Source organism: Mangifera indica, chromosome 4, assembly GCF_011075055.1.
Source record: "Mangifera indica cultivar Alphonso chromosome 4, CATAS_Mindica_2.1, whole genome shotgun sequence".
Lineage (NCBI taxonomy): Eukaryota > Viridiplantae > Streptophyta > Magnoliopsida > Sapindales > Anacardiaceae > Mangifera > Mangifera indica.
In genome coordinates, this window is record NC_058140.1 from 4,957,878 (window position 1) to 5,018,825 (window position 60,948).

Here is a 60,948-nt window from a genome sequence, read left to right on the forward strand (position 1 = left end):
CACACGATACAATATATGATTCGACTACCATGGTTTACTCTATAAAAATAAGGGGTCGTTTGGTTCCAGAGATTTAAAGATTACTTTAGTAATCTCTCTTTTAATACTTACATTGTCTTATTTGGGTTGTCAATAATAGAAGATTACGATAATCTTCTATTACCATTGGTGATATAATAGGTAATATAGATGGTAATCTGATTACCACCTTCACCTTAGATATTAAAAGATTACCAAGGTAATCTTGAATTTATTATAATTATATTATTATTTATTAATTTTTTAAGACAAAAATAAATTTATTTTAATTAATATAACAAATAATATAAAATATTTAAAAATAATTATATCCAAGGGCATTTAAGTAAAATAATTTACTAGTATTATTTTATTACCTTTAAACAACACAATAATTATTTATATTTATCTATTTTTACCAAATTTTATCAAACGTAGTAATCATTTATACCCAATAATTTTCTGCGTAATTTATCTTCAAGGTAATCTCCCTATTTTAGTAATAAAACATTATTCAAACCAAACACCTCGTAAGAGTCATCTAGTGGTGCATTGTCCTTCACTAAAAACTAGTAGTGTAAAGGTGCTTGTTATTATCAAATGATTTTTAACTCTAAAATTTGCAAGAATTTATAAACCTAAAGTCCAAGCTCTGATACTAATTGAAATACCTTTAATGAAAAATTAATTCTAAAGGGTGAATAGGATTATTAAAAATTAATGACAACCTTATCAAATAAAATTTTCAATAAATTTGCCACAAGTAACAATCAAATGATCAAACACAACATAAAGTAAAAGAGAAGAGTTGAGAGAATGTTCAACAGTTTTAGAGTGGTTCAGATCTTTTCGTCTCAAGTGTTCTACGTCCACTTCTTCAAGCAATCAACTTGAAGTTTTTACTCGAATCACTTCTAGATTACACTAGTTCAATTAGGATTGTGCCCTTTTATAATAGTGATACAAGATTTCACGCCAGCATAATCAAAAGAAGAATTTCAAGTAGAATATGTCTATAATAAACTAATTTTTCTAATGTGTACAAGAGTTTCTCTTAAAGATTTGAGTTTGAGTTTTCTAAAGAGAGATTAAGAGCTTAGAAATTGAAATGATGATTCTTGGGTGCTTTGGATATGTTATCTCACCCTTTTAACTTCAGTCCAACTTGTTTATATAGCTTAAAGACTTGAAAGATCTGTTATATTTATTTTAGTAGTCGTTGACTTACAAAAATGATGTTTTGGCTTTGAAAACATGACTGGACAGATATGCTATATTGAAGGATAGACGTCCTCTTACACATTTTGACTTTGATGACTTTGAATCAGACATCTAACGATTGAATTTTTTAAATGCGTGACTTAAGGGATCAACATTTCTTTTATTGGGATGGGTGTCTTGTCTTACACCTTCAAAATTTCAAAATGCTTCAAACATGAAAGGACAAGGCAAGAGACAGCCAAGGGAATGGGTGCCCCACTATGTTAACTTTGTTAAAAATCCCAAATTAGCTTTTTAATACATTAGAGAAAGGACAGACATCACATAGTGGTCTTCCAAGCTTAGATAGGTGTTTTTTCATTAGGAATGGGCGTCCCTATCCATTTAGTAAAAATTTTTAAGAGCTCCAAACTTGCAAGAATGTGCATAAGACAGGCAAAGAAATCAGCATCCTATAGGGGACAGGTATCCCATGTCTGAAAAAATTGAAAGCATAAATTTTGTCCATCTTTCGATCATAAGAATTTAAGCAATAAAATTAATTAGCTCATTAAATATTAATTAACAACCTTAAACTTAATTTTGACATAATCAAAACACCTAGAAGTCTAACACCTAATTTGGATAAAAAAATATTCTCTTCTACTTGTTTCTCACTAAGCACAACCTCACTAGGTTAGGTCCTAAGTTTAACTTTTAAAGAAAGATTCAATGTAACTTACTTCAAAATTCTCCTTCTTTTCTCTAACAAAGCCATATTTTTGTAGGAGAGTTTCCTTAATCAACAAAATTTTTAACTTTATTGTTAGAAGAACTTTTAAAAACATATGAGAATAGACGAAAATATTATTGTCAGCTATCGAAAAACCCAGCCAATTACTAGACATACATAAGTCCAAATGTAAACCTACACAATTCTTAAAAAAAAAAACCTAAAAGCTCTATTCACATGCACAAACTAAAAGTACACTAAGGGAAGACCAAAAGGCATATTTAAGATAATGAAGTCATTCAAAGGGTAGTAAAAACAACATATGTATGGACTTAGTGCCTTTTTTTATAAGCATTCTGGGAAAAAGTGGAAAGTAATCCCACACATTCAAGACAGCTAGACAACACATATTATATACCAAATCACGAACACGAAACACGATCAATAAGACATCCTGTACATTTAAATTTCAATAGGCACACGACTCATTCATATGGCACATTAAAAGCCTAAGAAGAGTTGTCGTACTCATCCATAATTAAATTCACAAATATGACACTAAAAGGTGATCTACAACTAGTGGATAGACACATCACCAACCACAAGTCAAAATAAGGCATGGATAGAACACGATCACATCAAAAAGCAATAAAGAGAAAACAAGAATCAATAATTGTTATTATTCATGCAATCTCTTTGACATTAAATAACATTTTCCGATTATCATGGAACAACTTCCCACAACTTTGACAATCATAATTAAAGTGCAATTATCCTCTCACCATATTAAGATCACATGATAATAACAACACTCATCAATTTATATGATCTCTTATTTTACTTATTCAAATACACATGTAATCTTAGCTTCCATTAATATAAATTTTAAACCATGGGAAGGCTAAAGAAGACATTTTTAACATTCTACAAGCATTTACAACTTTTAGCATTGTATTATTGTTACTTCTAATTAAGTCCTTAACTAATAACATCTCTGAAAATATAGACTATTGATTTATCGGTCTAACTACATTATATTGCTACGACTGGATTTTGCATTCGTTCAATGTACCTCTCGTTTGCTACTAATCTTATCATTAATATTATTGTTTGAAGTTAAATATATATTTTTCATATAACTTGATCAAATTTGGATATAATTTTCAAGATAATTTTTTGTTAATAGCAAATTTAAGATGGGTGATACAATGCAATGCCTAAATTAATATATATTGAAAAAGTACCCAATTTGAATTGTACAACCTTAGTATACAAACACAAGATCAAACACTGAGTAGGTTTTACAAAAAAGTAATCAATATGTGATTAGATAGTTTTAAATTAGAGATGAAATAACACTTAATCATATGATGATATGTCATTGTTTGTGTACAAAGTTGTGCACATAGTTTTATTATTGAAAAATCCAAAATCTTACAGAAACTCAAAAACAAAAAGGACAAAAGAAATAAAAGAATTTTGTTTAGGGGTTGTTGTTTATATGATTGGGGAAACTTTGTTTGGGGGTTGTTGCTTATATGATTTGGTTGGAAAGAAAGAGAAGAATTTTAAAAAGGGAGAAAAAAGATTATAGTGTCTTATTGGATATGATCAAGCTCTTGGTAAGGGATAAGACTTCTAATTTATTAATGTGGCTTGATTGGAGGAGGCTGATGTTGTGGCTAAATGATTGAGAGGGTGTTTTTACTAACTTGGTTTCCATTTTGCAGGTTCCTTGTATCAAGGGCATATTTCTTATAACTTTTTGCTTGTTTTTTATGGGGTGGGTTTTCTTTTCATCCCTTGGATCAACTTGGAAGCTTTGCTTGTGGTTTAAGGAGGTTGTTCTCTCCTCTAGACAATTAGAAGATTAAATAGGGTTTCTTGATCTTGGCCCTCAATCTTTATTATTGGGAAAGGAGAAGGTTGAGCCATAGAACTTTGGATGCAAACAACTAGCCCTTAAATGGTTATTTTACTTATTCTGGCACTTTTGAGGATAACAGATCTTATTTCTTGTGCAACTCTCTCTTGATGGAAGAAGTAAAAGAATGAGGCCTCTGGATGTATAAATAAATCTCTTCTGGAGTGTCTTGCTTCAATTCCTAGACTTTTAGAATTGATGGCTCGTGCAGGCTTATTGGCTTTGCTTGATTATATTCATTGGAGCAATGAGGTAGTCCTTAGTTTTTTGCTTGTTGGGTTCTTCTTTGTTTGTTGGTTAGAAATGTTTGTCTCATATCTTTTGGTGTCCCTTGCTTCAGTTCCTAGAATTATGGCCCTTGCTTGCTTTTGCTTATTAGTGGTGTTTCCTGGATTTTGGATTTCTTTGGTTGTATTGTCCATTGTTATGGTTGTTTTTCACCCTCTTGAGCTTTATCTTTGGAAGCTCTTAGATAACCCCTCAAGAGGGTTGTTAATTTTTACTTTCTTTCCCTTTTCAACTAAGGACATGTCCTATGGGTTGAAGTTGGTTTGTTTGACGTTTCTTTGTGTCGTTAGCTTTTGCTAGCTCGTCTCCATTTCAAGTTATGGTTAGGTTGTTTTTTGGTTCCTAACTTTCGCTTGGTTGTGAATATATACTTATTTACCAAAAAATAATAATAATAAAAGACAAAAGGAAACAATAGAAGACCATATTTATTTATTTAAATGAATAATTAAGATTTCCTTTACAAGACTAGGAATCCTATAAAAAAAATTATATCATTTGGGTTTTAGGAAAACTTTACCTTTTTCATTCGGTGATGGGACATTCTAGAACATTTTAGAAAGATTCATTGTTATATTCTTTAATGCTTCTGATTGAGTTTGAATGAAGCCTCTAAATCACAAATTGGTCTCAAGCTTAGACTGAGCATGATATATGTATAACCCATCTAAAAAGTGTTCTTAATAAATAAGAAGACAATTTGATATAAAAATATATATGGAAACTCTTTTTTTGTTTTTTGTATACATTACTACTTCAAAAAATGAACAAATCATACATTTTCAAATATTTTACTCTATCTATTGTAAGTGACACTAAATACCATTGAAGTGTTAAGTAATTGTGATCTTAAGTTTCATAGTTTTGAGTTTCTAGCCTTTGAAGAGAATTGAAAGCTCTTGACCTTCAAAGGCTTTGATAATTGAACAAGCTTTTAAAGAAAAAACAATGAGATATTAAGACAAGGAAGAAAGGGAAGTCTGAAATGAAAGGAGAGTAAAGGATACAATAGTTATTACAAGGAGTGAGTAAACAAATTTTCCTAGAATTTTTAATGTTGATAATTTTGCAATTTTCCATATGGCTAGGGCTGGATTCGAGCCGAGCCAGCTCGGGCTCGAGCTCGGCTCGGCTCGGTTCGAGCCCGAAACGAGCCGGGCTCTGCTCGGCTCGATCGAGCTCGAGCCGAGCCCGAGCTGGCTCGGGTTGGCTCGGTTAATTTTTTTTTTAATTTTTTATTCAAAACGGCGCCGTTTTGATTTATATATATACACAAAACGATGTCGTTTTGATATGAAAAACGAGCCGAGCCGAGCCGTTAACGAGCCGAGCAGAAAACGAGCCGAACTCGAGCCGAGCCGAGTCAGCTCGAGTCGAGCTCGAGTCGAACTCGAGCCGCTCATAAAAAAACCGAGCCGAGCCCGAGCTGGCTGCGAGCCGAGCTCGGCTCGGCTCGAATCCAGCCCTACATATGGCCAAATGACTATTTCTAATTCGAACTTTGATGAAACGACAATTTCTCACTCTCTAAGTTTGAAAAGTTTATTTTTCAACCATCTATTAGTTTTTCTAATTAAAATTAATAATAAAAGGGCATATAAGTCATTTTTCATGAAAAAATTAAAAATGAAAAGCAATTTTCTAAAAGGGAATAGAAGGTGAAAAAAAAAAGTTTTAAGGAGAGAAGAGAGAAAAGCCTCTCATGTTTTTCAGCTATAAAAAGACAGAGGTTTTTGTTTTGGGTTCTTTTATGGTGATAGATTGTCTCCTTGCCACTGCCCACATTTCTAGCCTCTTCTGGATTCAGACAACCCTTATTTATTGTTGTCGATCAGAGAATCTCCTTTCCTTGTCGTGTCTCGTTGCCCCTACACATAATTCTGAATAGCTTTCACTCTTTCTCATTGCTTGTTATTTCAATCTTTACACCAACGCGATCAACAATATCCAAATTTTACCTAACTACCAAACCAATTTTCACACTTCCATCTACATCACTGTTTCATTACTCTTACGAACAAAACTAACTTTACCCATCACTTCCTTTATACAACAACTCAAATCCTTCTCTTTTTCATCTTTCAATGCCTCATCCTTCGTCACACAAACTAGGCCCTTCCAAAATTGGGTCATACTTGTGGACTAACAGGTCAAGAAAATTGGTTTTTTATTTTACATCCATCTTAACAGATTTCTCAATATTCTCTAAGGTTATAATAAACGGATGGTGTTAGTTATCATTGAAAAAACTCTTTCATGGAATCAAATTCAAGAAATAAGCCAACAAAAGAATAGTTATTTTTATATTACTGATATAACATTCGTTTAGAACCATTAATAAGGGTATGTACAGTTTGATTTATTACAGTTTAAGAACTTTTTTAAAATCAAATTGAAAAAAATAGTTTGAAAAAATTTCAAACCAAATCAAACCATTTGAAAAAATCTCTTTTGGCTCAATAATTCGTCATTTAACACAGAAATATCAACGGGTTCACAGTATACCATATTGGATTGTTCTAAAATATTTTGAATATTATGCTCTTATGACAAAGTCAAAAGTTTCCTTGAACAATTCCTCTAGATTTAAATTCACAATATATAATCTGTTTTCTCATATCCTACAAGTCAAAAATATGGACAACTATCCTTTGATGATTATCACTTACTTTAAATTATTTCTAGCTATTTATACATCATCATACATATTGATAGAATTACAAATTTGCCATCAGACTTTGTCATATAGACATGATAGTCTTGATTAATCATTTCAAGGTCATAAGGTATTAACACTTATGCAATTTCAAGTATTAGTATCTGGATGATAGTTTTAGGTCATTTAACGTCTTTGAAGCTTACACACTCTGCCCTTCAGACCTATTCACGCAGATTTCTTTGTCAAGTTTTCCACTAAGGAAATTGTCTTGACATTCATCTGGTGTAATTCTGAATTCAAATGTATTACTACAGCTAGAATCAAATATATTAAAGTAAATCTTATAAATGACAAAAATATCCTTCTACACAATCTATACATTCTCATTGGGTATATGTTTTCACTATAAAGCGAAATTGTATCTATTTATTGAGTCATCCGCCTTACGATTGATTTAAGAAACTCATTCATTCTCAATGAATTTTCGATCCAATGGTAAGTCAACCAAAACCTAGAATTGGTTTGTATTCTTTGTATTTCATATCTTCTTCTAATGCATTTCAAAATTTTCTTATAAACGATGAAACAATTATTTCAGGTTTTTCATCATCTTGGGGAGTGGTTATAAAAACCTCGTTTCTACTTCAAAACATCACTGGAATACTTTTGGACATCTACTCCAATGCAATTAAAAATTAATGCTCCCACTATCCAAAATAGATTAAAAGTTTATAAAACTCTTATATATTTTGTCTAGTTGATTCTCGACCTCAATTATATATAGTGTCTAAAGCAATTTACTGCTTCTGACTTATGGGAGATCAAGTAGACAAGACCGAATCGAGCATTGTTATCGAAACTGATAATGAAATATGAGATACATCCTCAAACTTTACATTTATAGGAAAGCATATACCTAAATATATAAATTGCGAAGGAAGTCAAGCTCTTACAGCTTTGTTGAATGGTTTTCTAGAAGTTTTTCAGCTAGGCAATGTTCATATGTGAACAGTTCTATTTATGTGAAAGTTTCTAATAAACTTTCATAGGCTCATTTATTTAACCTATCTTGGCTAACATGTCCTAATTCAACATGTCATATATTTGCATTCATATCCATACATATAGGAGAAGCAAATAATGAAAAACTTAACATTATCAGAATGTAAGGTGATAAACACCATAGAACCATTCAACCAACAAACCAAATCTATAGAAATCAATTCTATTACATTTTAATAGAACACCCAGAGAAATTCAAATTATATCATAGTTTAAGAAGAACAAGTACTTCAACCAAGATTTTTTGAATATTTGGAGCATATTGGATTTCGTGTAGATATAAGATTCGACCACCCGCAAAACTTATTTGCTTGTGCCACTTCCTCTTACTACAACTTTTGTGTTGTTGCCTACATACATCCAATTCACTTTATTCAGAATTTAACAAAAATCTACTAAAGATCTTTTATCATGAGCTACTTGGTTGGTGGCTTCTAAGTCCATAATCTATATAGGATAATACCCAATTAATATTATAGTACTAGAAAATAAAGTTTCATCACTTTATGTTGAACAAGACTATCATTTTCAGCTCCATTCATTCACAGGCGATATAATTCTTGTTGTTTCTATTGTAACTATTCATCTTATTTCCGTCTTTTCTTCTAGCACTTTTGCCACTCTCCAACTTCAATTCATTGTTCTTATTCTTTGAGCATTAAACAATCTTTTTCCTATATTAGGACTTGAGCCACTCACTTTTAAAACTTGATTCTGCAATGTATGCACGAGTACCAAGTTCAGCTACCTCAAGGGCGATTGTCCTCTAATTTTATGTGGTTAAAACAACTAACAAAAGTCATTCTTTCCTCATTGTGGGTCATATGTACCTTTATATGCTCCCACTATTAGGAAGGGATCGCTTTTCTAAATGAACCTATAGTTCATATATCAGGTTATGCATAACTGACTTTACTTTCATAATCAGATTTGACATTCAATCAAATTTAACAATCAACTGTCTTTATTTGGGGACTGCAGTTCCTCCAACCTTTTCAACTAAAATCATACTTATGATATATACAGTTGAACATTACTAGTACTCATATACTAGATCATTATTCATGAAACTGATCAAGATATCACACGAAGTAAGTCTTACTTTTTACATGCATGATGTGCGTCTACATCACGTTTGTGTAAGGCACTCATTTGGGTTTCTATCCCTTAGTCAATCACAACTCTATCTTAACCTGATCTATAGCCTCTAAAGTCTTTTGCTCATCTAGGATATTGTGTATTTCAAATGCCACACATTGTAATTCTCTTTATTCAGTATCATTCTCATTCAAATCAGCCATCATTTTCTAAAATGTTATAGTTAACTAGATCACAGAAACTATGTATCAGACATAATGCTATCAATGCAATCAAATACACATCCATTGTCATAATTACACATTAAAATTTTAAAATATCTCACATAAGGCACAAAATCGAAAGTTCACTATGTTCTCAATCATCTTCTATGACACAAATGTTCGACATTTTAAACTTTAATCTAATTGCGCCAATATTAATTTTAGATGAGAATTTCACCAAATTCTACCAATCTCAGAATTTTCATATTTAACTAATATATATGATACAACGAATGCATCATTTACTTTGACTAGAACCATTTCATTAACCCGTATTGATCTTTAAGTCACTTTATCTATGATAAAGTCTCTATTACATTTGCATTAGGTCAAATACCTCGCATTACGTTAATCTGGGAATAACATTAAAGTAATGGATATTCTCTTGTACATTACTAAGCGTCGCTCTATAGAAAGTTATAATGAATCCACTCAGTACCAAAAAGTTTCAAATTCTTGTCTTAAATAAGATAATTGATTATAGAGCTCATATTCACGTATGGATATCATCTTTTTTCTAATTAAGAGAATTCAATAGAGTATTGATAGTTTCAGCATGCAATGTGTGGTCCCTAGTCAACAAACTTGCATGAAGTAGAAATATATATTTCAAAACACCAATATGTGTTTTCGGGAGTCGGAATAAGATATTACATGTCATTATGTGTCGTAAGACCTATGGAACACATCTCATATACAGATCCGAGTACTTATGGAACACATCTCATATACAGATCTGAGTACTACACAACTTTCAAGGACCAGAAAATAGGTTTCATGTGCCAAGACACATTGGAAATGGCTGTTCATGCGCTATCACGCACCAAAATAAGCTCATACACTCCTTCACACGCCGAGATGATGTTGCACATACCGTAAATAAGCCTGCACGCGCTTGCACGCATCGAGATTAAGTTGCACATGCCAAACGCAAGTTGTCACGCTCCTCCATGCGCTCACACGTGCCGATCAATGCTATGGTCAATAATTTAACCATTGACCGATCAACTGACCCGATAGGGCATTGATCGGTTTAGGTTGAACCCGACTGAGTCAACTAGTTAACCTATTGATCGACGGGTCTTGACCAACCCGTTGACCACCAGATCGGGTAATCGGGTTTTCTCAATCTGATTTTGACCCAAAATCACGCATAAACCCTAGAATTTATGTTCGTCTAATTGGTCATTTTCCAACAATTTTTCGACGTCGAAACCATAGGGCTTTTGTAGCTCAATCGACATTAAGTCTAGTTGCTCCAAGTTCTGGAGCCAATGGCAATAAAGAAGAACATGCATTGGGTCTCGGTTTTGGATCAATTTTCATCGATTCTGGTGTTAATTTGAGTCGTTTTTCAATTTAAAACATGTAATACCATTCCAATTATTCAGCCAACATGTTTCCTAACACCAATTTCATGCAATTTTGACCGAATTAAATTTGTGCCCAAAAACGAATTTTTAAAAACAAAATTCAATATATAGATTCTAATTTGCAAAATATACGCAATATGATTCATAGAAAACATAGCAAATACGCATCCTCGGCTCTGATACCAATGTTGGGAATAATTAAACATGTTAGGATCAAATTCTATAAATTCTGTAAATAAAGATTTGCATACCCGGAATAATTTTTGATGAAGCTTCTTCAAAAATAGCGCAAGATATCGACATTAGTTTATTTCCACGAAGCCATTTGCCCACGTATTGCTTTTCATTTTAGGGAGACAAGTTAACTGTGTATTTTGTTGGTAGGAGAAGAGGGGAGATATCTTTTTTTTTTGATAAAAATGCTTTTTTTTTTCTTTGGGAAGGCAGTTAGGACTTTATATAAGAGTCTGATTGTCAATTATTAACCACCAAAACTGCCATTTGGTAGTTAAGAAAACTGGGATGAGTCAACCTGTCATGGGTGGACCCGAATCCGATACTATATATAATTTTAAATAAAGTTTTGTTTAAGATTTAAATTTAGTTTAGAAACCGTCTAAACCGTAAATCGTTTTTTCAAAATTTGTTAATCCAAATCAAACCATTTTATACACAAAACTAAACTAAACTATAATTTTTGAATGGTTTAATCTAATTTTACAGTTTAAATTGAATTATACACATTTCTAACCATCAAAGGATAATTTAATCTTTTCATCAAATCTACAGTTCTATACTAATAAAATTAACATGCCAGTGGAAAGTAGAGTTTCAAACTTGAGTGGAAAATCATCTTTCATCCAAGTTAACTTGGAAAATAGTCATTCAACCTCATCAAAATATCATTTTTAGCTCAAGTATTATTATAGTAATTTAATAAAGTAATATTATATGTACATTGTTTTAAGTATAAAATCAAACATATAAATTATGTGTCATTATATGATTGGATGTTACTTAATTTTTAATTCAAAATCACACAATCGTATGATAATACATCATCATTTGTATACCTAATTGTGTATTCAAAATATATACATATGATTTTATTGAATTTACCATGTTTATAAATTTATAAAATATTTCAAAAAAATTTTAAATTTGAGTATCTAATCTATGGAATCTAAGTGCAAAGTAATTAGTTTTTTTTTTAGAAAAATATTTTATAAATAAACTATTTCTCAACCTTAAAAAGACTTTATTAAGGCATACTATTTGTTTATTTTATTTTATTTTATTTAGAACTGAAATCTCATAATATGCACCAGCAAGCATATGCAAGGATCAAAACCCATCCAAGTAGTACTACAGAAACCTTCTAGTTTTCTAATTCTTTTAAATTACCCGACCCGACTCTCAGATTTAGAATTGAATGCAGTGGCAACACTTTGATCTCCCATCCCAAATTGATGATCTAGGGTTTGTAATTAAGGCATGACGGAGAGAGCAACAGCCTTAAAGCCACTCACCTGGCAAGACTGGGAATCTGTGATCGAAGACTTCCAACACGGTGGTGCACGCCTTGCCAAATGGACCTCCGACCATTCAATCACTGCCTTGGTGGACTTTGCTCTCTCTTCTCTTCTCAAGAAGGACTTCCCTCTCAAAATCCCTCTTTTAATCTTTCTAGAAGAATTCTCGCTCACACTTTTCTCTAGTCCTAAACCTCAAAATCCTTCTCTTCACCGCCTCATTGAAGCTCTACGGTTTGTTGTTCAATCCCCAGTTGATAATTTTCACATCACTTTTGCCTTCAAAGAGCAGTTTATGATTTCAACCACTTGTATTTTAATCTCAATTGATGCATTTCAGGTGTTTGATGTTAAATATTTGGAAAGTGTTGTTGAATTGTTGTTAACTGTTATTAATCGACCCAATCATGGCTTTGACCGGCACACTAGGGCTATAGCTGCTGAATGTTTGCGGCAGTTGGAAATTTCTTATCCTTGTTTGTTATCTGATATTGCCGCACACTTGTGGACTTTGTGTATAAGTGAGAGGACTCATGCCTCCCAGTCTTATATACTGTTGTTTACGGCTGTTGTGTATAATATTGTAAATCTCAAGTTGAATGTTTCAATTTTGAATACTTCTGTGCCTTTGGTTCCCTTTAGTGTGCCACAGTTGATGTTGGATTCAAATACGGGCTTGAATTATAAGGAGTTGAGGAAAGCAATGGCTTTTTTTTTGGAGTCGCTGCAAGTGTTCACTCCTTTTGGGATGTTGGAGTTATTGGGAATGATAATGCCCATGGGAGTGGCTTTGGAGTTGCAGCCATCTATGTTGAAGGTCCAATTTTTTGGGATGATTTATTCATTTGATCCTGTGTTGTGCCATGCTGTTTTGATGATGTATTTAAATTATATTGATGCATTTGATGGGCAAGAGTGTGAGATTGTAAAAAGGCTTACGTTGGTTTCGAAGGAAACACAACATTATTTGGTTTTTCGTTTGCTTTCAGTGCATTGGTTGTTGGGTTTATTGCATAAACTGTTGTTGAATATAGAATTTGGGAAGAAGAAGGCTATTGTTGAGTTGGGTTTGAGGGTTCATTTGAATGTGTTTGATCCCCTTGCATTGAAATCCTTGAAGCTTGATCTGCTCGCATTCTGCACAATTTTTCTTGGTATTTTGAAATCGGAGAGTGCTCTAGATGGGGACTTTGGGGAAATGAAGTCTACTGTGAAGCTTTTTGAAGACTGTCTTGTTTCTGTGTCAGCTTTAAAATGGTTGCCTCCCTCAAGCACAGAAACTGCTGTGGCATTCCGTATCTTTCATAAGTTTTTGATTGGTGCATCATCTCATTCTAACATTGATCCTTCCACCACTAGAGTTCTCATGGATTCCAAGATCTTCCATGCTTTACAGGTATTTTAATTTTTTATTTACTTTTTCTTCCTTGTATTGTGAATATTGCTGATTGCTCCCTTATTACCCATCTTATGAAAGAAATTAAATTAATTGTAATCACTCTCAACGTTTTTCATATGAATCTAACTAGTGATTCTTTCTTCTTGATTTACATCGGTGTATTAATATTATTGTGACACCAGTTCTCATTTTTCTTTCTCTTTTCCCCACTAAGTTCTGAGTCATCTAGTTGCCGGCCTATTATTGGCCTTGGATGTACTGTAAGTATGTATTTATAGGATTTTGGACAATGTTTAATTGTAAATTATGGTAAATTCAATGTGATTGTAAGAGTTTTGCCTCAAGAAATTTACATATCTTCTCTTCAATAGGTTTTCTTTCCTAATATTTTCCTCTTATAATTATGTTCTAATATGGATCACCTGTAAAACATGGTTTTGGATCCAAAAGAAAATTAATACAAAGTTTGAAGGATATTTTTTCAATTTTGAAAATAGAGTTTGTACAGATTTTTTTACTGATGTCAGAAATGTCTGTGTTTAGATTTATCAATTATATTTCATCTACCTCTTTAATTTTAAGAATTAGAAAGAAACATACAGTTGGCGATCCAGGGGCTTGGTTTATTGATCTATAGTTATGGATTTTATTTTCGTTTTACAACTGTTTATTTATGCAAACTTTAGAATCCCTTATTATTGTATCTGCAACATTGATGTTTCAGGGCATGCTAGTGGACATGGCATTAGAGTTTCAGAGATTGGTGCCAGTCATTGTTGCTTTTGTTGATCGCTTATTAGGTTGTGAAAATCACCGTTGGTTGGGAGAGTGTTTGCTTCAAAGACTTGATGAGCATTTGCTTCCAAGAGTCATCGTAGATTATAAATTAGTTTTTTACTTCCCAGTATTTGATAGAATTGCTGAAAATGATACAATACCTCCACAAAGATTGTTAGAGCTGCTCACTAAGTTTATGGTTTTCCTCTTAGAGAATCATGGCCCAGGCACAGGACTGAAGTCTTGGTCTCAGGGAAGTAGAGTGCTTGGGAATTGTCGAACCATGATGATGCACCATCCTAGCTCTAGATTATTCATTGGACTGTCACGCCTCCTTGCATTCACCTGTCTATACTTCCCTGATTTAGAGATTCGTGATCATGCAAGGTTTGAAACATATTATACGTTTTCCTGTTTCATTTTCTATGTCAATCTTCTATTACTTCAGTTAGGGAAAAGATGTAACTTATTTTATTTCATGTCGTTGGCTTATTCTAAATGATCATGGAATTTTGCAGGATCTACTTACGACTGCTGATTTGTATACCAGGAAAGAAGCTCAGAGGCATACTTAATCATGGGGAGCAACTTCTTGGCATAGCACCATCTCCACATCCGAATTCATTCTTCAATGTTCAGTCTCCAAGACACTATCATGATATCAAGAGTTCAAAAAACATCTCGTCTTGTGTTCATCTTGAGCGTGTGATCCCTCCACTTGTCAAACAATCTTGGTCCTTGTCATTATCAACTATGGGTATTGGGGGTAATAAATCTGGTTTTATACACAGCATCAGGGACACTGACTCTGTAGTCGATGAAAGGGAACTCGATGGCAGTATTGATCATCAGATTGTGTCTGAAGCAGAAAGTATCAATCAGCCACCTCAACCATTACGTGTAATGGATTCAAAAATTTCGGAAATATTAGGAATACTGAGGAGGCACTTTTCTTTTATTCCTGACTTCAGGCATATGGAAGGGCTGAAGGTTAGAATACCATGTCATTTGAGATTTGAATCTGGGCCTTTTAATCGTTTGTGGGGCGATAATTCCTCCATTGGTGGTTTGGATGGAGTAGATTCCCTCCCGGCCATATATGCTACTATGCTCAAATTTACATCCTCTGCACCATATGGGTCTATTCCCTCTTGTCACATACCTTTTCTTCTAGGTGAGCCTGCCAGAGAGGGTATTTTCCCTGATCAAATGGTTTCACTAGATGTTCCTGTGGAAAATGGTTCTGGAGAAGAGGAAAGCTTTCGAGCTCCAGTAGAAATTGAATTGGAACCCTCTGAACCATCACCTGGTCTTGTCAATGTTTTCATTGAAACAAATGCAGAAAATGGTCAGATCATTTATGGCCAGCTTCAGAGTATCACAATAGGTATAGAAGACATGTTTCTTAAAGCTATTTCCCCACCAGATATTCCAGAAGATGTAATGCCTCTTTATTATTCTGATTTGTTCAATGCTCTCTGGGAGGCATGTGGTACCTCTTCCAACACAGGCCGGGAGACTTTTACTTTGAAAGGAGGCAAGGGGGTTGCAGCAATAAATGGAATTCAATCAGTCAAGCTACTTGAAGTTCCTGCAGACACTTTGATAGGGGCTACAGAACGCTTCCTGGCACCCTTTGTTGTAAGTGTAATTGGTGAGCAATTAGTCAATATCGTGAAGGATGATGGAATCATTAGGGATGTTATCTGGAAGGATGTGATGTCTGATTTGTTTCTTGATGGTAGTAACTTCAGTACTGATATTGAGAGAGGGCTTCTGCGTATTACTTACACTGGGGATGAAAACGAGGGAGAAGGTCAGGTCAATATCAGTAAAAGAAATATGGGTTGCTTTCTCATATTGATATTTCTTCCCCCAAGGTTTCACCTTCTTTTCCGAATGGAAGTATCTGATAAGTCAACTTTAGTTCGAATTAGAACTGATCACTGGCTGTGCTTAGCATATGTTGACGATTATTTGGAAGCGTTATATTTGGCTTAGAAGTGAATTCTTTTTGTAATATCTCTGCACAGAATGATGAGTTCATCTATTTTTTTTTTTTTTTTCTCATCAGCTTTTGTTTTTGCTGCTGTAGACATTTTGTTCTTAATTCTTTCTCCAAATTGTTTCCTACAGAGGGCAATTCTTTTGTACCCATAATAAACAATATGTAAATACTTCTGCAATTAAATATTTTCATCTTATTTGACAGTCATCCTATTTGAATATCTTCATAATCACATAGCATAAAAGTTATTAGATATCTCTTCTGGTTCACCAGAAGATGAGTAACTGCAATCTTTTTTAATTTTTCATACTTACTGTCTGTCCTTGTACGGTAATTTCATTTCCAGGGACCGGCTCTATTGAAGGCTTTTGTATTAAGAGCAAGTCGGTAATTGTAATTTTGGTAAGTGGCAAGAAGAATATGGTTAATGATCATAATAATTGCTATTGGGAATAAATGTATGTTTTATGGGGAAAAGAAGCTTGATGTCCTTGTTTTCTTATGTCACCGAAAATCCATGGCACCCTCGCATTCTTCAAGCAAAAGGGTGGATTCAAACATAGCTAAGGCAGAACAAGAGATTACCCAAACTTGACTTGAATTTAGAGTGATAAGTTTGAATGATGAAAAGTGACACGAGATGAAAAAAATCATAAGAGAAGATAATCTTTGATATAACGACGATTACAAACCCTTAAATTTGAGTTAAATTATTAAATTAAAACTTTAATACGAATTTAATTTATTCAAGACGAACATAGACTTGAGTTTGAATTGATTCAACTTAAATCCACTTTTAAAAAAAAAAAATTTCCTAAAAAATATATAATTCTATTGTTAAATAAAATTTTTTATATAAAGATTGAAACGTTCTTTTTAACAAAAACAAAAAGTTTATTTATTAATATTTCACATGGAATTGAGTAAAACTAGGTGAACCAACAATAATACCTATTGATATTTGTATTTATTGTTTTAAAGCTTTATGGTTTGTGATTTGTTTTCTTATAAGAGAAAATGATCTTCCTTAAAATAAGCTGAAAATGGTCTTTGTTATTAGGCTTATTATCTTGTTCGAAATATGTAAATACCGGCTTAGAAATTCCCAAAATACCTTTTTGATCCAATTAATAGGCTTATAACAAAATCCCTTAGTCAAGTACAGTACATGGCAAATTGGTATATTAGAGCTATGCATAAAAGACCAAAGGTTAAAATCCTAAGAAAGTGAAATGCGCTGTGTCATTGTAGGTCAAGAGCCAATGCTTAAAGAAATGCAGAAGATGTGCCTGGATAGTTCCCAAAGTGGAAGAGGCAAATTGGCATACATTCCCCATCTTGTTCCTTCTTAAAACAATACAACTAAATTTGAAAGACTTGTAATTAAAAGCAGGTAGATCTTTGTAAATGGGTTGAAATATAATATCAAGATTCCTTAGATGTTGATACGAACCTTAAGAGAACCACACCTCAAAAGCTAGCTATTGAGATGGGAGAGTCCAAGGCCATATAAGCTCTACACTAGTTGCTCATACTTTTCAATGTGGGATCCAAGTCTCATACCTTGCACTTGGGATCCTAACATACCACCACGCTCTGTAGCCCTAGTTAGCACACAGGTTGGCTGTGCGCTAACTCTCTGCTAGCCCGAGCGAACACTGTAATGCCAGCGTCACCACCTATGCCGCACGATTGCAACTGAGAGACATAGTGATGGCTTTGATACCAAATTATACAACCCTTAGGAGAACTACACCTCAAAAGCTAGTTATTGAGATAGGAGAGCCCAAAGTCATATAAACCCCACACTAGTTGTCCATACTTTCCAATGTGAGATCTAAGTCTCATACCTTACACTTGGGATCCTAACATACCACCACACTCCGCAGCCTCGACGCCCACGCGGGCTGGCTGTGAGCTAGCTTCTTACTAACCCCGGGTGAACACTGCAATGTCGGCGTCACCACCCGCATTACCACCCACGTCGCACAATTGCAACTGGGAGACATGGTGATGGTTCTGATACCAAATGATACAAACCTTAGGAGAACCACACCTCAAAAGCTAGCTATTGAGATGGGAGAGCCCAAGACCATATAAACCCTACACTAGTTGCCCATACTTTTTAATGTGGGATCCAAGTCCTATACCTTGCACTTGGGATCCTAATAGCTTTTGAGGTGTGGTTCTCCTAAAGTTCGTATCATTTGATATCAGAGCCATCACCATGTCTCCCAGTTGCAATCGTGCGGTGCAGGTGGTGACGCATGTATGATAATGTTTACCCAGGGCTAGTAGGAAGCTAGCGTACAGTTAGCCCGCGTAGGCACCGGAGCTACGGAGAGTGGTGGTATGTTAGGATCCTAAGTACAAGGTATGAGACTTGGATCCCACATTGAAAAGTATGGGCAACTAGTGTAGGGTTTATATGGCCTTGGACTCTCCCATCTCAATAGCTAGCTTTTGACGTCCACCACCAACGATTCCGTAATATCATGAAGGTGCTTGTTCGGTTCATGAAGTAGACCAACAATTGGCTGCCTGAGATATTGTGCTCAAACAACTTAAAGATAATTTGCATGCTCCTAACAACTGGATGAAGCAACGAACGGATGCTAAAAGAAGCGATATTGAATTCCAAACAGAGGATCTAGTCTTTCTCAAACTCTAGCCCTACCGGTAACATTCAGCATTTGGGAGAGCTTTTCAAAAACTAGCAAGTCGATATTATGGACCATATGAGATCGAAGCGAGAATCGGCTCTGTTGCTTACAAATTGAAGCTGCCTTCGAATTCACACATATATCCAGTCTTTCATGTGTCTATGCTCGAGAAACAAGTAGGCAACCCTCAAGATTCTAGTTCTAAATTATCGCCTATTTCTAAGGATGGGGACTTCATCATTGAACCTGAAACTATATTGGATAAGCGATGGGTTAAAACTAGCTTGAAATTTGTCGAAGAAAATCTGGTCAAATGGAAAAGACTTCCAGCAGAAAAGGCCACGTGGGAAAATACTCAAGAGTTACAGGACCGCTTCCTCAACCTTGAGGAGAAGGTTTGTCTGAAAAATGAGGGTAATGATAAGCCTAGAAGATCTACAAGAGTGCCAAGAAAGAATCCAAAATACTTTATTTGATAGCCTTACAAGCCATGCAACCATACAAGCCATGCAACACGTGAATAATGCTTTTGTCGTCATCTGCGCTGAAGATTTGCCTTAAGTTGTTAGTGCTTGCTGAAGAATAGGTCCAATAGCTATCGCGTAGTCTTAGTAAGGCCAAACGACTATTTCCCACCCAAGGTTTAGCGTTTTCTCAAATGTCCCTCCTTTAACTATGGAAACACCAAACACCCACCCATAACCGGTTAGATTTAACAAAACCCTAACGGTGATAAGGGTAAAATCATCATTTTCTCTAGAATATTAAAAATAAACTAAAATAGAATATATTTTATCCCCCTAAACTTTAAAAACTAAAATTTTCCCCCAGCCTAAGTTTTAAAAAATCACAGTTTCACCTTCCCGAAGCATTGCCGATGGTCTCTCCCTCCCGAAACATCCTCACCTTTCGGAGATCTCTTTCCTCCCATTTGGACTTTCAATTGGAGTCAGAAAAGCTGTGAAAGACGAAGTTCTTCGTCTTCCCAGTCGTCGTCGTCGTATGGGAAGACGACGTCTTCCCAGACGAAGACAAGACGACGAGACGACTCGTCGTCCTCTGGGAAGACGAGTCGTCTTCATCTGGGAAGACGATTTCTCTTCCCAGACGGCTTCTCTTTACATCGGATGCATTGAGGTCGAGTTGAGAGGGGTCATCAGTGGAAGAGAAACCGTTGAGAGGGGAAGACAGCCGATGATGGCGTCGGAGAAAGCAACGGAAAAGGGTTTGAAAATTGGAAGGGTTTGGAAATAAACCCTAAGGGGGAAAATACAATCTTTTCAAACTTAGCTTAGAGAAAAAATGTTAGTTTTTAAACTTTTAGGGGGGAAAATGAGATTAAATTTTTAGGCGTTAGGGTTTTGTTAAATCTAACCGATCATGGGTGGGTGTTTGGTGTTTCCATAGTTAAAGGGGGGACATTTGAGAAAACGTTAAACCTTAGGTGGGAAATAGTCGTTTGGCCTCTTAGTAATGCTTGCTGAAGAATAGGTCCAGTAGCTCATGTAGGCGTTATTGTTTATGGTCCAAATTATTAGAAAGTTGTTACCTTTTTTTTGTATTTAAATTCTTTCAAAAAGAATAAAATAGGAGAACCCTTTTTAGCTAAAAGCAACCTTGCAGCCATTCTCGCCCTAAGCAGAACAAACTTCATCTTGATGAAGCTTTGATTGGGACCTATCATATTGGTATCAGAGCTTTCTCGATGGCAACTAACAAGGAACGGATTGAGAATCTTGAAGCTGGTCTTGGCGGACTACAGGAGAGTTTCTCCCGCATGGAGCTTAGCATGGCCGATCAATTGCACCATTTCAAAGATGCTATCAACAAATTGTCTGAAGTCTTGCTCTCCAAGCATAAATCTCCTTCAAAGAACATTAGCGAACGCCAAGGAAATTCTTCCACCAGTCAACTTCGCGAGTCAAGAAAGAAGGCTCGTGACGCTACCGTCGGTGGACGGTCGCAGTTCTCATCCAAGCTGGCCAAGCTTGAGTTTCCCAGATATTCTGGTGATGATCCCACTAAATGGTTTAACCGAGTGGAGCAATTCTTTGAATATCAAGGCACATCTGAAGCCCAAAAAGTTTCATTGGCATCCTTCCATATAGAAAACGAAGCTAACCAATGGTGGCAATGGCTACGCCAAACGTACGACAAACAAAACGAGGTAACGTGGGAGCTATTCATTGAGGAACTATAGGCTCGATTTGGTCCCATTAATTGCGAAGACTTCAATGAGGCCCTGTCAAAAATCAAACAGGTTAGCTCCTTGAGAGACTATCAAAAGGAGTTCAAGCGACTGGGAAATCGAGTCCAAGGATGGACGCAAAGGGCTTTGGTTGGGACATTCATAGAGGGTCTAAAGGCTGAAATAACCGATGGGATTCGCATGTTCAAGCCACGATCTTTAAAGGAAGCAATTAGCTTAGCACGAATGAAGGATGACCAGTTACACTAACAACGAAAGTTTACTAAACCCCCAATTCAAGCAAACAAACTAGCTGTTACAATGGCAATTAAGACGTCAACTCTAATGAGACGTCTTTCTTGGGAGGTGATGTAGAAACGTAGAGCTCAAGGACTTTGTTTCAACTGTGACGAGAAATTTACTCTTGCCCATAAGTGTCAAGACTTTTAACTCCTCCTGTTAGAAGGTTGCATTGATAGTCTCGAAGCTGACGAACCTGAAATATCCCTCTATGTTTTATCCGGTTAGGCCATAAATCGAGCTATGCGGGTAACAACACAGATCGACAACCACGAAATGGTTGTCATCATTTATAGCGAGTCTACTCACAATTTCATTAATGAAACAATGACTAACATCTTGCAATTACCAGTAGAGCTTACAGAGTCTTTTAATGTAAAAGTAGCTAATGATGGGTCATTGACCTGTCAAGAGTGATATGAGGATGTGTCAATTCTAATCTAGGGCATCCCATTTGTTCTTACATTATATGCCTTACCCTTAAGTGGCCTGGATCTAGTATTAGGAATCCATTGGTTGGAGCAGTTGGGCACGGTGACATGCAATTGGAAACAATTAACTATGGAGTTTACATGGGGCAATCAACTTCACAAAATACAAGGCATTGATAATCAAGCAATTCGGTGCGTATCACTAAAAGCCATTTCTAAAAGCATTCGATCTAAGAGCACAATATTTGCAATGTGTCTTCAAACTTCAGCCGCCTCCTTATAACAGCAAGTTCATCCGGACATGCAACAATTTGAAGCCATATTCCAAGAGCCCAAACAACTACCACCCATTCAAGAAATAGACTACCAAATCAATTTGAAGCAAAGGACTAAGCTTGTCAATGTCAGACCCTACAAGTACGCCTATTTTTAAAAGACTGAAATTGAAAAACAGGTTCATGACATGTTACAATTAGGGTTTATACGACCTAGTACTAGCCTTTTTTCTTCTACTGTTTTATTGGTTAAAAAAAAAGATGGTACATGGCGATTTTGCATTGATTATAGAACGCTTAATGCAGTGACCATCAAAGACAGATTTCTCATACGCACGGTTAACGATATGTTAAGATCCCAAATGCAAGGTATGAAACTTGGATCCTCCATTGAAAAGTATAGACAACTAGTGTGGGATTTATATGGCCTTGGGTTCTCCCATCTCAATAGCTAGCTTTTGAGGTGTGGTTCTCCTAAGGTTCGTATCATTTGGTATCAAAGTCATCACCATGTCTCCCAATTGTAATCGTGCGGCGTGAGTGGTGACACTAGCATTACAGTGTTCGCTCGAGGTTAACAGGAAGCTAGCGCACAGCCAGCCTGCGTGGGCATCAGGGCTGCGGAATGTGGTGGTATGTTTGGATCCCAAGTGTAAGGTATGAGACTTGGATCCCACATTGGAAAGTATGAGCAACTAGTATGGGGTTTTTATAGCCTTGGGCTCTCCCATCTCAATAGCTAACTTCTAAGGTGTAGTTCTCTTAAGGTTCGTATCAGATGTTATTCTAGGAATCACTTTCTCACACTAGAAATGCCATTAAACTTATTTCACTCTTCTGCAACATCAATAAAATCACAATATCTAATGCCAAAGGAACATTGCAACATAAACAAGTTGACAGTCAAATATGGCAAGGTGAGGTGGGATGGGGCTGAATTTCCCATTTCTTATCCCTATCCTTAAAGATGGAATCTTTCCTTGTCCTCACTGAAGGGATGATATCATAGGGAATGCTTATCACCGCCCAATCCCTGTGCTTGCGATTTAACCAACAATTTTATTTTGAATTAAAAGCAATAATCATGAATTGTTAAAGCCAAAAAAGGGTTTTATACATTTTTAAGATTCATATGTAGTTTTCTTCAGATTAATCCAACAAAAATTGTATTATCAATAACACATTCAAATCTTAGAAAAATAAAAAATATAAATACATTTGAAGAAATTATTCCTATACTTTCAACTCAATAACAGTTCCAAGTTTTTAAGTAGATCTGAACTCTTAGCATGTGATAACAAGCTGCAGAACATAAGTTTTCCCTTCAGTTCCTCATTTTCCTCCTTGAGAAATGCGATTTCAGCCCTAAGATTGTTGTCAAGTTGGAATATGAATAAGAGAAATACAAGGAAAAAGATAATTTTCCAGAAAAAACACATGAAAAAATTAATTATTTGAGTAGAGCGATAAAGAAGAATACTTACCACCTCAGTAAGAAATGATCATGAGCAGTAGCTTCCTAATACCCTTGTCTTCCGAATCACTATCATGATAAATTGTCCAATAAGAATCTTAACCTAACATAAAAATAAATATAAACTTTAGATACTAACATATTCAAGATAAAAATTGATTTGATTACTTTTTATATATGTCTATAACCTAAGTAACACGGAAATGGAAATGCCAAAACGTCGAAACGATGAACGGAAACGTGAAAACGTATTTTCTTAAAAAAGTAGGAAACGAAAACATGGGAAATCGTGTAAATATGAAAATATAAAGTTTTTTTATAAATATAATTTTTTTATAAAAAATACAATAACCTATGTTTTAATTAAAAATTATATATAACAATTGATTTTCTCTGACCAATTTAAAATAATATATAACAAAATAATTTTATACCAAAAATAAATTACAAACTCAAGTTCTTGAAACATGTATGTATAAATTAAATTAATATTTATATATTTATTTTTTAAAATGGAAAATAAACATGTATATAAATCAATATATTTTATCAAAATATAAATAAACCAATCTACAAACTCAATATTATTTCATCAAAATAATAATTTCCAAGGTTCAATATCAAAGTCATCAAATAAAATATAATGAAAAAAATTTTTAAAATAGTAAAATATTTATTATATTTTCTCTATTTGATCATTTTCCTTATTCATTATGTTATTAGCATCTTTATCAAAAAAGACAGACTTCAATCCTGGTTTATCTAATGAGAGATTGGCTAACTGAAGAACTCTCACATCTTCCATACTTCCAAAGTCATCTGCACCAACATAAGACATTTTCTCCTTACTATCATAATACTTAGAGTTAACCTTTGACAACAAATGAAGATTGTTATGAACAAAAACCAAATCTTCTGCATGTTTTGGAATTAATTTATTCTTTCTAATTGAATGAATAAAGGAATAAGTACTCAAATTTCTTTCACAACAAGAGAAGGAACTAGGTTGTCCGAGTACTTTGAATGCCAACTTTTGAAGCAATGAAGCATTTGAACCAAAACATGCCCACCACTTCATCAATTTTGTATTAAATCTAGCACCAATTAAGTTAAGATCCTCAAACGGCCCACTTTTAAGGGAAAAGTTGGTATACTCATCCAATGCTTTAACACGTTCATCTTCACAAAAAATTCTTCTAAAACATTTGTTTCTCTTAATAGATACTTCCCCATCTATATGAGGAGACATTCTGCTTCTACCTCCTCTAAGTCATTGTTCACTATAAAACCTTCACAAATAATAGATATATCAAATAGTTAACAAATTAATACCCAATTTAAGAAATAAATATATAAAATAAGTATGAAAGAAATATATAATTCGATTAGATATTTACCTTGGATTTAATGAATGAGCTAGATAATAGAGTGGAGTATTACTCTTTGCCCAACAATCATAACGAATATTATAAACTACCAAATAGAAGAGAGAATCTTGGGTTGGAAACTTTCCTTCATGTTCATAAATAATTGATTTAACCTTTTCAATCATGAAATCTCAATACTCATAAACCAAATGAAGATGTGACCTATTTGTATCACACACTCGAATCATATCATAAACCGAAATCCCAATACTCATAAACCAAATGAAGACATGACTTATTTGTATCACATAGTTGAATCATATCATAAATCGGTGCAATAAAAGTAAGAATGTGATTGACCTTTGCCTACCAATTCTCATCCAACACCTTATCATGAACAAATCTTGCTTTGACTTGATCGTCTTCTCTATATTGTCCCCATCGTTCACTTACAATCATTGATTCTGTAGCACCCTTAATTAATTTAAATCTTTTGACCATACCAACAATAGAAGCAAAATGAATGTTTGCGACTGAAAGTAATTTCAAAGGACTAAATCAATTAAACATAATCAATCGCATTGAATGGTTCATTATGAAGTTTTTAATTACCATGATATCACCATGAACGTCAGTTATCCAATGACATTCATCATATGTCTCTTAATTGGATTTCATATTTTTAGTTGCACAAATATTTTTCAAAGCTAGATTCAAAGTATGCACAACATATGGAGTCCAATAAATATATGGAAACATACCTTCAATGATTTCTCCAACACCTTTACAATTTTTAGCATTATCAGTTATTACTTGAACTACTTTTTGATAACCAACCTCATGAATTATCTCCTTCAATAAATTAGCAATGAATTATTTATCTTTAACTTTACCTACACAATTAACGACTTTAATAAACATCGGGCCAAATTCACAAACAACCACAAAGTTAATTAAAGGCCTTCTTTGTGAGTCACTTCATCCATCACTAACAATACTAATATCTTTTTCCCTCCAAGTGTTTTTAATAGGTTTTAATAATCTCTCTATATTTGCTTTCTCTTGTTGAAGTAGTGTAGTTTTTAATTTATTGTACCCAAGAGGCACATAACCACCCAATGAGTGATTAGCTACAAAGAAAAAGACACTAATATAGTTTGGATTTCTAGCAAAATTAAAAAGAAGACCACCAATGTAAAACATTCTAGTAATTTTCTCATCTAATTGAGTTCTAGTTTATATGTCAAAAGATTTAGGAATAGAAGAATCATCAACTTTTCTCTTCTTTGAAAAAGGATTTGACCTACTCGGTGACAGTAAGGATAAAGACAATGATTGATTTATATTAGTAGTACTACTAGGCAACGACACTTGCTTAGGTTGAGAATTATAAATCTTATTGGTAGCTTCATTATCTAATTTTCTCATTTCTACTAAATCTTCAAATTTCACTTTAGAACAAGCACCAATTCTTTTCCCCGTAATTTTTAATAAGTGAGCTTTAACTCTAATGTAAGTCCCTTGTCTTTCTCGATGACAAAAATTACAAACTCAATTGCATGTACCCTCTAATTCTCTAAGTTTCTCAATTTTTGTGACATAGTTTTACAATAGATTTTAGTCTTCATCATTATTCTTTTTTGTAGAACCTACACTATTACTACTTTTAGAACTAGAACTTTCTTTACTAGTATCAGAATCCATTAATGATTAACTTAAATTCAGTCAAATAAAATCACCAATAATTTGCTAAAATTTTCAAAAAAATCAACCAAATCACATAAATCACCAATTATTCTTCTTGGCAACTTACTACACAACTAAAATAAAATCACAAATTGAAAACATAAATAAATCAATTTAATTATATGGAAACTTTTATCAATAAATAATATTCAAAACAAACAAGAATAATTAAATTACAGACTATAAAATTATTTGGTTAAATTATGTAAAATCAAATATTCAATAATTATTAATAAAATAATGTACAAATTATAATTACAAATTATATTTATGAATATATATATACATATATATACATATACATATATATATACACATATACATATATACATATATATATATATATATATATATATATATATATATATATATATATATATATATATATATATATATATTCCAGGGAAACAAATCATACATTGATAGAATAATTCAATGTTTTAATATATATTTTATAATATATTAAAATCTTGGATGAGAGTATATATATAATAACTTAATATATATTTTATAATAAATTAGAAATCTTGGAATACAGATGCATCCAGAACAAGCATGATAGTTATAATATGTATTTTATTCATTAATTAAAGTCTTGGGACTAGAGATATATAACAATTTAATATGTATTTTAAAAAAAAAAATTATAAATCTTGGGATTAGAGATTCATAGAGATGCGTTGGAGTCAATATAAAATAATTTGCATCACAAAAGACAAGAAAAACAATACTTTCATCATAGTTTATACGAACTTTCTTCCTTCCAGTTTTTTTGAATTAACAAGAGTGAGAAAGAAGAGTTAATACAAACCCAATCAGCCACTGTTTGAAGAAGAAGAGAATGACCGATAAATTGAAAGTGAAAAAGACGAGATAATAGGTCAGGGTTATTCACTTTTAGAATAAAAGGGGAACGAATTCGTTCCCCTTTTATGCATAAGAAATCGTTTCTGTTAAAGAAATGTGTTTCCTTTTTATTTAAAATTATCGAAACAGCTCCAAAATGTTTCATACCAGTTTCGAGTTGTTTTAGAAATCAAAACATTTCAGATTCATGAAAACATGCATTGTTGTGCGTTTCCATGTTTCTTAGTCTATAACCAATTTTGTAAACACATCAATGTCTCTAATGTACCCGAACGAAGTTTGTTACGATGTGGACTCAATACCTTTTTAGCAATACTAAAGGCAAATTCTAAAGCAATTGTAGATATTGGAATAGCAAAAATATCCCAAGAAATCTTTTGAAGGGTATGATATTTAGACCTATTTAATTTCCAACAAAGACAACATATCAAAGCCAGAAGTTCTAAGGCAAAGTTGTCTCTCTAAATAATATTCTAATTCTAACCTTCCTTGACTACTACTTAATTCTTGTTCTAGAGACATATTAAAACCCACAAGGAACCCCTTATCACCACAAAGATCAAACTGAGAGAAAGATGAACTAAAAGATAGTTGAGCTTTATGACTTGCCTACTTTGGTTGATACTCACTAAGCAAATCATAACAATATTCTCGAATTCTCATAATTTCATCTTTACTACCATCTCTATAGATCAAAGGAAATAAAAAAATCTAACAACTTCATTTTAAATCTAGGATCTCAAACAATTGCTACCCTTATAATATCGTAAATCACATTCCAAAATTTATTAAAATTTTCAACCATTTGTGTTGTCATCTCCTTTATCACATTATTTTCACATGTGAGCCAACTTGATATCTTAAGTTTAATTTTGCAAATTTTGGGAAAATAAAATTTAATTGTTGGAAATTTTGTTCTAGAGAATTATAGAATGGCACTGTAAAATATTTTTAACTTTTCACAAATGGCTGGTGTCAACTCTCATTCTTCCTCAATTTTCAAACATCTATATTGTTACTCATGATGCTTTAAACAATAAAACATTTTTTTTATAAATCAATGCAATTGTAAGCATCAAATAAGTTGAGTTCTAGTGAGTCTTACACTTAAGAGTCAACTTTTGGGTACTTTGAATGCCTAAATGATTTGCTACTTCATCAAATTTTTGCTCTTTTGGGGAGATGTCGTCCAATAAGCAACACTATTAGAAATTTTCGCAATTACTACTTTAATAACAGATAAACCATCTTGAACAACTAAATTTAGAATATGAGCATAACAACACATATGAAATAATGAATCACATAGCATAAGTGAAATATGTTAAAGTTTTATCAAAACATCATCAACAATTGCATCATTAGTAGAACAATTATCAACAACCAATATGGATAACTTTTTATCAATATTCCACATATAAAAACAATTTACCAACACTACAGATAACACTTCTGTAGTGGGTAGGGAATATAAGCAAACCTAACATAGACATCATAGTTAAATTAATATATAAATATAAATAAAAAATGTATTAAAAATAATCAAACAAAAAATAATATCTTATGAGTCAACTTTGTAACACCCATTTATTATCGATAAAGTGTGTTATAATGGTCATGTATCTTTTGTTCTAACTACTAGAAGTCCATAAATCACAAGTGACAACAAGTTTACGCAAATTTTTGTTTAACAGTTTCATTATCTTCTCTTTTTCAACTTCATAAATCCTCGTGATATCCTCCTTGATAGTGCTATTAGAGACAATCTTAAACAATGGTTGAATGCTATTGCAAAATCTTCTAAAACCATAATGATCAACAATGGTAAGAGGATACTCATGTAGAATAATCACAACTGTGAGGTCTTTTCTCCCCACCTCTTAATCAAAGAGATAAGTAGTTAATGTCATTTTTTTATCCTCTTTTTGAGTCTCTACTAATATCTTTTGTGCTACATTAAACAACTTTTACGATGATCATGCAAGTGTGTTGTGCCACTTTTACCACCAATGACAAGTTGTTTATGACAATATTACATTCCACTTTATCCTTGTCATCAACTTTAACTTTTTTAAAATGTTGTTATACAATTAATTGACATCTTTTAGTAAAAATTTTCTGCCTAAACCTTTTTAGGCCAACTTTTGATGCAGTCATCTTTATAAGCAAATTACACATTATTTATCTATTTTACCCCTAATGTCAAAATCTAACAAAAACTAAAATATTCTCTTTTCTAGGCAACTGCAAACCTTGCAAGTTTAAGTCGAAGACATCAAATCTGAAATGCATTATCAATGACTCTATTCTTGCAGTTTGAACGTTCGACAAACACAATACCAGTGACTCCATTTTTGTCACTTGTGTGATGACCCCCAAGTTTGTATAATATTGTTGATATCTTTGAACTATGATTGGATTGATGAAACTGGGGCTAAGTGTGGTGGCAACTAGGGTTTTCAGAGTTTAGGGTTTTGACCAATTTGTGGTGATTATTTTGCATATTTAGTTGTATATTTGGTCGAATTTTACGTAATTGTGCTATTGTAGATGGAAAAGAAAGTTGTGTGCAAGACACATATGTTCATAGAAAACACATTTGCATGCACAACTGTTCACATAATTGTTTTTTTTTTTTTTGTAATATTCATTTTTAATGGTCAATCAAAATGGGTTTAGCTGATTTTTGTCATCTGTCCGATGACCTCGATTTTGTATAATATTATTGATGTAATAATAGTTTTGTTTTGTTTTGAACCATGATTAGATGAAAATGGGACCGATTGTGGTGGTTTTTACGACAATTAGGGTTTTTTAGAATTTAGGGTAATTCGACCAATTTAGGGTTAGTTGGTTAGTATTGTGATGGTTTATTTGTCATAAAATGTCAGATTTTGTATTGTGATGATTTATTTGTCATATTTAGTCGTATATTTGTCTGGATTTTGTCTAATTATGTTGTTGTTGATAGAGAAGAACACTGTGCACAAGTTGCACATTTTCACAGAAAATGCATGCACATGCTCATCTTTGTCTCTATTAATTTCACAATCAAATGCAAGTAAATGTTGTAAAAGTAATAATAATTCAATCTATAATTTGCCACTAAGAATGTGAATATGTGCGTATTTGATTGTAATGCTAAAAAACTATTAAATTTTATATTAAATTTATCAGACAATAAATTTATATAAGGCAATAAATATTATGTTTCATAAGGTTGCATATGCGTGTGTATCATGAGCATTTGATTCTAAAAAAAAAATTAATTAGACAATTTATTGTAATACAAAAGATAGTGAGTGTCTACAAGTAATTTAATTAATAACTACCAACAAATAAATAAAAATATCAATCTATTTCAAAAATTAGTATTCAAAGTTCTTAACTTTTGTTAATAGAATTTTCATAACAAATTTTCAATAAAAGTTTTGATTTATTAAGATATAGGTTACCAAACTTACTTACCTTTAATGTGATGATGCACTATTAGAGTATGTTGCTGTCAGATATGTCAAAAAAGAATATAACTGAAAAATCCTAAGACTATGACGAATTTCTCTTATAAAGTTCGGCTTGATGGTTTGTTAACATATAATTAATGTGAAATTTTATTCATCTTCCTCCCATTTTATAAACTTCAAAATTTTATTTTTACATTTTCATATAAATTTAAATGTGAAAAAAATCATTCATAATGATTTAGAATGGTTTTAAGTTACTTTTAAAATTCAAGAACAGCATATAAAACTTTGAAGTAAAAATAAAAAAGAAGATAAATAAATTATTTTATAAATATATTTTCACTTAAAATAATTTTTACAAATAAAAATGAGAACCTCATCAAGAGATAGTGAGGAAAACACATTGGGGCTCCAAAAATTAAAGACAAGCACAAGGAGGCAACAAATTTAAAACCAACTATCAAACACACTGGTTGGTTGGAGACTACTTATCATGTCATGGGTAAGGGTAGAGGTGGGGTGGCAACGGGTCTGCTAGTGTTGGGCCATGCAAAGGCCTACTTTTTGACGGGCTTTCATATCGGGGTAACTTAGTAAAATCTCAAAGCTAAGGCCCAATACAAGGTCTTCGGGGTCGTGTTCTCATGGGCTTTTAACAAGGCAACCTGCAAGCCTTAGCAAACTAACCTGGAGAAAAAAAATTTCGTTTTTTAACTATATGAAATTAATTTTTTAAATTATTTTAGCTCACTATAGTAGCTAATAGTAATGGATAGGTCAACTCATCCAAAAAAAAATAATAAAAAAAATTAGTCATTATAGTGTCGAAGCCAACCCTCACGCTTACCTCATGGTCCGAGCCCTCACTCGTTTAGCCTACAAGTCTGACACGATCTCAACCAAAACATGCCCATTTTAGGTCATAGGCGAGTTCGACCTATTTAACACCTCTAGATGAGGGACAGTTAAAAACAAACAGAGTCTGTATAAATTGTCCATTTGAAATTAGAATCATTAAATATTTGATTTTTTATTTTGGTTCCTTCATGAAATCAATCAACTTTAAATAAATTTCAACTATGACTTTTTCAACAAAATGCTCAAACCTGCTCACCCCTACTAACAATATATTAATCTAGGCATTTTTAATCACCTAGAGCCTCAGTCATGATGAACTTTTCTTCTCTACTGCCAACAACCCTCTAAAGTGCACAATTGTGCATTATTTGATAATAAATCTAACCACAAGGACAAGCAGTATAGCATAGGTGGCCATGCCTTCCAAAACCAAACCTAATTTTTAATATGTTAATCTAATAACTATTATAAGCAAGTCCTCATTCTCATTCCCTTAGACATTTCCGACAATTAAACCTAATGTTGTAAAACCCGAATCTATCGATTCAACTTGCTCCATCAAAATCCAAGGACCAACTACATCCAAGTCTATATGCTTTTAAACAGAATTGAACCTTGATCAAACCAGTTGAACCACATCAAGTCACAGTTCAATCCTGTTCCAAGGCCATAATGACATAAACATAACTACAAAAAAATTTTGCAATGATCACCACCAGGCCATACAGCTTTATTTGCTTTTTTTCAATTTTATCTTTTCTTTTCTGTTAATTGAAAATGATTTTCTTTTAATAACAGTAATGGACAATTCTACAATGTACCATCAAACCATACCATTTTTAATTATATTTTTAATATTATAAGATATCTATCTAGATAAACAGTTCAACCATTCGGACCAGGAAAGAACCAGACCAACCCCTTGACCAGGCCCAGTCTGATATTAAAACATTGATTAAACCTACCTCAAGGGTAACTGAATGTGATGTTTAGAAGCCTTTTGACTAGGACAAGACTTGCACAATGCTGTTCGATACATTACATGAAAATATCAATGTTGCAATCCTATTAATTTATTATAAATAAAAATATTTAACTGAGTTCATATAATAGAACACTATGTAAATTAGAGGCTGGCGGCAAACAATAAGCATTCAAAACCTAAAAATTAGTCAACTCTACCAACAGTCAAGTTTGCCATGCAAAAGGGAAGCTATCTCTGCTCACGGTTTCTCCTTGATCCTGATGTTGACCTCCCAGCGTCAGCAGAGCTTCTAGATTTTGCATCTTTATGCCTATCTTCATTTTGCTCATGTTGACTTCGCCTGCGCAGCATATCTTCAGCATATCGACGCCACAAAGCCTCTCTTTCCTTTCTTGGCATCTTGTTATATCTGGGATCAGGCTTCAGAAGACGTTTAGCAGTTGACCATGAATTAAGAACAGTTTTTCCATCTTCTGTTTCTTGGGCAGCTGCTTCTGCAGTCATGACTTCAGCTAAAAGAGCTTTGAAATCATGAACGCATCGCTAAAGAGAAGCCAAAAGCACCAACTTACGTCAGAATGAGATTTTATACTCTAAACAGCAATAAAATAAGAACTATTGAACCACAGATAAAACAAATCAATTCAAAAAAAGATCGTATTGAAGAGATACTGGGCACTCCAAGCAGCGTCCCAAACCCCCCATCCAAAGTCATGTTATCCTTGTGATAAGTATATGAAACAGTTGATATGGTAAGTGACATCATAATACTACAAAGGGTTCATATATCTCTTAGGATAATATATTTTGAAACAACAAAATTATATACACCAAATTTTGAGTACCTAATTAGGTATCCAGATTATATGACATCATGTGATTAGATGATTTTGAATTAAAAATAAAGTAATATTCAATTATATGATGACAGATCATATGGATACCCAATTAATACTCAAAACTGGGTACATATAATATTGTTTTTTTTGGTAAACTAATTGGAATGTTGTATTTCAAGTTCCCATTCAACTCTTCTCAACAAACAAAACATTAGCATTTTGAGTGCAATACTTGATTTTTCTTCAGCAATAAATTCATTCATCACATAGAAATATCTGGTCGTTTTTTACTTTTCCATCTCTCAAGGTATTGGCAAGATTAAAAACCTATCACACAGAGGCACCTTCCTTCTAATGCCAGAATTTGCATTCACCTGTTTCCAAAATGACTTGACTTTACAGGAAATTCTGTTCACCGATCCATGTGCAGTCAGTAAAGCCAAAAACAAACCACAAATCATCACCAGTATATTGGTGGTTACCAGGAGATTTCAACATGCTCTTAAGGAGTCAATTTTATTTCTATATAACAGCCTTGTGGAATGTGGAGGAAAAAGAAATTATCAGATACATTACTGTCAATTGAAATTAGGTTTTGGTCAAAAGAAAATATCGATAATTTTTTGGTAACTCACATGTTCTTTTTTGTAAAAAAAATTTCAATAATCAGAACATGTCTCATGTTGATAACAAAATCACAATCATGAAAATGAAAATAGTGGTACAATATGCGGAGGGAAGACGCATCAATTAAGAACCTTAAAAACAATTCATCCAGAAATTAGGGAAATCTAAAGTCAATAACTAAATTGAAAAATCAAGTAAACTTACTCTCTATCTCCATCCCTCAAACCCAAACTACCAGAGAAGGAGAAATAAAAGACAATCAACATCTTTGCTTATTTAAAACTTATTGCATGCTCATCCAAGGAAAAAGAAAAGAAAAGTGCAAATCAACAAACCAGTTGTATTTATTATTATTTGTCTTTAATGTGAAAAAATAAAAATGGTATTCCTGAACAGTACAAAAGTTTTAACACGTACAGAAACACCGTGTACCAGAAATGCATAAGATAGGAAATAACGATCTATCAGATGAGAGACATAAAATGGTTGCAGAATTACCTCATAAAGCATCTTCACATGTTCCCGGAAAAGCTTCTCTGTATCAGATGGCTCTAAATCAGAATTTGTTGCGCGTCCTTGAGGATCCTTTTCCAGTTTAGGCTTTGATTCTGTCCATGATGCCTGAGCACAGCACATAAGCAAACTATCAAAAGACATATCAGTAGATTAACTAGGACAAAATTCTAATTCCTAGCACTAATAACCTTTGCAAAGTTTAGTAGAGATAACAATAAGGGTTGTTTTCCCATTGTTCAAATTTGTGTTCCTTTTCTAATGGGGTGGGACTCAAACAAGTAAAGTAGGTTCCACAAAACCAACCCAATTACACTCTTAAGGCTACATCAAATCTGAAACAATCTAAACAGATTCTGGATAAATTGGAAACTTTCAGTGAGTTGTGACCAAAAAGCAGATTGACATTGTTCTACGAGTATTGACTTATAGTTACAAGTACAGACAGAATAAACTATGAGCATTCAAATCTAAGAACATTGAGATCATACAAAAATGAGTGATGTTATGTGCACCTATAATAAAAACTAGTTTGGGTGTCAATGATGATGTGTCACTATATAAATGGATGTTACTTTATCTTTAATTCAAAATCACCCAATCACTTGATGACACATCATCATTAGTAACCAAATTGGCACTCACTATAAGTGCACATAGTTTTATTGTACAACATATCTAATATACAAGATCAGATCTGAGAGGAATCTGAAGCAGAATTGAATTTGTTCAGAATAACAAAGTGCATGACAAAATCTGAAGTTTTGGAAGGAAAAGCAACTTAAGCAAGGAGAATTACTATAAATGTAGGCACTCTGCCAAGAGAAGAGAGAATTGAGGGAATCCATTTGATTCGCAGGAAGCTTAAATGATTTTTCAGACCTGAGCATGTCTAGTTTTACTATTCTGCATAAGGTCAAATGTGGACACTATATCTGTTGCTCACTGTTAGGACTAATGTATACATAACACGCAGGAAAAAGCACTCTGAAGAAAGGAAATCAAAAGGCAACAGCACAAGGGGACAGGTGTCACTCCAGCAGGCTCCAAGTCCTTTAGAACCAACAAAGGACAACAGAGCTACAGACAACCTTTGCAGAAACGGTTAAAGGGATATAAAAGAGAAAGAGGGAGGAAAAAAGGGGGAAGGAAAAAAATCAGAGAATGGAGGGGAATTGAGGGAAGAGCAGACCTCTTGAAGGCTGCAGGCTGTTTTCTTATTATTAAGTTTGTTTTTTATTTCCGTAATTGGCGTTTCCAGAGAGTAGCTTAAGAATTATAAGTTTCTGTAATCGGAAAACACGGTTTATTTTTCATCCAGTAATTTCATTAGACTTTTATATCATCTTGCTAAACATACATAGTTCTTTATTACACATTGAGAATATTGGTTTTTCCTTTTAAGTTTATCTCAGCTATTTTCATTACATCTTCTTGTGGGATCCTGAGTTTCTGCGTTGAGGCAGCAGTGCCTGCTTCTTGTGATTCCTTAGCCTGTAATCCTATTGCTGTTGGCAACGATCCTTGGGAGTCCCTCCAGGTACCTAACAAACTTGGTATCAGAGCAAATGACTAGGATGGAGGCAAGGGTAGATGGATTGGAAGAAGAAGTGGCGTCCATGAAAGGAAGGTTGGAAGGGCTTGACAGAAGAGTAGAGAGCATGAGCGGTAATGTGGAGGAAATTAAAGGCAGAATGCAAGGGGTGGAAACAGTAATGGAGACAATGAAAGAATACTTGAGGGAAGTGAGGGAACGTTTGGTGGTGAAGGATAGTGGACCATCTGACAAAGGCAAAGCAACCATGGAGACGCCACCAACTCCTACGCATACATCACCAACGAGGGAAGTTACGCCTCCACCAACAATGGGGGCAGAAGAGCCAGAACAAACCGAAGGAGCCAGAGAGCAGAGGACTGAAGTGGGGGATAATACAGGAGGTGTTCGACGTGAACTGATTCATCGACGTCTGGAGCTACCGGTGTTTGTCGGAGACGACCCGGTAGGGTGGGTTTTTCGAGCGGAGCATTATTTCTCTGTCAATCAACTTTCAGAACAGGAGAAACTAATAGCAGCTGGCGTATGCATGGATGGCAAGGCGTTAAGGTGGCTCCAATGGAACGAAACCCGGCAACGGTTCGCTAACTGGACAGAACTAAAAAGGGAAATGCTACTAAGATTTCGTCCAGCACAAGAAGGGTCTCTATATGAGGACCTCATGGCGCTGCGACAAATGGGAACAGTGGAGGAGTATAGAAGTTGGTTTGAGGCCATTTCTGCACCAATAGAGGACGCCGCCGAGGAAGTCTTACTATCAGCCTTCATGAACGGACTGAAGAAAGAAATACGGGCAGAAGTAAAACTCTTTCGCCCGACGACGCTGAAGGAGGCGATGTTGAGAGCACAGGAGATTGAGGAGAAAAATCGGATTATTGACGCCCGACCCGGAACCTATACTACCCATTTAAACTACAGAACTCGGACTTCCAACCCAACTTGCTCTTACCTCACCAGCCCAAATCCAAGACCACCCCATACACCAACCCATGCCCAAACGAACGGCCCACCATCGCAGCCCAACATGCGAACCGATCGACCCATTTCAAGCTTCCAGACCGCCCCACAGACCGGATCAAACCGGCCCCTAAATAACACCAATTTCGCATCCAATTCCAAAATCTCTCCAGCAGCAGATATTAGGGCAGATTTGTCTATCAAGGGAACACCCAGCTCCGTTGCGTCAGCTAATCAATCGCCACAGGAACGCCGATATCGGAGACTCTCCGACGAAGAGTTCCGATCAAGGTTGGAGAAGAGACAGTGTTTTCGATGTGATGAAAAGTTCTTCCCAGGGCACCGATGCAAACTTAGACAACTCCGAATCATGGTGGCGTCTGAAGAAGAAGAGGACATAGAGGCAGAAAACTTGATAGAAGAGGAGGAGACGACTCTAGAAGAAAAGGAGCTGGAGCTGTCTTTGAACAGTAGCTCGGTAGTCGGAATATGTAGTCCGAAAACAATCAAATTTTTAGGGAGGATCCAAGGAAGGAAGGTTGTGATTCTCCTTGATAGTGGGGCAACCCACAACTTTATTTCTCAGAAATTGGTTATGGAACTACCATTAGAGGTGTCACCCGTGAAGTTTACAGTCACTTTGGGAGATGAACGAAGGGTCCAAGGATTAGGGAGATGCGACGGAGTTGAGATCGAATGTCAGGAGATTAAAATAATTCAGAGTTTTTTCCCTTTTGAGCTGGGAAGCGTAGATGTAATCTTAGGAATGGATTGGCTCTGTAGATTGGGGGAGGTGAAAATTAATTGGAAATCCCAGACAATGAAATTCGAATGGGGAGGACGGCGTGTGGAGCTGAAGGGAGATGTCTCTTTATGCAGAGTTGAATCCTCCCTGAAGGCTATAGTAAACTCAATGAGGGAAGGTGGAGAAGCATATTGGGTGGAGTTCAGGGGATTGACGCAGAAGGGAGAATTTAATCCACAGCATTTAGAACCATGCCTGAAGGAGCTGATAGAGGGGTACCAACATCTCTTTCGTGAACCCACTAACCTGCCTCCGAGAAGAACTCAAGATCATGCTATTAGACTTTTGCCCAATGCTCTGCCCCCAAATATCCGACCTTACAGGTACCCACATTTTCAGAAAAATGAGATAGAAAGAATTGTTCAAGAGATGCTTACAGCAGGGGTAATTAGGCCAAGTGTGAGCCCGTTTTCTAGTCCCGTATTATTAGTAAAGAAGAAAGATGGGGGATGGAGATTTTGTGTCGACTATCGCGCTCTCAACAAGGTTACTATTCCAGACAAATTTCCGATTCCTGCCATTGATGAATTGTTCGACGAATTGGCTAGAGCAGTAATTTTTAGTAAGCTAGATCTGAAATCAGGCTACCACCAGATTCGGGTTAGAGACGAGGATATTGAGAAAACGGCCTTTCGTACACACGATGGGCATTACGAATTTCTCGTGATGCCATTTGGTCTCTCAAATGCACCTGCAACTTTCCAGGGGGTAATGAATGAGATTTTTAGACCGTATTTAAGACGGTTTGTTCTTGTTTTTTTTGACGATATTCTGATTTATAGCAAAGATTTTGGGGAACATACAAGGCATCTTCGGATAGTGCTGGAGTTGATGAAGGACCATCAATTGGTTTTAAATTTCAAAAAGTGTTCTTTTGGGCAGAGGAAAATAAGCTACTTGGGCCACATAGTTTCGGCAGAAGGGGTGGAAGCAGATCCGCTTAAAATTCAAGCAATGAGAAATTGGCCTATTCCGAAAGACTTACGAGAGCTGAGAGGATTCCTGGGTTTAACAGGATATTATCGAAGGTTCGTTCAAGGGTATGGAAAAATCGCAGAACCACTCACGAGATTGTTAAAAAAAGATTCTTTTGTTTGGAGTGACGAAGCCACCCAGGCATTTGAAAGATTAAAGCAGGTGATGTCGTCAGCTCCTGTATTAGCCTTGCCAGATTTTTCGAAAGAATTTGTTATAGAAACAGATGCATCAGGGGTGGGATTGGGTGCTGTTCTTATGCAAGATAAGAGGCCGGTAGCTTATATCAGTAAGGCGCTTTCGATTCAGAACAGAAACAAATCCGTATACGAGAGGGAGCTAATGGCGATTGTGATGGCATTCCAGAAATGGCGTCACTACTTGTTAGGAAGGCATTTCAAGGTAAAGACAGACCAACGGAGTCTTCGGTTTCTGACTGATCAACGAGTTATCGGAGCTGACCAGCAGAAATGGGTAATGAAAATGCTTGGGTATAACTTTGAAATTTTGTACAAACCAGGAATTGAAAATAAAGCAGCAGACGCCCTCTCTCGGAAATCAGAGACGGATGGGGAAATTTGGGCAGTCTCCACAACACAAATAATGGGCTTGGAAGAGGTTGAACGGGAAATTTCAGAGGATGAGAAACTTAGGGGAATAATACAGGATCTGCTGACGAATCCCAACTCCCATGAAGGCTACAAGTTACAGAAGGGAAGATTACTTTATCAAGGAAGGTTGGTCCTTTCAAAAACTTCTTCCTTCATTCCTGTTTTTCTAACAGAATTCCATGCATCTCCGTACGGTGGACATTCTGGATTTTTTCGCACCTATAAACGAATTTCCAGTGTGCTTTATTGGGAAGGGATGAAAGCTACTGTGAAGAGATTTGTATCAGAATGTGAAACTTGTCAGCGGATGAAATTCGAAGCAGCATCTCCGGCGGGACTGCTGCAACCACTGCCCATCCCCACCAAAGTCTGGGATGATATTTCTATTGACTTCATCACAGGCCTTCCAAAAACGCCACATGCAGACACCATTTTAGTGACAGTTGACAGGATGACGAAATATGCACATTTCTTGGCACTAAAACACCCTTTCACAGCTGCGGAAGTTGCCAGGAAATTCATACAAGAAATAGTGAAGTTGCATGGTTTTCCTCGATCAATTGTTTCTGATCGCGATCGACTTTTTATGAGCCAATTCTGGGCTGAAATTTTTAAAGCTGCAGGTACCACACTCAAGTTTAGTTCGGCGTACCACCCTCAAACCGACGGGCAGACGGAAGTAGTAAATCGAAGCCTAGAAACCTACTTGCGGTGCTTCTGCTTTCGTCAACCTAAGCGATGGCTAAAATGGCTCCCATGGGCGGAGTATTGGTTCAATACATCTTACAACGCATCCGCCGGCATGACACCCTTTAGGGCATTGTATGGCAGAGAACCACCGGCATTACTAAGATGGGTCGAAGAGGTATCGAAGATAGAAGAAGTCAACAAGATGATTGAAGAAAGGAATGCGGTGCTCGACGAACTCAAAGACAACTTGAGGAAAGCTCAGGAAAGAATGAAAAAACATGCTGACAAAGGCAGAAGAGATATCCAATATTCAGTGGGTGATTATGTGTTCCTAAAAATCCAACCATATCGTTTCAGATCATTAGCGAGCCGAGCAAATGAAAAACTCAGTCCTAGATATTATGGTCCTTTCGAGATACTACAGAGGATTGGATCAGTAGCTTACCGTTTGAAATTACCTCCTACCGCAAAAATTCATTCAGTATTCCATGTTTCACAATTGAAGAAAAGAGTTGGTCCAACAGTAACCTGCCAACCTCTCCCTGAATGCTTGACCGACGATGGAGAACTACAAGTGCAGCCATCAGCAATATTACAACATCGGTACTCTCAGCATGGGGAACTGGAAATTCTAGTGAAATGGGAAGGCCTCCCTGACTGTGAGAATACCTGGGAATTATTCACAACCTTCAGCAACCTCTTTCCACAGTTTGACCTTGAGGACAAGGTACCTTTCGATGGGAGGGGAAATGTTAGGACTAATGTATACATAACACGCAGGAAAAAGCACTCTGAAGAAAGGAAATCAAAAGGCAACAGCACAAGGGGACAGGTGTCACTCCAGCAGGCTCCAAGTCCTTTAGAACCAACAAAGGACAACAGAGCTACAGACAACCTTTGCAGAAACGGTTAAAGGGATATAAAAGAGAAAGAGGGAGGAAAAAAGGGGAAGGAAAAAAATCAGAGAATGGAGGGGAATTGAGGGAAGAGCAGACCTCTTGAAGGCTGCAGGCTGTTTTCTTATTATTAAGTTTGTTTTTTATTTCCGTAATTGGCGTTTCCAGAGAGTAGCTTAAGAATTATAAGTTTCTGTAATCGGAAAACACGGTTTATTTTTCATCCAGTAATTTCATTAGACTTTTATATCATCTTGCTAAACATACATAGTTCTTTATTACACATTGAGAATATTGGTTTTTCCTTTTAAGTTTATCTCAGCTATTTTCATTACATCTTCTTGTGGGATCCTGAGTTTCTGCGTTGAGGCAGCAGTGCCTGCTTCTTGTGATTCCTTAGCCTGTAATCCTATTGCTGTTGGCAACGATCCTTGGGAGTCCCTCCAGGTACCTAACACTCACAAGTTCACCTCTATCCAAGAACCTTGCACTAAATTTATGGAAATTCTTTTTTTCTTTTGGTTTCTTGAAAGGACACAGAATTTTTCTATATTACTAATGAGAAACTATAGAAAACATGAAGACTCAGTAAAAGAGACATGTACTGAGACATTAACAATGATTTTTTTTTTTTAAACCAGGGAATCCCATCCAAATTGGTTGGATAGATAAAACCCAGGCCACAGTGATCGGACCCATAATCACAACACTCGGTAAGTCAAGATTTCACAAGTGTGACAAAGACTTGAACCCAGGTTTTCTCATTAAAAGTTCTAATGCACCACCAATATTTATAACCCTTGGGGTCTGACATTAACAATGATTTTTAATTAACACATGAATAGTCAAAGAGTCAACACAGGATGCATGAAAGAGATTTTTGAGTCAGAAGTCAGTTTTGTTTTTGTAAGAAAATGGTAGATATATCTAGGAAAAATGAAACAGTTTTAAGGGAAGTCTAGGAAGCCTAAAAGTTACCAGGATTTTGTAATAGGCTGGTCCTATAAAAGGAAGGCAGTGTTGAACATGAATTTGGATGCAGAACAAATAAAATTTCAGTCTTATTCTAGCCTTCGTAATATTCAACTGGTTTTGTTTTTCCTTGATTATTCCTTACCTTGGTTCATTGCTGTCAGAAGTACTATTTTTATCTCAAATATAACCACAAGAAATAATGCTCACAACTTTTTTCTTTCCTTCACTAACATCTCTCCATTTAGAGATCAACAATATTTTCATTACAATGTCAGTTATGCAGCATTACAGAGAGAAAAAACAAAAACAAGATAGAAATTCATTTTAAAAAAAGGGAAAAAAAAGGTGTGAGCCACTGGTCGAACAAGAAAGAAAAACACAAAAAATAAAATATTAATTTAAAGGCAACACTAGCCAGGTTAATTAAGAATAAAGAAAGTGCAGGATGGTATAATTTTTGGAGCACCCTTTATAATTAAAATTAGTCAAGAAAAGAGTTGTCCATATAGCCATTCTAGTTGACCTTGTAGGAAATTATAGATAGCATAATTTACAAAATGCGGATGATGCATGGGAAAGTGTTCTTTTCACCCTTTCAGGGCATGCATCACAAGCAACTACTACAATCAAAACTAGGAATGTTCAAAATTTTCCGGTAATCAAACCGAACTAATATCCAAATAAAAAAATACATTATATGGAAAACCAGTTCAAAAATATAACAATACTTGATATTGAACCAAAAAAAGGGTCTATTCCAAGAAATTAAAGAGATTAAAGGGATTGAGAATTAAGATGAAAAACCCTATATGAATCAATCTCTGACTCTCCAACATCATCACAAACCCAACTATTATTATTTTCCCAATAAAAAATAAAATAAAATTATGCCCATCTTTATGGAAGAGAGAAACTTCATTTGTAGTTTCTTCTCTTCTTTTAAATCTAAATCAAAATACACCATCACAATCTTCCCTTCTTTTCATTCTTTTATTTTTCAATAATTAATAATAACTACAATATTAATTATTATTATTATTACTTGTATATGTACTGGATTATTATTGCCCAGACCCCCATCTCACCGCGCATCTCAATCACTCACCCACACCAAAATCCAAAACATAATTATCCATATTGTTTTATTTCGAGAAACAACCTATACCACTTTTTGTTCTAGAGAGAGAAACCTTCTAAATTTTTATTATTTTTCTTTCACACAATACTCTAAACCTAATTTTCTTTTAACACAGCTGAGCCACACCCAATTGGTTTCTCTTCCTTTGTTGACTGAGTGATGAGTGATCTTCAGAGTTTTTTTTTTTTTTTTTTTTTTTTTTTTTAAGGTTTAATGGCTGGATAGTAAGAAATGGACGGTAGAAGTGAAGCAGAGAAAAAGAAGCCAACCAAAGGTGAAAACTATGTCCAAGTGCAAATTGAAGATCACTTCTCAACTTGAAAAATTGAACAAAATGTGAAGTCCAGAGCTAGAACGGTCGTTCCATTCCAAGTTTGGAACAATCGTCCCTCTGAAATTTGGTTCAAAAATGATTAACCAAAAATTTGTATCGGTTAACCGATATTCATGGTTCGGGTCAAAATCGGTTCAGTTTCAGTTGAGCTAGAGCCGAAAATTCAGTTTGTTGAAAATAATGTCAAACAGGTTCAATTAACCAGTTTTGAACAACCCTACTCGAAACATCTGCTCAGAGCCAAAATTGACTCCACAAGAAAATCTTGATACTGAACAGAAATTAACTAAATCTTAATTTAAACACAAGATTCTGAAATCATTCTTTATCTACTACCAGCACAACGAGTTTGCCAACAATCAAACACTACCTGAGGGTCTTTGATTGTCTCCACAAGCAAAGCTTGAAAAGATGTGACTGCCTCCTTTCTGCGGACTTTCAATCGCACCCTCTCCATTTCTTGTTCCTCTCTTTCCTTCCTTTTCCGTAATTCTCGCTCCCTTTCCTTCAGTTTCTCCTGAAAATCAGCAAGAGTTTCACAAGTATTACAATGACATACTAAACCTTAGGAATTTTAACAGACAACTTATTTAACAATTAAAAAAAATAACGGTGGATTCAAACCGGGCCAAGCTCCAGCTTGGCCTGCTCAAGCTCAACTCGTAAAGTACAAGATCAATTTGACTACAAAATAACGCCATATATGTTTTGAACTTATAAATGGTTTTTTTTTTATTTTTAATTAAAAAGCCATTTGAGGAAAATTGAATTGTGTTGAAAAAAGAAAAGAGTGAACTTATTTACAATGGGATGAAGCAAGCTGTTAAAGTGTCTCTTTCCAATGTAAAATTTTCACAATTGAGTTTATGAGAATTGAGTTTATGTATACAACAATCACATATTGCAAAAAGACGCTTCAACAATCCACTTCACTCATTATAAAAAAGCTCACATTTTCCTTTTCTTAACACCATTCAACTTCTCTCCAATTTTTTCTTTTACTAGAGAATATAAATTTTAAAAAACAATCATTTGTAAGTTCAAAACACATCCGACATCATTTTGGTCATCACCCATAATTGGCTAAAATAACATTGTTTTTCCATGTTTACAAGCCTATCAAGCTGAGTCTTCCATGGCTCAAACTCTAGCTCAACTCATGGCCGCTCATTTCAAGCTCAAATGAGCTGAGCTAGCAATCAAGCTCCACTCAAATCCAACCGTAAAAAAAGTACTAATCTAACAAACACATAATATTAGAAGCATAATTACAAATACACCAAAACTTTCTTGCTCTCTTTTATGGTTTAACTTAAGTTAAATAGAATAAGAGAAAAGCCCCCACAAACACACAATATTCATAAATAAAAAATCAAATAAAATAAATGAAAATAAAAAATAAAGTAATATTATTATAGATTCATTGATCCAACTTGCATGCCTACATTTTTCAAACCATTTTTAGTCAATCATACCCACAATGTCAAAATCTATGAATATTTTGGGAAAAAAATGCTGCATATATAACAATAAGATGTAACCATCATTCATGATAAGACTCCACATGGTTTTCTAGAAGAAGAAATTCCATAAAACAGTTTTGAATTTGAACAAGAACTCCAATGTCTATATTAGCATCATGAAATAGATGAAAATCATTTTAAAGTAGTTTAAAAGAATCAGAAAGAAGCTGACAAGTAAGTTAATTAAAAATTAGAAATATACCTAAAAATGAAAATTCTCTAATTTGTATCATAGCACAGTAAAATCCAAAGGTTAATATGAATGATTGATTGTTTAGAAATTTTCAAGTGTGTTCGGCTACACGAGTAGTATAACACAATCAACCACAATACCTTCAAATGATATAGAGGGGAAATTCTAACAAGAATATAGAGTCAAAATAACACCTGCTCTTCCCTTTTGGCTTTTGCTTCTCTTTCTGCTTCCTCTTCTGCAGCCTTCAGTTCAGATACATAGTCATTGAATATAACTTCCCTATCTTCATGCTTAACAGATCTGTATCTTGGATCGTTTCTCAGACTCTCCTTCACCTACAAGGATATAGTAAAATGTTGTAATAATCCTCAAATGTATACTAGAATGCAAGCTGTTCTAGACACATTAAGTTTGACCAAAGAACTACCTCCTTAAAAACTTGGTATTTAGAAGTTTTATTTAAGTATGCCACTTCAGCACAAATTATGAAATTGATCTAACTCATTCATAAAAGCAGAAAAGCTATGATTGATCACAACATTTCCTTTAACCAACTTCATTATAAACAATGTAGAGCACCACCACCTTGTAACCAAGTAATATAAACTTATAAGATAGGGCGACAATATTTGGTAACCTAAAGAATACACATAAATCTAGGTTTTCTTTTTACAATTCATTTCCTCCACTTAGAGCTAAAAGACTAACTCTTAAAGACCCATTCTTCCATCCAATGCTAGCTTCTACCTCAACTAATCACAATAAAATAACAAAGTTTCCCAAAGCTTGGTGCAAAAGGATTGATTGTTAGACCATCTGCTCAACTGATAGAGATTTAATTAGGTAGGCTATCTTCTAGGGAATAAAACCTAAATGTATCCAACATAAATTGATCATTCAAACAGTCTTGATGCCTAACGTTTGAGAACAGTCCAAGTGACAAACTAAAATAAGTAATAATTTTAAAATAAATTTTAAAAAAAAAATTTGATATTCAATAGCTCCAACGATAGAAAATTTATAATCTCAAAATTTTAGGAAGTAATTTATACAAGCAATGTAAATATTGTAGACAGATTATTGCTTCTTATCAAAAAAAGATTTTAGGTAGCATATTTCCAAACAAATTTATATTTAGGACTGGTACTAATATAAACAGGGTCTTACTTTTCAGTCAATAAAGACTAGTTATAATTCTATTTGTATTTCTTCCAAATTCCTCTAGTTATGCCATCTTTCTTGTTCTTCTAATTTATTGCCCTTTCTTTCCTCCTATTCTCACTATTTCCTTGTCTCCCATATTTTTAATGTAATGCTCATAAATCAACCAACCTTGGACCAGCGGGAACTGACAGTTATGTCCCCTTTTTCTTTAAGCATAGACTTGAAACTAGAGGCGGCTGCAGCACGTATTGCTTGAGCTTTTTCTTCGAAAGCCTTCTTCAATGGAAGGATCCTGCAAGAAAGTAAGAACCTTGTGGAACTAGTATGATAAAATTGGCATATTAATAACCAAAAATTATTACGATACTAATCAGAAGTAAATAAAGTGAATCAGAGAATCTTTTCACTTGCTTACTCCTCGCTGGCACACACTGCTTTGAAAGGTACTCGATAGAAATCAATATAAATTCTGATTAGGATAAAGGAACATTATACAAGATTTAAGAACTCGACAGACAAAGCATAAAGAAAGCAAATCATAGTCTGAAAAATTCACTAAACAACCAGTAGGCCAAGTGTTTTAAAAAATAATCACATGACAAATATATGAACATGTCTGGAGCTGTTGAATGCATGTGCATGAGATGTAGTTGGACAAATTAGTCTGCCTCCACAACAGTATAGCAGTCTTCTAGTTTGTACACTGCAGTTAATAAAGTCAACTTTTGACTACTTATAACTCATGAAAAGCTTAATACTGGGTTGGCAAAGGTGAAATAAGAAACTGGAAGCCATTTAAAGGTCAAACAGAAAACATTAGACATGCAGACAATCTCTTCTTCCAAATTAATGATCAGCTAGCCTTAGTCCAGTTTAATAATGGGCTCACCTCAATAATTATGGCATCACAAACCAGATATTTAACTCAACTTACTAAACAATGCACAAGGAAAAAGTATTAGAAAGATTTTTAAAAAATGTCATTTTAAATTAGTTATCTGACAAGACAACTTTGCCATCAACAGTTCAAAGCAAGAGCTAAAATTAAACCTCATACATGTAACCTGACCAAAACTCTAAATGAGGGTTCTCCATGGCATTAACCAGTGATCTTCCCAAGCTAAAACAGACACAAGACAAACCATATTAAAAGTGATGCACCCTACTGAAAAATTAGACTTCTCTTTTTTAAATTCCAAAGGTAGAAACATTGAAAGAGATAAAAAGACTCCATGAAAGTTACAAAATACTCAATAGGTCCTTCTAATTAAGCATATTTGATTAGTAGATTTAAGAGGGTAGCTTTTGGTAAGTTCCACACAAAAATTTAAGTTCCCATTTGCATGAAAACGACCCAAAAAAAAAAAAAACCAGTTCTCTAATAGTTCCCTGAATCAAATGTGTTTCTATTCATGAAAATAGGTACAGTAAAATATGTATTATGCTAAAATGCTTAGTTCGCTTTTTTCTTCGAAGGAAGAATGAAAACATGGATTATCAATTTTAAAGTAAAAATCAACTTAAATTGGTCGGCAAAACATGGAGAAACTGATCAATTAAATAGATGCCAAAAATTCAGATGCTGAGTTACTGCACAAGAATGAAATATGTGATGCTGAGAAAGAGCTAAAGCTGAATTATCCTCATTAAATGATACCTTTCATTCAATAAAAGTTCTCGATCCTTGCGGTCTAAGGCCTCAAACCGTGTATCACTGCCCCATTTCCTTTTGAATGTCTGATAATCAGTGTTGTGGTCAATATCCTGAAATGAAAATATGCGAAATTAGCCACCTCCCAGGTCAGTCTTATATTTTATACAGTTAGTAATAATTGTGTTATTAAGTAAACATTAGCAAAATAAAAAAAAAAAACACTTGAATTCAATATAAGCTCTGAAACCTCTACTGCTTCTTCAAGTAACTGCTTGAATCCCTCTATTGCAGCCTTCTGAGCTGCTCGTTTTTCCTTACGTTCCTCCTCAGCTCGTGTCTTAACATAGTGTTCAAACAAGGCCCTCCTTGCTGATTGACTTGGGATGGCCTACAATAGTAAATTCCTTTCCAATGAGCAAAGCAGCAAACTCATTAAAGTATGGATGAGAAATATTCCCATCAGCACAGTATACTCAAAATTGAAATAAACAGAGTCACAGAGAAAAAAAGAAGTTGCAGTTATAAAATGAACCTGTAAGTTCAGTGCACAATAAACACACATTCCAAGGCTAGTCATAGCTAACAAGATAGACTAAAAGATAATAAGCATAAATTGAATAGCCCTAAAAAGTATACTCAAAAAATGAGAAGGCACAGGTATAGACAAAGGATACAAGTCGAAAATTCTGTGGTTAACATTAATACCATGGTTGTCAAAAAATTAGCATATGATACAACAAGAATAATAGATACCTACTTAACAAATGTGAAAACAAGCAAATATCAACTTAAGCAAATGTATTTCACAAGTATTTAACAGTATATCAATCATGAGACAAAACAAACTTCAGGTATAAACACATTCAACTCATCACAAACGAGCAACTTACATTAGCCTAATAAGCCAAACATTTATCAACAGTATTATTCAAGCATGAACAACCAAACCAAGAAAAAGTTACATTGCCCAAGAAAAGCAACAGCCATGCAAGTTCGGTTGCATAACACCAAATCATGAAGAACTAAACCAAAAAGTAAGTTGGGTTTCAAATTCTTTTTCAGAGTTAAGTTCCTGAGAAGCAGTCTGCATGTTTACTAATACACTATAGCCACATGGTTTTTTATATTTTTTTCTAAGAAACAGAAGTTCTATTAATAGAAAAAAATTATGAAACAAGAAAAAATTAAGCTGGAAAGTAAAGAAAAAAAACAAAAATAGAACAAACAATTTCAATCACAAAAGAAAGCCCAAACCCAATGTTGTATTCCAAAAACAAATAGAAAGGAATATCAAAACTTTTGTCACAGCTTGTTCAATCGCAATGTCCTAGTTTCTTCTCAAATAAATAAATAAATAACTTCACATCTTCCACCCTAGAATCATTAAAAAATTTTGTATTGCTTTCTATGATAACTGAAGATTTTCTCCAAAAGTGCAAGATCCCTCCCTAACTAAGGCAACACAAAACTTCAAAATCACCCCAAACAGAAAATTGAAGTCCCAACCAATTGATAAATCCCAATTAGTTAAAATGCCTTTCTTTTCTCTTTCAAAAATGGTCAGTGCTAGCAGCGTTAGAACCCTGGACCTTGTGCCTTCTAATCAATATTACTGCCACCAGGCTAATTATTTACCTAACCAGTCAATATGGCTTTGGTGGGTTATGAAGAGAAGCATGTGAACAAGGAAATAAAGGAGCCAAAGTGTCCAAGCTAGATGAAATGACCTCCCAAAAATAAGTCTTGCAACCATAGCCAAACAATAACCTTGTGATAGAAACAAAGTCTTGGTTTTTTTGTACAATAACCTTCCAAAGACAGATTCTTAAAGTTCTAATATCCACTCTAAGAAGAAAAAGTTGCATAATGGAAGGCTAGATAAACCCAATTAAACCAAAATAGACACTTCTCCTATAGGAAGACAACCTTTATTCTAACCTGCAATCATTCTCAACCCTATCCACTGCAGAATCCAAAACTCAAAAATTCTAGGATTGCCTCTTAAATGAAGACCCAAATATTTTATACACAAATTTTAATATCAAATCCAAAGCTATTAACCAAGATGCAATCACTTTTTTTGATAAAAAACAAAAAATTAGATTAATCAAAAGAGAGAAGTAAAAAGTGGACTAGACATTTTCCATGGTGTGAGATCACCCCGCGGTAAGAAGGCCTTCAATTTTGTAACAAACCTTAAAACGAGGATCAAATACTATTTTTGGCAATTCCTTCTCCCATTTTGAGAATGGTGCCACACCTCTTTCCTTAAGCATTTCCTGTAAAATTTTCATTGGTATGTTAAACAATCAGTTAGCAATACTAGCATATCCCACAAGCTACAAAGAATAATAACAGCAGTAGCAGACAACACCATTCATAAAGTATAGATATCTAATACATGAAATAACTCAGGAAAAGTTAGAAATTTTATTTATACATGAATCTATAGGACAGACACTGAGATTCCTTGAGGAAGGACAGTCAAAAGCACAACTCAAATTGTTACACCGAAGGAAATTTTAACAAAATAAAAGCCATAAAGATACCTTAAATTTAGTTATGCACTCCTCCTTCGATGGTCCACTGTCTTCATCCTCTGAATCTGAAGAAGAATCAGACAAATTACTATCCCCATTAGCATCTTTTAACTTTTCTTTGCTGTTATCATTTGGCAAGCCCTTCATTGCAACCTCAACAGCTTTAGAGCCATTTAATTCTGAGGCCACTGCCCCTGATGCAAGTGGAGCAGCTGAGGAAGTAACAGGAGTTCCAGAGTCCTGCAGCTTCTTCTTGATCAAATCCAGGGCAGATGATGATCCTGGCCCAGAGGTTCTCAGAGTTGTGGCATCACGTCCACCTGTGTTAACAGCTGGAGCACTCAAAGTGGTTGGAGTAGTTCCTTTTTCAATCATGATGTTAGTATTTGGCACTGACTTTAAATGATCATTTGAAATGCCATCATCCTGCTTCTTTCTCAATTCTGTCACCTCAAAGGGGATCTGCCAGCTGCTTACCTGGATGACAAAGCAAAAAGCAAATAAAATTTGTAAATGATATGAAAGCTACAGCCACAACATCTGAATATATTTAAGGCTAAGAGCTCCATTTTAAGAATGAAATTTTACAAACATGACAAGCTAAAAAAACTAATAAAGCAATTTAAGGTACTGCATGAAGATTACCAACATGATGCTCATCAAAACATGAATAACATGTAACCTCAAACAAATATACAAAACATGAGTAAGATGCATGATTCATATAAAAAAGGAATTTAGGCAATTAAACCAGCAATTACAATAAGAGGATGGATTTAAGAGCTCAATGCATCATCCTATGGAGAATTTTTTACAAATGAGCCCACTAACCTTAACAATGTGCCCCTACTAACTAGTAATTTTGAGAAAAATAGGAATAAAAGATGCCAACTCAAGATACAAACTCCAAATGCAGACAAAATAAAGAACTGCAAAAGCATAATGGTAATTAAAGCCATATTTCTCACTTATTTTCCATAATAAACCTTGGCAGAATGACAGACATGTTTCTCACTCATAAATCATGGTTTATCAACATTATAGAGCTCCTACTTATGATTATATAAATGTGTTAGGATTAGGATAACAATAATCATTAATAACAATGATTAGGATAGTAATGTTTAGGATAGTATTGATTAGGATAATATTTATGAGAGAGATCTGGGAAGGGAAATGATGAAGAGTAAAGTTAATGCAGAAAAGATTTTGGAGATAGTAATGGAGAAGCTAGAATCTATAGAATCTAGGTTGGATAATTTGGTCAATGGATTTAAAGCGATAAAAAGGTGTCTGAAGGAATGTAAAGAGTTGTTTCAACAACCACCATTATCGTTCTAAAGAGGAAAAAGTAAAAAGGAGGTGACCAAAAGGGAAGATGATAGGATTGAAGCTCAACCACCATCGCCGCTAAGGAACAAGATCTAAAAAAAGGTGATTGAGAAGGCAGACGACAAGAGTGAAGCCAGATTTGGAGTTCTTGGTGTTTTCCTGGCGATGGAAGATGTCAAATTTGGCAACTGAGTGCAGGGCAAACAATGTCGGAGCAATGTTCTAACAATGGCGAACAACACAAGGTAGACTTTTTCGGCCAGAGACAACAACTACACTAATGGCAAAATGAGTGTAAATTTTTTTCAAACTTAGTAAGAAAAATGTAAAGATGAAAAAATTGCAAGTTGGGTCAACAAGGGCCAGTAAAAAAACACAAAAAAATTAATGACTTTCCAACTTTCCTGGATAATATTAATTATTTTTATTGATTAATATAATAATTCATTAAGATAATATTTAGTTAGGATAATATTGAAATGTTAAGATTAGGTTAATAACAGAGAAAAAGACAGTACTAAATTTTTATATTTCCAATGTCATAGGGTGAGATTGCAAATCAATAGAAAAATGAAAGACAGATTCACATTGTCCTTAAATCTTGTGTGGCTCTAGACACTTTTTGCAACCAACCAATAAAATTGTTCAACAATTTTTCAATAAAATCCTTTTTTCAATTAATGTTATAGTAAACAGTGAAAGTTTTGAGTTTATCAGATGAAGTGCAAGGAATGAGATAGAAACATGTTACATCACTAACTTCATAGACAAAAGAAGCTCCATAGAATTCAATAAATATCCATTTTTAGATACTTATTAAGTTGATGGTGAAAGAGATCTTCAAAGATTTTACAATCCCTTCTCATTTATATGTGAGACCGAATCTGTTAGGTCCAATGTTTATGTATCCTGTAATAAGAGAATGCAGAACCAAAGGAGGCCAAGGGTGGAAGTAAGGCAATTGCAAACTGAAGATTTGGAAGCTACGGTTGGCAGAAATAAGGCTGGTACAGATGGCTTATACTCAAGGATTTACATTCAGGGGCAGGACCACAAAGATTATAACGGAGACGAGTTATGAGAGGAGCCGGTGTGGTGGTTATGCTGTGAATAAAGTATGCAGAGTGAGAATCAAGGAATATTTTGCAAACAAAAAGAGTAGAGAAGGAGAGTGTTGGCGTCTCGAATGCCATGAAATTTGTTTAGCATTCATTGTTTCTTTGCAATGGTGAATCTGAGATACTTGTAGACTGGAATTCACTTAATATAAGTTTGCATTATTCAATCATTTCTACAGTGTACTGTTTAGTATGTTTGTGTGCGTGTTGTGTGTATATTGAGTGAGAGCAGGTGGTTTGAAAGGAAGGAGTTCCCAGAGTAAATCAGTCCAAAAGCCAGACCAAGACACTGAGTACATGTATCCATCAGAATCAAATGAAAACGCAAGGAGAAAAGAGTCCTTCTGAGGATATTCTGGCATTTACAAACAAGTCTCTATCATCAGCATTTGAAACCTCACAGTGTAAAATATGAATTTGGGGGGGGTGGTGGTGGTGGAAATGAAAAAAGTTCAACATTTTCTTCAAATTTCTCGTAATCCGCTTGATAGGAGTGAAAGTAAGCATATCCTACGAAGAGGTGGCAGTGGGACTAGTGGAACATGAGGGAGAGAGAATCAGGAAACATCTATAATAATAAAAACAAGAGAAGCACAGAAATGGAAGAGACACAGAAAGTGTTGAGAGAAAAATCAATGTTCACCATTGGCGTTTAGTCTACTGCCAAACAACTAAGACTATATAGTGGCCTGAAAAAAAAAGCCTAAAACTTCTACTGCAAGAAATAGTTAACTGAATAACCAAATTGGCTTCCCAAATTCTATTGTTGATCCTTATATTTCAGCAACTGAAATCTAAGCATATGAAGCATATTGATTATCAAAACCATACAGCACAGGTTTCACTCACTTTCTGTAATACTCGAACAACATAGTTTGATAATATTAAAATAAATAATGTTCCCAGAGAACTATTTTTTTATTAAATGAGAATCAAATGTCTAATTCAATATCATACCTTGGTTTTGCTGTTGTAGTAATACTTTTTAGCATCATTTGTTGTAACCAATGCCCAGTCTGTGCCAGCCAAATACTCCCTAAACAGAAGAAAATATAGGAAAAATAAGAAGGAAATATTATACATTTCATAAATATAGGATATTCCTATAATAGACAGAAGATAATAACAACATTTAACCCTATGGTGTTTAATGGATAATTTTAACTATGACATACTGCAAGCCAAAAACCCAATGGAGAACAGACATTGTTATAGGGATGACACAACTCTTTGAATAAGTTATTAGGCATGTTGGAAATTATATATTATTATGGACTTAATTATTGACTTAAGCTGTCAACTAAATTTTAATAAATTCTATATATCAATATGGTTATAACTACTATTGTTAGGCCCCTACCAAAGGGAACTGAAGGAAAAAGGATAGGATTCTTTAGGAAAAGTGGTTATTAGATGTTTCCCATTGAAAGAATGGTCAGACAATTGTAGTCACTAAAAGCTTAAATGATATTCAATTCTGCACTCTAGTTCAAATAGTACTCCTTGGAAATCATATTTTCAAGTTGTTCCCGTCATTAGTAACATTGAATTAGTCATTAGAAATGGCAAGTAAATCCATTTTTGGGTGGATAACATAGATGATACAAGAAAGAATAAGTGATTGATTTCCTCGCCTTCTTTAGATTTTGGTGTCATAGATTTTTTTTTACATCATAATAGATTTGAGAGCATCCATGTTTCCTTTATCTGCTCATAAAAACTGGAGATGGATTTATAATTTCAAAAGGACTTAAGAGATAAGGAGATCTTGAAATTTTCAACAGTGTCAAGATGGACCAATTATGTGTTTTAGCTATGAATAAGGCGTATAGGAGGACCAAAGAACTTGCCCTTAGGCTTCCACTCCACTAAATCCTATTTTGACACTTTGTGAAGAAAATCTAACTGATAACTTCAACCAATATGATTTGGAAAGCACATGTTACCCTTAAAATGAAGACTTTGCCTAGAACTTATCCCTAAAAAGGCTATCCATGAAAGTACTGGAGGAGTTATGAGTTATCAGTTTGATTTTTCATAAATAATTATCTATTATCTATTTAAAATCTATCTTATTATCTAGGCTAGAATTTATATTATCATGCATTTTGTTTTGATATAGACAGCAATAACCTGCCCCTTCTTTCTGCATGAGCAAAAACAATGAACAATCATCTTCATTCACCACATATTGACTTCATATTCATAGAAAGATAGCAAGTTAACTTCCAAAGGGTCATCCTGATATAATCTTACCTATTAACACAAAGTTTTTGGGCTTTCATTGAAGGAAAGAAAGCTAGGACCTTAAATGGGCCAATATAAAATTTGACCTCAAGCCAATAATTCATGAGGCACTTCAGCTCAATCTAAAGCTCCACTAAACTTCCAATATGTAACTGATTATTGCTAATGATCAATATGTATTTTAAAATTATGCAGCAGACAATGAATCTTCATCACTCAATACATACAAATAAAGAATCTAGAAAACTGAACCAAAAAATTACATGACACAAAACATGTTTTGTTTCCTGAGGAAAACACTGTTGGTAAGATATTGCCAAATTTAAATAACTTACATTGAAACTGGAGTTGGTTGCACAGAAACTTTGTCAGCCTGCACAATGTTAAAAAAAAAATTGACACATGATTAGACACACATTCAGCACCTCTTGAAAAGGCTACAACTGATACCTAAAAGGGAACCAAGACACCACTAGTCAAATTATCTTTCGTATTATAGCAGGGTAGTTTTGGGTGAGAAAATTAAAACAAATACAATTATAGGACAAAACCAAGAAAAAAATCAGACAGGAGGTCTATTTAATCAAATGCATCACTAAAAGAATTTTACCTCAAAGTTATTTCATTGACATTTTGGAAGTTATAGAAAATTTGGTACCAGAAGTATGCTTTGCATAAGAAAAAATAAACAAAATAACTTGCATAGTGCTCTAAAGACTTATCAACAAGTGATGATGGGCAATAAGTACACATACCTCCCCCTTAAAGCCAGCAGGTTTGTTATAAGTTGATTCTCCTGTTACAGAATTATAATAGTAGACAACTCCTGTATCAGTCTTGTGGGCTGTCCATGCATCTACTTGTTCATTGACAGCAGATCCCGCCTTTGCATCAAACTCATGCACACATTCCCTGTTATCTACAAATCCATGAAGATTGATGAGGCAAAAATTGACTCCAGGTAACAATAATGAAGGATAAACAGCTCTTACATTGCTAGCTGATCAGTAATCTAGCATAAACCCTGAGCATACCGATTCCTGAAGGAGGTGGTTCTGTCTGCATCTCTGAAGCACCAACTACTATTTGCCCTGAAGCTGCAGAAGATGTGGGAGTTGCACCAACAGTTGCCACAGAAGAAACACCAGGAGATTGAGAATCATTTGATGGAACAGAATGATGAGGCATGCCACGTGACGGCAAAAGAAAGGGAGGAGGATAAACAGCAGGATATGACAAAAAAGGCTGTCTAGGCATGACACCCATCTGTGGGTGCTGCAACCAGTGTCCCTGAGAGGAACCACTTATAGGAGGTAAGGATGGATGGGTAGGGTATATTGGATGCTGAACAGCTTGATTTGATGGAGCAGGAGCAGTTGACACACTGGGTCTCCATACTGCAGAAGAGTTTGAATCCATAATTGTCGATGAAGCATTCTTCGGTGGGAATGGCATTAGTCCAGGAGGGCCTGGTGTCCCTGGAGCTCCTGATAATCCTGGTTGAACATGAAAGGATGAGACAGTGGGCATCCATGAAGTTGGACCAACTTTACTAGATGAAGATGCAACCACTGCAGCAGAACTAGAAGAATTATTTAAAGACTGAGAGCTGGTTGAAGCAGATGATACAGGACCAGCTTGTGCAGCAGCAGATGAAGTATTCTGCAAAGAATATATATATCAAAATTAATGTTCTCAATACAAATAAACAAGCCATTAACCCCCATTAATCACAAGCATAATTAATTATCATTCAAAAAAATACCTTTCCACTACCTAATGAGCAAAACTAGACATTATTATGTATATTCTAGAGAACTGACTCCTTGGCAAAATATAACTCAAGACTAACAAAATAAACCTGTAGTTTGTTTAAGAAATTCTTAAGAATGAAATATTCACAGAATTCAAGAAATAGATAGGGAGATTATAGTACAACAGATTATTATCCTTTAGGTAAACACCTAATTTATTTTGATAATAGAAGTTAGTGACTATAATACCATTCATGATTCCTCCTTTATAATACAAGCTTTCATTCATAGCATCAGTTTATGAACTCTTTGATTCTAGCAATGTGAACTTTGAAAGAGGAATATCTTCAAACACCAGTATCTACCTCGATAAGACTTGGAGAAAGAATAAAGAATAAAAATAGAAGCACCTTCCAATCATATAGGTACAGTGTGATTTGTTTTTTTTTTTTTTTTTGGATAGAAGGAACTAGTATATTGATATATAAATAAGAGATACAAAGGTGGACCAGGTTTTTATTGGTACAGCGGGATATGTTACAGGGATTATACTCAAATTTTGTGTACATCATGATCAAATTAAGTCAGGACGATTAATTAAAGCAGATTCAACTAATTCAAATGTTCGTTCATCTGATTGAGATGGGGCAGATAGTAATCTGAATGAAATGGAGCATATAGTACTCCCAACCTTGGCAAGGGTGATTTGCCAATTTAACAAATGTATGTGTTTAACCGCAAATCAACCTTTTCATGAGTTTCGGTAATGTCTTCAAACATTAATATAGTCACCAATCAGTTAGAGTTCCTAAAATGCCAGAATTGGGCTCAGAGCATCACAAAAAGACAGTGTTAAGAAATCACTTGAGTCAAAAATTTAAGCAATAAGAACCTGAAAGTGATATCAACCAAGCCCCCTCATATATAACATGGCCTAAACAGAGACAGAATAACTTACATAAGGGGCAAACAAACCCAGATAAACATACAGATGCCTACAAGCACGGGGGATTCAAACTTATGATCTCAGCTCTAATATCATGTTAAGAAAACATTTGACGTAGAACTCAAGCTATTAGGTAAGAACCTAACATTCATTGTTAGCTCTTTAATAAAAAGATCCATAGAAATATCAACAAAGAGGAAATGACCAAGGATGAGCTTGTACCCTCTATGGTGCATAATGGGCAGTAGAGAAGCTAAGAGTGCAGGTTATATTTTCTCACATTACCAATGCCTTGCATCTTTAAGACAATTTATTTTTTGTTTACAATATTTCAAGGAGTGCCCTAAACTTTTTGTTATGGTTGAAAAATCCTGGGCTAAGGAGTAGAAAGCCTCTCTGTTGTGTGATTGTGTGACAGTGGTTATCTATTGGTAACTTGGAATACAAACAAAGGTTGTTCGTGACCATACAGAGAGGAGATTTTACCATTGCTGGAAGATTGCATTGGCTTTGTAACAATACAGGAAATAAATTAATGCTATTGAAGGCCATCATTATACTCAGATTGTTCAAATAAATTGTCCCATCAATCAGTAGGTGCCACCAAAGATACCGAAGTGACAAGCTAAATGTAAAACATAACACAAAAATTAATGCCATTGAAGGCCATCACAGAAGGAATATATATATATATATATATATATATGGTTCACTGAAGATTCAACTCTCACCATAATAGAATTGAACTGCTGGTTAGCAAGGAAACCAACAGGCGTCTGTGAAATGTTATATGAAAATGAGGGGCCTGAAGAAGAAGACAACCCAGGTACCGGAGGTTGAATGACCACTGGTGATGTTGATAGATTTGAGTTAATGACCTGCTTTCAAATATAAGAAGGAAATAAAAAGAGATACAAGTTAAATATGAGTTAGAGATAAATAAGAAAAACAACAAAAGCTGGCACTGACAGAAGATGATGTTGACTGCTGAGACCCTCCAGCATTGTAAGAGGATGTCAAAGGCGGAATGGCGAAATCAGAAACATTTGAAAATTTAACTTGAGAAGGTTCATGCATTGGCCCAGTTACAGTGCCACCAGAAACTGAAGCAGCACTAGCAATTGCAGTTGAAGATCCCTCTGATGGTCCTCCAGAATATGGCTGCATTTCTTGAGGTAAACCCGTAGGCGACGCCATTATTTCTTCTGCACAAGATGAATTTGAGAAGATAAACATTTGAAAATCTATTTACACCACTAACTCTACTCTTACAATTTCATCAAATCTATTCTGCTCCGGATAAGTAATACCTCACTTATTTCGAAACAAATAGGTGTTCAAACAGCATATTTTGCAGTGGTTCTCAAATCATATATATCCCTCCAAGTAAACCAAATATGTCTAACTAATAAGCTCGAAATAAATGCCTTATTTAATATAAAAAAAATGTAAGCAATTTAAGAAAAATATCGAAGTGAAATTAAAAATAAACAACTAGGCAACGATGAACCCTAGAGACTTTTATCACCATTAACAAATCACAAGTTAAATATAATTCGAAAACACACAAAACAAGCAGAAACAAACAATATTACGACTGGAGAGATTATAACATTTTCATTCCTAAGAAGAGATTTGAGCCAATAGACAGTAAATTTTAATTTTCAAGGGAACAGCAAGAGGAAGAAGAAAGTAAAGAAGACACTGACCCAACAGAGAGGACCAAAACCGATAGAGTTCACCGAAACCGGCAGAGAATTTGTATGTCGTAACCCTATTGTGTTCTTTAAGTTTTAAATTTCAACAGAGAGGAATTGAATTTGGAGTAATTTTTTTTTAAGGGAAATTAAATAATTGTTCAAAAGTTAAGTGCCCCAAGAAAAATGTCGATTTTTGAAGGACTTAAAAAAAATACTTAAAATTCAAACTATTTAAATAAAACTGTCCCAATATTTTTTAAAAAATCAAAAATATATAAACTCTAACTCTTTATGTTTTCTTCACATCATTCAAATTTTCATTTTTACTCAATTCTTAACACTATAAATTCAATCAAAAGGAAATAAGTTCACATTTCTAAGTCTGATTCGAAGAAAATCAGTTTATAATATCGAAATATTTACATTAATCTTAATATAAAATTTAATTTACCTATTAATTCAAATTCGTATTTTAAATACTTCTATAAGTTGAGCACAAATTTGTAATATTAGAAAAATATAGAGGGCATTTGAATGTTATAATTGTAGGGGTGAAATGATATTTTATAATGTAAGATGTTATTAGATATTAGACAATATATAAGGGTGGATATGATAATTTTATTGAAATTGGTGGGTTTGAATTATTTCCCAAAGTTAAATGTTATATATGACGTAGGAGATAAATTGACATTGATATATACAGCAAGGTAGGGGTAATACGATATTTTCAGCATTCAAATCAAAGTAAATTGATATTTTGCAAAATTCATATTAAATTAATTATAGTATATTAAATTATGATTTCAAATAAAATTTTGGAATACATGAAACAAGAATATGTATAATAGATAAATATTTGCCCACAAAACTCTAAATTCCTATAAAACCATATAAATCATATAAT

At 34.4% G+C, this 60,948-nt stretch overlaps 2 protein-coding genes across 2 annotated transcripts; one reads left to right on the forward strand and one right to left on the reverse strand.

Annotated features, from left to right (window-relative positions):
• Window positions 1-11,946: 11,946 nt before the first annotated feature.
• On the forward strand, window positions 11,947-16,541 carry LOC123214399. Its single transcript, XM_044634139.1, has 3 exons — window positions 11,947-13,546; window positions 14,274-14,713; window positions 14,845-16,541. The coding sequence occupies exons 1-3, from the start codon at window positions 12,113-12,115 to the stop codon at window positions 16,325-16,327; spliced, it is 3,357 nt and encodes a 1,118-aa protein (XP_044490074.1). The 5' UTR covers window positions 11,947-12,112; the 3' UTR covers window positions 16,328-16,541.
• A 16,469-nt stretch (window positions 16,542-33,010) lies between these two features.
• On the reverse strand, window positions 33,011-60,164 carry LOC123213026 (pre-mRNA-processing protein 40C). Its single transcript, XM_044632348.1, has 16 exons — window positions 60,051-60,164; window positions 59,311-59,546; window positions 59,073-59,219; window positions 56,676-57,303; window positions 56,397-56,560; window positions 55,977-56,014; window positions 54,352-54,430; window positions 50,954-51,421; window positions 50,600-50,683; window positions 48,652-48,792; window positions 48,408-48,514; window positions 46,919-47,042; window positions 45,778-45,921; window positions 44,238-44,384; window positions 34,917-35,039; window positions 33,011-33,495 (listed from the first exon to the last, which is right to left on the reverse strand). The coding sequence occupies exons 2-16, from the start codon at window positions 59,536-59,538 to the stop codon at window positions 33,181-33,183; spliced, it is 2,937 nt and encodes a 978-aa protein (XP_044488283.1). The 5' UTR covers window positions 59,539-59,546; window positions 60,051-60,164; the 3' UTR covers window positions 33,011-33,180.
• Window positions 60,165-60,948: the final 784 nt, after the last annotated feature.

What these genes read in the sequence shown, in the direction of transcription:
- LOC123213026 (XM_044632348.1), bottom strand. Translation starts at nt 59,538, where the DNA reads ATGGCGTCGCCTACGGGTTTACCTCAAGAAATGCAGCCATATTCTGGA. An exon ending in CAACCAACTCCAGTTTCAAT is followed by an intron (nt 54,431 to 55,976) that starts GTAAGTTATTTA and finishes TCTTCTGTTTAG; the next exon opens with GGAGTATTTGGCTGGCACAG. An exon ending in ATGTGAAGATGCTTTATGAG is followed by an intron (nt 33,496 to 34,916) that starts GTAATTCTGCAA and finishes GCTTCTCTTTAG; the next exon opens with CGATGCGTTCATGATTTCAA.
- LOC123214399 (XM_044634139.1), top strand. Translation starts at nt 12,113, where the DNA reads ATGACGGAGAGAGCAACAGCCTTAAAGCCACTCACCTGGCAAGACTGG. An exon ending in AGATCTTCCATGCTTTACAG is followed by an intron (nt 13,547 to 14,273) that starts GTATTTTAATTT and finishes TTGATGTTTCAG; the next exon opens with GGCATGCTAGTGGACATGGC. An exon ending in GAGATTCGTGATCATGCAAG is followed by an intron (nt 14,714 to 14,844) that starts GTTTGAAACATA and finishes GGAATTTTGCAG; the next exon opens with GATCTACTTACGACTGCTGA.